Source organism: Triticum urartu, chromosome 2, assembly GCF_003073215.2.
Source record: "Triticum urartu cultivar G1812 chromosome 2, Tu2.1, whole genome shotgun sequence".
NCBI classification, from domain to species: Eukaryota; Viridiplantae; Streptophyta; class Magnoliopsida; order Poales; family Poaceae; genus Triticum; species Triticum urartu.
Genome location: NC_053023.1, coordinates 287,079,397 through 287,151,485, shown reverse-complemented (window position 1 = coordinate 287,151,485; position 72,089 = coordinate 287,079,397).

Sequence of the window (72,089 nt, the reverse complement as noted above, 5' to 3'; positions counted from 1 at the left end):
GTTTGCAAACAGGTTCCGTGCCAGGCTCAAGATCGATGACGAATTCAACTGGCTGGTGCGAAGGTATTCCTGGAAGCTCTTCTGGAAAGACATCTTGATATTCGCAAACGACTGGAATTTGGGAGATGGCATCTAGTTCACCCTTCTCATTGAGAGAAAACAGACGGATGGTATCATCACGAGCGGCAAACACAATTACATCCTCAACCGAATGAGTCAATTGAATCTGCCTGGTAGCACAATCAAGCTGAGCCTTGTGCTTAGAAAGCCAATCCATTCCAAGAATAAGATCAATATCCGAGTTACAGAGGAACATTGGAGAAGCCAGAAACTTGAAATCACCCATCATGATAGAAACATTCGGAATCTCGTAGTTTGCGAGCAAACATTTACCCGGTGAGACAACTGCTAACGCTTTATGCAAAACTTGATAAGACAACTCATGCTTAGATGCAAAAGGTCTCAAGATGAAACAATGCGATGCACCAGTGTCAAAAAGTACTTTTGCAGGAACATCGTTAACAGGAAGGTTACCCATGATGACATCTGACGAGTCCTCTGCCTGAGCTGCATTCATCAAGTTGACCTTGGCGTGCTTGCGGTTATGCTTGACCACAACTGTACTTGCTGATCTCACACGAGGAGGAGGAGGGAGACGTCTCTGATTGAAGAATTTATTGGCATAGTGACCCTTCTGTTGGCACTTGTTGCATGTGACCTCTGAAAACGGGCGGTGATACGGGGCACTCGATCTTGGAGCTTGAGACGAAGTCTTGTTCTGAAAGCCAGGGTTAGGTGGGTGGGAAGATCCACTGCCACCTTTGCTCTTCTGCTGATAAGGCTGACGGAACGAAGGAGGAGGAAGCCAATACTTCTGCTGCTTAGCCACTTGAGTTGAGGAATAAGGAGTTGCATCTCTGACTCGCTTCTTGGAAGCACCGCACTTCAGTTGAGCAGTCTCTTGCTTCATTGCCATGTTGTAAAACTCATCGTACCTCTTGGGCTCAAAGACAACGAGAGCTAGCTGGATTTCTTCTCTGAGACCACCCCTAAACTTATATAGCATGCTCTTCTCATCAGGGACGTCTTGCTTAGCAAAACGGGCGAGCTTCTGAAACATCTTGTTGTACTCGTAAACAGACATAGAGCCTTGCTTCAGGTTGCGGAATTCCTCACGCTTGCTTTCAGTCACACTCTGAGGAATATGATGAGCTCTGAAGTCTTGACGGAATTCATCCCAGGTAATCACACGACCTCCTCTGGAATCTTTGTACTGCTGAAACAATTCTGCAGCTTGGTCTTTGAGTTGGAGGAAGCGAACTTGACAAAGTCCTCAGGCCTGACGTTACTGCACTCGAAATGCTTGCATATGTCCAGGAGCCAATCATCAGTGTCTGTTGCCTCAATACAATTGTTGAAGGTCTTTGGCTGGTTAGCAAGGAACTGGTTGAGTGTAGCAAACTGATTCTAATTGTTTCCATGACCCTGGTTCCCTTGGTTGCGCTCTTGAAGAAGTTGCATGATCAGCTGCGTGTTTGCATTGGTAGAGGCCATCACAGCTTGCCATGCCTCCGGAGGTGGAGGTGCTGGTGGCAGATCAGGATTCGGAGTCGTGCGCGTTGGAGGAGCCATCCTGAAGAGGTTGACATCCATTAGCACATAGATAGACAAATATTGAAGCTGAATCAAATGGGTTGAAATTGCAACATATAGTCTTCACATCCGAACAAAATGAACGAATGCATTCCAATTGAAATGGTCACATATCCATAAATTGAGAAGCCACTTAGAATTGAGGTAGAAGAAAACAACAAGGTACGGATCAAGAACGAATACTTGGTGAGGATCACCCAATCTCAAACCAAATATCCGCGGAAGAAGAACTAGAGCTACAAGAATTCCCACCTATGAAACTCCCAAACCTTTCCGGTTATGCAATCAGGTGTTGGGGATACAGGGGAAGCATAATATCTCACCCAAATCTAGCAAATCCTACATCCAGCTGTATCCATCCTTCAACACATAACCGAGAAAACTTCGGAAATCATCTACCTCAACCTCCGAAAAGAATCCGTTATACGAGTTATGGCAATACTCCCGAACTCCCGCCCCAGTACTGGGTGGCGTTGAGGTTATCTCACCAACAACTACATAAAAGAGATGTTTGATGTCGGTGAAACTCAGGTATTCTAGAATCTCAACGATAAAATTGTGATGACAACACCTCGGAGCTCAACTCCCCGGGACACTGCCACAGCCCCTAAATGACAGGAGGCACCAAGAACAATGTTCTCGTCACAAATCGATCGGAACGATTCCAAGATACCCGCGTGATCCTAAATTTTTTTTAGTGAAATTTGAGAAGAGAAGAGTCATAACTCTACGTCAGGATGTCTCACCAGAGCGATGAAGGGACTGGGGAGTAAAAAGAATTCCTAACTCTCCGATATATAAATCCTAAATGACCCAAAACATTTTTCTAGACTCAACAACGCCAACGGTTCGATCAATCAAGGGGGCTCCTAAGGCCGGCGAAGGCTCTGATTACCAACTTGTAACGCTCTCGATGCGGCTATATCTCCTACGTGTTGAAAGCAATGTCGCAAGTAAGGTAATCTTCACAACAACCCATGTAAATAGAATAACCGCATTGTAGAGGCATAACCGCATTGAAAGCAATGTCGCAAGTAAGGTAATCTTCACAACAACCCATGTAAATAGAATAAAGGGGAAAAGGATACATAGTTGGCTTACACTCGCCACGTCACACAAATACATGAATAACATTACAATCATCCAATACACTCATGGTCCGACTACGGTACCAAAATAAAGATCAACCCCCACATGCGACACGGTAACGGCGAGAGTCTTCATCAAACTCCCACTTGAGCTCAAGCGCATCGTCTGGAACGGTATCAAAGGTCCCTGCATCTGGTTTTGGAAGTAAACTGTGAGTCACGGGGACTTAGCAATCTCGCACCCTCGCGATCAAGACTATTTAAGCTTATAGGCAAAGACTAGCATATATGGTGGCTAACCTATTCGCAAAAGAGAGCGAGAAAAGAAGGCAAAGCACGGACTAAGAACTATGATCAAGAAGTGATCCTAGAACAACCTACGTCAAACATTACTCCAACACCGTGTTCACTTCCCGGACTCCACCGAGAAGAGACCATCACAGTAACACACGCGGTTGATTCATTTTAATTAAGTTAAGTTTCATGTTATCTACAACCGGACATTAACAAATTCTCATCTGCCCATAACCATGGGCACGGCTTTCTAAAGTTCAAATCCCTGCAGGGGAGTCCCAACATAGCCCATCACAAGCTCTCACGGTCAATGAAGGATATTCCTTCTCCCGAGACATTCCGATCAGACTCAGCATCCCGGTTTTACAAGACATCCTCGACAATGGTAAAACAAGTCCAGCAACACCGCCCGAATGTGCCGACAAATCCCGATAGGAGCTGCACATATCTCATTCTCAGGGAAAACTCGGATTGTCCAAACTTCCGGTAGGCCAGCCCAGAGTTGCCCCTGGTGGCCACCGGCGGCTGACGAGGTGGACCAACACTCAGAGGAGCACTGGCCCGGGGGGTTTAAATAAAGATGACCGTCGGGCTCCGGAAACCCAAGGGAAAAATAGGCTAGGTGGCAAATGGTAAAACCAAGGTTGGGCATTGCTGGAGAAGTTTTATTCAAGGCGAACTGTCAAGGGGTTCCCATTATAACCCAACCGCGTAAGGAACGCAAAATCCGGGAACATAACACCGATATGACGGAAACTAGGGCGGCAAGAGTGGAACAAAACACTAGGCAAAAGGCCGAGCCTTCCACCCTTTACCAAGTATATAGGTGCATTAAGATAACAAGATAATATGGTGATATCCCAACAATAAACAATGTTCCAACAAGGAACAATCTCCAATCTTCACCTGCAACTAGCAACGCTATAAGAGGGGCTGAGCAAAGCGGTAACATAGCCAATCAATGGTTTTCTAGGACAAGATGGGTTATAGGTTTGACATGGCAATTTGGGAGGCATGATAAGCAAGTGGTAGGTATCGTAGCATAGGCATAGCAAAAGAGCGAGCATCTAGCAAGCAAATATAGAAGTGATTTCGAGGGTATGATCATATTGCCTGCAAAGTTGTCAGAGTTGACTTGATCCTCGTAAGCAAACTCAACGGGCTCCTCGTTCGCGAACTCGTCTCCCGGCTCTACCCAAACAATACAAACAAACAAAAGGAACACAATCAACCACGTGCAATGCTCAAACAACATGATTCAAACATGGTATGCTATGCGGCATGCGATATGTGATGCATATGCAAGATTTGACAAGGAAAGATTGAACCTGGCCTCAACATGGAAATAGAAGAGTGCCACTGGAAAGGTGAGGTGATTTCGGTTGAAATCGATATAAAGATCATCGGAATCGGATGCACGGTTTGGAAATGGCAAGCAAAACAAATATGGCACCGGTCTGCGATAAACAGCAAGTGACCAACTAAATGCATCAAGATAAATATGCTACAGAACTCAAACATGACAACAAAATACATGGCATGGATCCACTCATGATGCTTGACAAAAGATGAACACTGAGCTACAGATAATTCATCCATTAACAGGTTCAAAGAAGCATGGCAAAAGTGCAAATAATAACAGGTTTCAGACTTCGTGAAATTAACACAAGTCTGGAATTTAATATCAGGAAGCACACTTTAGAGCATGAAAACTACGAGCTACAGGAACTTACCATGGCAAATCAAGGCATGGACTAAAGCTACTCAAAGCACTTAACAAAAGTCCCTTAGTGACCTTGAGCCAAAAGGGATCATAAAATACAATTGGAAGCATGTGAACATGGCAAAAACAAAAACAGATCTCAGACTTAGTGAAATACCAGAGCATGCAAATCAGTTAACGAGTAGGCATGTTCGCGAGCTCGATGCACTCACTACAGAGCATGGAATGACAAACTAAGCATACACCCATCAAGAATACATGGCATAGAAGTTAGACATGGCAAGATCAACAACATAGCATGCACGGATCAACAGGAACATCCTCGGCAAAGTCGCTAACAAGTCAACAAACTGCCAGGATTCATGATATAGCAAAAGTAGAGCTCGATTTACTCAAGCTAAGTTGCTCCATAAATGCAAAAAAAGACATGCATGGATAGAGAACCACAATGTTAACAAAACATCCTTACTGATCATCCTCAAACAAGGCACGGATCACTAGGAAAAAACATGAACATATGGCATACTGACAAAAACAGAACAAGGACTGTGAAATTCTAAGTCCCTGAAATCAGCATTACCGATTACACTACTTTGCAAGCTTGTGCTAGTCACCACACATATCAAAAAAAATACATGGTAAGCACCTCTGTAAAGATGGCAGGGCATATAACAAAACTCATGTAGAGCTCAGGAGCATATCATGCACACATTAATCATGGCAAAAATGACAAATAGCTATTTGATGCAATAGATCTGGCAAATTTATCACATAGCCCTCTTCCAACAGCATTCCGGGCATCAATATTTGATCAAATGAAAACGATACAATAAGATGAAATTATGTACTCTTTGAGAAGAACATTTTGATATGCTACACGCGCAAATCGGAGCTACGGATACAGAGTTATGACATGATGAAAATTGCAAAATAACTAGGGTTCCGGGGATAAAAGTCAACCGCGGATCTCAGTTCCAGATCTGCATGCTTCCCAAGGAGATCGCCGGAACAGTAACTCGTCGCCGGACTTGAGGGAGGCCGCTGGACTTGACGAGGTCGCCGGAGCTGGGGTCGCCGGCGTAGAGGAGGAAGGCGGGGCACGCGGCGGCCGGAGAGACGAAGGGCGGCGCGCGACGTTCGAGGAGCGGCGAGGCAGCGGACTGGGGCGGCGCCGGGGCGCGCGGCTGGACGGCGGTGATGGCGGCGGGGCGGCGAAGGGCGTCGGCGGTGAGCGGAAGGCCGGTGCGGATGGCGCGGTCCCACGGGTGGAGGCAGACGGGCGCGGGCGGCGCGATGGGCTCGGGAGGGCCCGAATCGGGCTCCTCTGGGCCGGCGGCGGGAGGAGGCAGCGGTGACACTTGGCGGCGTGTGGTTGGGCGGCGGTGGCGGCGGGCTTCGTCCGGTGCGGGCCGGACACGTCCGGTGCGCAGAGGAGGGAAAATTAGGGTTTAGGGTAGGGGAAGATCCGAAATTTTGGAAGGGGATCTATTTATAGGCATAGAGGGAGATAGGAAGCTCCAAATGGAGTGCGGTTTTCAGCCACGCGATCGTGATCGAACGCTCTAGGTGATGGAAGGGTGTTTGGTGGGTTTTGGGCCAAATTGGAAAGGTGTTGGGGTGCAACACAAACGAGGCCTTCTCGGTCCCTCGGTTGTCCGTTGGAGTATCAAACGAAGTCCAAATGGTACGAAACTTGACAGGCGGTCTACCGGTAGTAAACCAAGTCCGCTTGGCAAGTCTCAGTCCAATCCAGAAATGTTTAACTCCCACACACAAAAAGAGGTAGAATGGTCCACCGAAGGAGATAGGAGCGCCGGAATGCAAAACGGACAACGGGAAAAATGCTCGAATGCATGAGACGAGCACGTATGCAAATGCAATGCGCATGGTGACATGATATGAGATGCATGACAAAGGCAACAACACACGGAGACAAAAACCCGAACCCGAGGTAAATAAAATAACTTAGGCCGGAAACGGCAAGAGTTGGAGTACATATAAGGTAAATTACATCCGGGGTGTTACACCAAGACTGCTTATGAAACCCCACTTTTATCAATACTTCATCCATACTCGCAATATTCAGAATGCTTAATCATATTCTTGCTTGTTCTTCGATTGCTTGGAGGAATAGACCTTCGTGGTCAGGTTGATCGTGCTCCAGCGTGGTCAATAACCTCTCGGAGTTGGTTTAGCGATTGCTAAGGCGCAACGTCGTGCACGTCTGTAGTCGGATCGTCAAAGTCGTCTCCACCAAATCAATAGTTATCATCTCATTGAAAGATCGGGACCCTCGCCTCCAGCCAAACCGGGCATCCTATGTAGCTCTACCAGCTGCATCATCTGATTATTCAGCAGCACTGGTCGCTCCGGTGCCACGTATTGCGACCAGAAGAGCTTCTCCGTCGCGTTCCCTTCTTGGGCCCGAAAATACTCGGCGGTGTCGGCAGCACTCCTCAGGAGATCCGCAAAAGCGTCTTGAGCACTCCATAGTCGATTTAGCAAAGCATATCTTCGACCGCCGAATATACTCTGTAAAAGAAAAGGGTTACTAGCCGCTATCTGTTCGGCTTGCTTGATCTCCTCGCAAGCCGCGCGGGACTCGGACCAAGTGATGAGGATATCAATACCATTGTTACACCCACAGCCCCTGCTGTTATACATACTGGACCAATTACTAGAGCTCGCGCACGCCAATTGAATTATCAGGTACTTTCGTTTCTTGGTAACGATTCGAATGTTCATAAGAATATGATGCTGCCTAAATTGGATACATTTGTTTTGCTTACAAATGAAGGGCCTAGCTTGGACAAGAAAGATGAACCTTGGAGCAAGTTCAAGCATGGAGATGATGGCATGCGCAAGGGGAACAAGAACGGAGTTACATGTGATGATTCCAGGACTTTGAAGCCACCATAATGAGTGCATGAAGCCTTGGACAAAATATACACGATGCCACTTCATAAATTTCGTCCAGAGGCTATTCTATGTGCTGCGTCACCTTATTATTGGGCCAGGCCCATGTATTTTCGAAGTACTTAAGTATAGGCTGTTTTTAGAGTCCGTATGTGTGGGGAAACAAGAGTTAGGGTTGGTTTCGGACCCCTCCATCAAGGGCCATGAAATTCCCCCTCTCTCCTCCATATATATAGCCCTTAGGGCATCGTTTAGACTTCGGGTTTTGTTTACATTAAATTTTGCCATAGCTGCAACTTCGCGTACTTCGTTTGTGTTCAACGACCAGACAAAGGCGTCACAGAACCCCACCTTGATCAATAAAGCTTTCATCTTATATTCGCAATATCCAGATTGCAATCTCAGTTTCTTGCTTGTTCATCGTTTGCCTGCAGGAAACAGACCTTCGTGGTTAGGTTGATCATGCTCCGGCGTGGTCAATAACCTCTCGGAGTTGGTTTGGCGATTGCTAAGGCGCGACGTCCTCGCACGTTCGTAGTCGGATCGTCAAATTCGACTTCCTCCAAAATGATAGCCACCATCTCATCGAAAGACGGGACACCTTTGCCTCTATCATGAGCTCATTCGTGAGTGTCTCACGAGGATAAAGGAAGCCGAAGCTCTGGAGCAACGGGGCTTCGGTGAGGTGTGTTCACGGTACGGGTGAGCCCAAGCATACAACACACACCTTCCTAGCCCCCATGCGCAGGACGCGCGAGGAGGAGCGACGGGCAACTACCGCTCTTCCTGGAACAAGACTAGAGAGGAGAGCGAAGCAAGAGGAGAAAAATTCCAACTCTGGCAAATGAAAATGCGAAAACTCCTAATTCCATTAAGAAGTTACAAACCAGCTACAGAAAGCAAGCAAAAGAACAATCGCGTCCGGCACCTAGACTAGTCTTCTCACCAGCGCAGAGCTAAGTGCTACCACTAGGACGTGGGAGGGAGCCCCCGTGAGGCCCGTGGGCGACGCTCAGGAGACTCCAGGGCATGTACAACCCCAACTTCTGAAAGTGCTGGATGTTCCAGGCATTCTGGATGGGGATCCCGTCCTACATCTCCAGGTGCGTGGCGCCAGGCCTGGAGACACGGGCGATCCTGAACGGGACCTCCCACATGGGTGAGAGCTTATACAACCCCTCCCTGGAGAGCACCCACCTCAGGATGAGATCACCCACCTTGAGCGTCCTGGAGCGGACGCTGCTTCAGTGGTACCGCCGTAGCGCCTGCTGGTACCTCCCTGCTCAGAGCGAGGCTTGGCGGCGGGGTTCCTCCCCCAACACGAGGTCCATCCCCCACGAGGCATGATACGTCTCTGTCGTATCTATAATTTTTGATTATTTCATGCCAATATTATTCAACTTTCACCTATTTTTGGCAACTTGTTATATGATTTATTGGACTAACCTATTGATGCAATGCCCAGTGCTAGTTCCCTTTTTTGCATATATTTTTATCACAGAAAATCCATATCAAACGAAGTCCAAATACAATAAAATTTCACAGAGAATTATTTTGTAATACATGTGAGTTGTGGGAGTTGGGATCACCGCAAGCGGAGGCCCAAGGTGGGCACAACCCACCAGGGCACGGTCCCGGAGCCAGGCGTGGCGTGGTGGATTGTGCTCACCTCGTACGTCAGTTGGGGCTCTACTTCGGGTGCAAGGAAGCTTATACCCGGAAACAAATCGTGTTAGAATCTCAGCACAATCGGAGTTACGGATCTCCGGGAATATAAGAAACGGTTTTCGGCCAGATCTGGGGAACGCGAAACAGAAGAGAACAGAAAGGGAGATCCAATCTCGGAGGTGCTCCCGCCCCTCCGCCGCCATGGAGACCATGGACCAGAGGGGGAACTCTCCTCCCATCTAGGGGGGAGGCCAAGGAAGAAGAAGAAGGAGGGTTTCTCTTGAGGGAGTCCTGGATTAGGGGGTCCCCGGGCGTCCGGGCTATGTGATATGGGCCGGACTAATGGGCCAATAAGATACAAGATAGAAGGCCTCCCCCCATGTTCGGATGGGACTCTCCTTTGCATGGATGGAAAGCTTGGCGTTCGGATGTGAAGATTATTTCTTTGTAAACCGACTCTATACAACCCTAGGCCCCTCCTGTGTCTATATAAACCGGAGGGTTTAGTCCGTAGAGGCAATCATAATCATACATGCTAGACATCTAGGGTTTACCATTATAATCTCAAGGTATATCAACTCTAGTAACCCGTATACTCATCAAAGTCAATCAAGTAGGAAGTAGGGTATTACCTCCATCAAGAGGGCCCAAACCTGGGTAAACATCGTGTCCCTTGCCTCCTGTTACCTTCGATCCTCAGAAGCACAGTTCGGGAACCCCTACCCGACATCGGCCGGTTTTGACACCGACATTGGTGCTTTCATTGAGAGTTCCTCTGTGTTGTCGACAAAAGGTTTGATGGCTAGTTCAATCATCCACAATGATGCCGTCTCGGGGGAGACTTTCCTCCCCGGCCAAATTTTCGTATTCGGTGGCTTCGAGGAGACTTGATCTTCGAAGGGTTCGCGGCCTCGACCGCCGCTTTGGCCTTAGATCCAGAGCAGACTACAAGGTTCGAGGATGGGATTTTAGAGCCCGCCGGACTCCCTACAATTATGGAACTTGCTACCGGAGACCTGGATGGGATTTAGTCATCGGCTAACCCGAAGACGGACCGGGCTCCCCTTGTCACTAAAGAACCGAACTCCCCCTCAGACTCTAGATCCGAATTCTCGAGGTCTGGATCAATCGAGCGTGGCCAGGAGGCTCTCACCCCGGCCACCCCCATGGACTCTCGCTTCCCTGTCCAAACCTCGCTCCTAAACGAGGCTCTGGACTTAATGCGATCCTTCGCCATTACAGAGGAATATCTTCCGAATTACGCCCAGCCCGGACTAGGCGCTGAGAGCGGGGATTTTACGTCGCAGCCACCATCCACTTAATAGACACCGTCGAAGACTTAACCGACATGCTGGAATACGCCTCCGAAGACATCAACGGCATGAGCGACGATGCGGGAGATGAAAAAGGCCAACACCACCTTGACATGCTGCAACTTCGCGTACTTCGTTTGTGTTAAACGAACAGACAAAGGCGTCACACAACCCCACCTTGATCAATAAAGCTTTCATCTTATATTCGCAATATCCAGATTGCAATCTTAGTTTCTTGCTTGTTCTTCGTTTGCCTGTAGGAAACATACCTTCGTGGTCAGGTTGATTGTGCTCCGGCGTGGTCAATAACCTCTCGGAGTTGGTTTAGCGATTGCTAAGGCGTGACGTCCTCGCACGTTCGTAGTCAGATCGTCAAAGTTGACTTCCTCCGAAACGATAGCCACCATCTCATCGAAAGACGGGACACCATTACCTCTATCAAGTGGTATCAGATTTCTAGGTTGCTCGGTGAGATTTTACAGTTTTTTGTAGTTTATATCGAGTCTGTTCTTCATACCTATAATCCAAGAAAAAGCCAAAAAATAGGGTTAGTTCATCCTATCCGAACCAATCTGAGCCTTTGCATAATCTTTTCTGTATTTGCTGTGTTGAATTTGCGGTTGCATCGTCGTGTCTGGTTGCTGGTCTTAGTGTCTAGTCCTTTAGAGTTTCAAGTTTTGTTCAAAAGTAGTCACGCCGCCGCCGCATCATCATCATCACCGCTGCCATATACCACCATCGTCATGACCGCTGCCATAAACCGCCATCGTCATCACCGCTGCCATATTCCGCATATCCACCGCCATCACGATAATCCGAGTCCACATCCATCACCGATTCGCCACCAGTCTGAGTTCCACCGTCCTACATATATCCGCCACCAGTCCGAGTTTCCACCAGATTCATCTCCGCCACCAGTCCGAGTCCAGTATTTGTTGCTTTGTTTTCGAGTTCCAGATCACGCGATACTCCGAGTCATGACAGAGTAGGACTCCCCAACTTTCGAGCCATCCGCAGAAGAAAAATAGTTCCAATCTAAAAAAAACTAAGTTTGGAAAATTCTGGCTAGGCAGTTTTTAGACCATTTGTAGACTTTTTCGAAAAAAATTCTTGCGGAGCAAAAAAAGAGGAAAAAAGTGCAAAAAAAAGTGAAAAAAAAGAAAAAAAATTCAGAGCGTGCTCTTCCCTTGTTTACGTGCAGCGCCGTGATTTTGTTAGTGTTCTAGGCTCGCGTCTCTTGCACGGTCTAGCCTAGGACCAGCACAATACCGTCGTTGAGCGTTTATTCAACTTTGCATCTCTGAATTGATTATTGCTGACCCTTTTTTCTACCATATTATATGCCTTCCTAGCTCCACATACATCTACGTCGCGTGTTTGACTCTCCCTGGTAATCGCTCTATCCAAGCTTTAAGAGTTTTGACTACGACGGTGGCCGATCACCGCCTGCTTCTGGGTAAGAACTGGTAAGAATTTGAGATTTTCTTGACGGATTTGTGACATCCACCACCACCTCTTGTTAGTAGTCTGTAGGATCATAGTCTTCTGTGTTTCTATTGCTGCTAACCATGGCAGGATCACAAGCCGACGAGACTGACTGGGAGAACATGATGAATAAGGAGTTGCATGATAAATTTCAGCAAATGATGAGTGGACAGGTGCAAGATGTGCTAAACAGATTTGAAGAGGCCATGGAGAAGATAGATGGCATGGAGAAGACGTTCAAAACAAAGCTCGATAACAAGTTTAATGAATTGCTCGCGCGTCTTCCACCACCACCACCGGCTGCCCCTAACGCACCTCTACAACAACGTCGCTTTCCAAATCAATTGGGACGAGCACAGCGCGTTCCCATTGACCCTGGGCAAAATTCTGGTGCTGTTGTTGATGCCTCTGCCGCTCCTGGTGCTGCTGCTGCAGAGGTGGAGGACCATTACGAGGATGAGGTTGACCAAAATCGGAACTACGTGCAACCACTAGCACCACCACCAGGTCGTCCTCATGCATATCATCGCAACGGTAGGGCTGCACCACCACCTAAGGTACATGACCATCTTCCTAAACTAAAATTGAATATTTCACCATTTGAGGGAAGATATGTTCCTGATATATATCTTACTTGGGAGTTAGAAACCGAACAGCGATTTACATGTTTACAATACCCTGAGGAGAGACGTGTCCTGCTGCTGTTTGTGCTTTCACTAGCTTTGCATGTGTTTTGGTGGTCTGAACATTGTAGAGTATATCCTATTCCAACTACTTGGTCTGCTTTGAAAACTACTATGCGTACTCGTTGGGTTCCACCATATTATCAACGTGAATTACTTCAAAAATTGTAGCGTTTAAGACAAGGAAAAAATTCTATAGAAGAATATTATCAAGAATTACAAACTGGCATGATTAGATGTGGTATTGTTGAGGAGAATGAGGCTATGCTTGAACGTTTTATGGGTGGATTAAATAGAGAGATTCAGACCATTCTAGAGTATAAGGAGTATACTAATATCACTCGTTTATTCCATCTTGCTTGTAAAGTTGAACGTGAAGTGCAGGATCAACAGGAATTGGCGCGAACTAACTTTTCTGCAGGATGAACTTCATCATGGACACCACGTCCATCCTCTACTTCCACTCCACCAGCACCTCCATCAGGTGCCACCTCCAGCCGTGATACAAGAAAGCCGGCACAACCACCACTATCTGCCAAGAGCACACCTGTCGGGCCTGCGCAGAGCTCTTCTTCTTCCATGGCATCAACAGGGCACACAAGTGATATTACTTGTCGTTGTTGTAAGGGAAGAGAACATTTTGCGAGAGAATGCCAATCTCAGCGTGTGATGATTGCTACTGAGGATGGTGGGTATGAGTCCGCTAGTGACTATGATGAGGAGACTTTGCCTCTTATTACACATGAAGAACACGGTGGAGAGGATTCTGATCATGAGACGCAATACGTGGCTGCTGAAGATGCTGACATGTATGAATATTTAGTTGCTCAACGTGTTTTGAGTGTGCAGGTTACACAAGCTAAGCAAAATCAGAGGCATAATTTATTCCATACAAAGGGAGTTGTGAAGGAACGTTCTATTCGCGTCATCATAGATGGAGGGAACTGCAATAACTTGGCTAGCATGGAGATGGTGGAGAAGCTATCTCTCACCACAAGACCACATCCACATCCTTACTACATCCTATGGTTCAACAACAACGGCAAGGTTAAGGTAACACGTACTGTTCGTGTGCATTTTAGTATCTCCATGTATGCTGATTATGTTGATTGTGATGTGGTACCTATGCAAGCATGTTCCTTATTACTTGGTAGACCATGGCAATTTGATAAAAATTATGTATACCATGGTAGAAACAATCAGTATACTCTTGTTCATAAGGATAAAAATATTACTTTGCTTCCTATGACTCCTGAATCCATTTTGAAAGATGATATTAATAGAGCTAATAAAGCAAAACAGGAGAAAAATAAGAGTGAAAATCAGATTGTGGCAAAAGAATTTGAGCAACAAATGAAACCTAACAATAAACCATCTAGTGTTGCTTCTGAAATTAAATTGAAAAGTGCATGTTTACTTGCCACAAAATCTGATATTGATGAGCTAGATTTCAGCAAATCTGTTTGCTATGCTTTTGTGTGCAAAGAGGCATTATTTTCATTCGAGGACGTACCTTCCTCTTTGCCTCCTGCTGTCACTAACATTTGGCAAGAGTTCGCTGACGTCTTTCCACAAGACGTGCCACCGGGATTACCACCTATTCGAGGGATTGAGCATCAAATTGACTTAATTCCTGGTGCATATTTACCCAACCGCGCACCATACCATACCAATCCACAGGAGACGAAGGAGATTATGCGTCAAGTACAAGAACTACTCGACAAAGGTTATATACGCGAATCCCTTAGTCCTTGTGTTGTTCCTATCATTTTAGTGCCGAAAAATGATGGTACGTCGCGTATGTGCATTGATTGTAGAGGCATTAATAATATTACTATTCGTTATCTTCATCCTATTCCTAGGCTAGATGATATGCTTGATGAATTGAGTGGCTCTACAATATTCTCCAAAGTTGATTTGCGTAGTGGATACCATCAAATTCATATGAAATTGGGAGATGAATGGATAACAACATTTAAAACTAAGTTTGGATTATATGAGTGGTTAGTCATGCCTTATGGGTTAACTAATGCACCTAGTACTTTCACGAGATTAATGAACGAAGTTTTACGTACTTTCATTGGACGATTTGTGGTAGTTTACTTTGATGACATATTGCTTTATAGCAAATCTTTGGAGGAACATTTGGAACATTTACGTGTTGTTTTTATTGCTCTACGTGATGCACGTTTGTTTCATAACCTTGGAAAGTGCACCTTTTGCACCGACCGAGTATCTTTTCTTGGCTATGTTGTTACTCCGCAGGGAATTGAAGTTGATAAAGCCAAGATTGAAGCTATTGAGAGTTGGCCGCAGCCAAAAACGGTCACACAAGTGAGGAGTTTCCTTGGCCTCGCTGGATTCTATTGGCGTTTTGTGAGAGATTTCAGCACCATTGCTGCACCTCTCAACGAGCTTACAAAGAAGGATGTGCCTTTTGTTTGGTGTACCGCACAGGAAGAAGCCTTCACGGTATTGAAATATAAGTTGACACATGCTCCTTTACTCCAACTTCCTTATTTTAATAAGACTTTTGAGCTTGAATGTGATGCTAGTGGAATTGGATTAGGAGGTGTGTTATTACAAGATGGCAAACCTGTTGCATACTTTTCTGAAAAATTGAGTGGGCCTAGTCTAAACGATTCTACCTATGATAAAGAATTATATGCTCTTGTTCGGGCCTTAGAAACATGGCAACATTATTTATGGCCCAAGGAATTTTTTATACATTCTGATCATGAATCTTTGAAACACATTAAAAGTCAAGCAAAACTGAACCATAGACATGCTAAATGGGTTGAATTCGATTGAGACTTTCCCTTATGTCATTAAACACAAGAAGGGTAAAGAAAATGTTATTGCTGATGCTGTCTCGTCGTTATACTATGCTTTCACAACTTGACTTTAAAATATTTGGTTTGGAGACCATCAAAGATCAATAGTGCATGATGCTGAATTTAAAGATGTATTGCAGAATTGTAAGGAAGGGAGAACTTCGAACAAGTTCGTTCTTAACGATGGATTTGTGTTTCGTGCTAACAAGCTATGCATTCCAGCTAGCTCCGTTCGTCTTTTGTTGTTGCAGGAGGCGCATGGAGGAGGATTAATGGGACACTTTGGCGTCAAGAAGACGGAGGATATACTTGCTACACATTTCTTTTGGCCAAAGATGAGACGGGATGTTGAGCGTTTTGTTGCTCGCTGCACTACATGTCAAAAAGCTAAGTCACGACTCAATCCTCATGGTTTATATATGCCTTTGCCTGTACCTAGTGTTCCTTGGGAGGATATATCTATGGACTTTGTTTTAGGTTTACCTCGAACAAAGAAGGGGAGGGATAGCATATTTGTTGTCGTGGATAGGTTTCGAAAATGGCACACTTTATACCATGTCATAAAAGTGATGTCTGTTATGTTGTTGATTTGTTCCATCGAGAATATTTCGCTCATGGTGTGCCAAATACTAGTGCGGCGTAGGTAATACAGCCTCCCGTTACCAAACTAGCGCGCAAAAGGCACCAACACGGATCTTCTGTAGGCTCACAATTTGTGAGTTGTTTATGGGATAAGTGGACTTAGAGCCGACATGCTTTTTAGTATCACGGCCACCCGGGAGCAATCATACGTAGACATGGAGAAAAGTCAGAGAGAACGAAGTAGTCAATAGAACATTGTCTACTAGGCTATATGTATAGCCTCTGAGAAAAGAGCAAAAGGTGGAAGAATGCTTGCCCTCATAGGTGAATTTGCGTAATAAAATTCGTCCTTGCATTCTCTTATCTTGGACGCCATAGACGTGTGCCCTTTTGGAAACTCGCGTGGTAGTCTAGTTCCTAATTACTCTCACACGTAGAATTGATGGACCTCTCCATTTCGGAGAAGGTGAGTTCTTTCGAGAGCTAAAAGAGAAAGAGGCGAGTACCAGATGACTTGTGATTCTTTATATTATATAGACTGCATGATAAACCAGAAGAAAGACTCGAGGCTGAGGAATTCTTATAGACTGATGAGAGAGCTGCTGTAGATCCAGGAGGCGTAGAAAGAGAGGCTGAAGCCTTGGCGAGACAATGACATACGTGCTACAGAGGTAGGAGTCTTGAGAGAAGGATAGAATCCTAAATTGCGGCGAGATAGAAATACGCCTCATCCACGGTGGATGGGAGCGCGCGCTAAGGTGTTAGAGAAAATAAATGAATAATGCTATAACCTGATAGCGCAGCTAGCGGAGCAGAATGGAGTTATGTCTACTTAACATGCCAGATTTGAAAGAGCTTAATTGGGGTGACCGGGTACTAGATTAGACTTCGCGATCGAGACAAGAATTCTTTCTTCTATCAAGCAAGATGTGGATGGCATCATGAGGACATCAATCTTCACTCTATCAGCAGAGCACACCGACACTGCTCAAATCGCAGAGATCTAGATACCAACTCATAGCGGAGGGTACATCAAGCCGCACGCCATTTCGATTCTTGGTAAGTTCTAACTGTGTCATGAGAATATATGCCCTAAATTGGATACATTTGTTTTGCTTACAAATGAAGGGCCTAGCTTGGACAAGAAAGATGAACCTTGGAGCAAGATCAAGCATGGAGATGATGGCATGCGCAAGGGAATCAAGAACGGAGTTACAAGTGATGATTTCATACAGGACTTTGAAGCCACCATAAGGAGTGCATGAAGCCTTGGACGAAATATACAAGATGCCACTTCATATAACTTCGTCCAGAGGCTATTTTAGGTGCTGTGTCACCTTATTATTGGGCTAGGGCCATGTATTTTCGAAATACTTAAGTATATGCTGTTTTTAGAGTCTGTATGTTTGGGGAAACAGGAGTTAGGGTTGGTTTGAGACCCCTCCTCCAAGGGCCACGAAATTCCACCCTCTTCCTCCATATATACAGCCCTTAGGGCATCGTTTAGACTTTGGGTTTTGTTTAGAATAAAAGTTCGGCATAGCTGCAACTTCGCGTACTTCGTTTGTGTTCAACGGCCAGACCAAGGCATCACAGAACCCCACCTTGATCAATAAAGTTTTCATCTTATATTCGCAATATCCAGATTGCAATCTCAGTTTCTTGCTTGTTCTACGTTTGCTCGCAGGAAACAGACCCTCCTGGTCAGGTTGATCGTGCTCCAGCATGGTCAATAACCCATCGGAAGTTGGTTTAGCGATTGCTAAGGCGCGACATCTCGCATGTTCGTAGTCGGATCGTCAAGGTCGACTCCATCAGAAAACGATAGCCACCATCTCATCGAAACATCGGGACACCTTCGCCTCTATCAGACCACATCCACATCCTTACTACATCCAATGGTTCAACAACAGCGGCAAGGTGAAGGTAACACGTACTGTTCGTGTGCATTTTAGTATCTCTACATATGTTGATTCTGTTGATTGTGATGTGGTACCTATGCAAGCATGTTCCTTATTACTTGGTAGACCATGGCAATTTGATAAAAATTCTGTACACCATGGTAGAAACAATCAGTATACTCTTGTTCATAAGGATAAAAATATTTACTTTGCTTCCTATGACTCCCGATTCCATTTTGAAAGATGATATTAATAGAGCTAATAAAGCAAAACAGGAGAAAAATAAGGGTGAAAATCAGATTGTGACAAAAGAATTTGAGCAACAAATGAAGCCTAATAATAAACCATCTAGTGTTGCTTCTGAAATTAAATTGAAAAGTGCATGTTTACTTGCCACCAAATCTGATATTGAAGATCTAGATTTTCGCAAATCTGTTTGCTATGCTTTTGTGTGCAAACAGGCATTATTTTCATTTGAGGACGTGCCTTCCTCTTTGCTTCCCGCTGTCACTAATATTTTGCAGGAGTTCGCTGACGTCTTTCCACAAGACGTGCCACCGGGATTACCACCTATTCGAGGGATTGAGCATCAAACTGACTTACTTCCCGATGCATCATTACCCAACCGTGTGCCATACCGTACCAATCCAGAGGAGACAAAGGAGATTATGCGTCAAGTACATGAGCTGCTCAACAAAGGTTATTTACATGAATCCCTTAGTCCTTGTGCTGTTCCTATCATTTTAGTGCCAAAAAAGGATGGTACATTGCGTATGTGTGTTGATTGTAGAGGCATTATGATGCGGAGCATCCTACGATCATCCCCATGTACACTTCGACTACTCCCCAAGCCCCAAGAGGACATACGATGAGACCTCGACCATATGCCATTGGACACAAGGTGAACTCACTCCTCTTCGAATCATCACTTTCCACATATGAGACATGGCTACTACCTCATGCATGGACCTTGCATATACTCAGGTACAACCGAGACGACCATGGAGGATCCAAGGACCAAGGCCAAGCATGGAAGAGGAGAAGGAAGAAGAAGCAAGGACAAGCTTTTGGAAAGCCCGGAACTTCCGGCCTCTACCCAGAACTTCCGGCCCCCGGACCTTCCCAGAACCTCCGACCCCGGAGTCTAGACCTACCCCGAGCGCGCCAACTCTCTGGATAGCCTGGAACCGGCCGGAACCTGCCCGAAACTTCCGGAGCCCGGAACTTCCGGCCCACCCGGTACTGCCGGCCTGCCTGCGTGCAAAGACTCAGTCCAAGGGACCATGTGTCCCCCCTCTCACTTACCCCTTTGTGGGCTAGCACTATATATATTCACCCACCTCCTCCTAGTTAGGGTTAGCATTGTGATAGCTCATTTGAGAGATAGAGCTACGCTCATCCATATCGGATATCCTCCTTGCGAGAGACTGCAGCCTCTTCGGAGAAGATCTGATGCGGAGCATCTATGGACATCACCATGTCAAGAGTCCATTTGGCAAGTGACACATGCCACATCTACTTCATACATACAAAGGTGAATCATCTCCTTTACACATGTCCACTTGTACTTTTCGAGGATGGTATACTACTTGACCCCTCTCTCGTGTGCATACATAGGTGTGAGCAGAGCTATACATTCATCGAGGAGGAGTCGAAGAAGAAGAGAACATCTACACCATCCAAGAGGGAAGCCTGGAAGCGGAGAAGGAAGCGCCAAGAAGAAGGCAGCAGCTCCCAGGCGACCCCATGCCCACGGACCTCCCAGGATGGCGGTCCTGAAGACCCCATGGGCACGGGCGTGTACCATGCCCATGGGACCCCCGTGCCCATGGGCCTCACGGACCCCGTGCGCACGGGCCCTTGCGTTAGGTCTCTGGATACCCCGTGCGCATGGGCTCCACTTACCCCGTGCAGACGGGGCCCCTGTGTGTTGTTGCGGGCTTTGCCCATGTAATCCCCATTTTGCCCCTGCTTACCCCTTCATCCCTTGGACCTATATATACTCCTTCATCTCCTCCATTTAGACTTAGCTAAGAATAGATCTAAACACTAGAGCTTAGCTCATGTATCTCCCCTTGTGGGATTCCTCTTGAGAGAGAGACACTCCATTGGAGTTCCAGGCCTCCATTGGAGAAGATCCCTAGTGGATGAAGACCCCTCTTGAGGGAAGGATCTATCTAGATCATCAAGCCCTCATCTCCTTCATAGGATTTGGGATGAACTCTACCATGTATCTTATTTCCCTTTGATTGTTCATGTACCTTGTGGATCTTGTGTGTTTGATTGTATAGTGGATGTGTGATTGGACTTGTTCTTGAGTGTTCCTCTTGTTTTCCCTCTTGTGTTCATCTTGTTCTTGGGGATTCCCGCTCCAATTCATGAAAGATCTCCACTTAGGGTTCGACCCTACACCATTTTGGTATCATGAGCCATGGTTTCTCACGAAATTGGAGCCCCCCTCTTTGTTTTCTAGCCTAGTTTTGTTGATTTCATCCTAAATTCGAAAATTCCCCACCAAAAATAGCCCCAATTTTTTTTATTTGTTGGTTTGGATGATGTTTTGTTGGATTTGATCCATGGATTTGCTAAGTTTCAAGTGGATCTAGCTTTCCTCCACCTTCCCCTACCTTCGATCCTTCGACTTTGACCCCAATTTCGAATTTACCCACGGATCCAGAGCAGTTCGTCCGCTCATAGAGCACCCCGTGCACACGGGCCATCGGGACCCTGTGCACACGGGCCAGACAGACCCCGTGCGCACGACCCTTCCAGTGGGCTTCGGCCGCTGTCCCTTCGACCTCCCACCCTCCCATACCACCCCCATACCCCTAGCTCAACCATAGCAACGAGATCCATCCATTTGGAGCCTAGATCGGGAAGAAATCCGCCAAAACCCGCGTGTCCTAGGTGACCCCGTGCCCTCGGTGTGTGTACCGTGCGCTCGGCACCCCGTGCCCACGGGCCCTAGACCCCGTGCACACGCCCCCCCCCTACAGCAGCCGCGTGCACTTCACCGTTTCGGCCATAACTTCCACATCCGGAGTCCGATTTTCGCGTTCTTTACCTCCTTGAGTAGCTATTGACATCCCCCATCCAGCTAGATAGGTTCCATCACCAATTGACTCCATAGAAATTTTGACATTTTGGCATCTTTGCCTAGGCCTTCCACCATATCATCCGCAAAACCACCATAGCCTTCTGCAACCTAACCCATTTTGATCCATTTAGAATTTGTGGTTGTTTGATTGGTGACTTGAGTCTCCTAAGGTGTTTCGACTATTAGGGACGGTTACTTCTTCATCAACCACCACCACCACTTCCGCATTGCCATCCCCGCTACCGCCATTTGACTTTTGCCCTTGAGATTTTGAGTTCGCGGTTTTTACCGTTTCCTAAGGTGTTTCGGCTACTTAGGGACAAGTCTCCATCATCTTGGTATATACATCAAGAACACCGCCACTCACCATCTTCAAGGACGGTAACCTCGACGACACCATTGTACATTCCCCTTGCAATTGCATTGATAACCCCGAGCCCCTTTTGCGTCACTTTCCTATCGAGACTAGCCATTTGAGTATTGCCGGCAACGTTACTTGTGCACACTAGTGATCTACACCTTCATTGCATACATACCATGTCATATTGTTATCATCATATCATCTCTTGTGCACAAGATTGTTCCCGCATATACACAATTGCTATCGGTTTGTGAATTTCGCATAGTGGCCATATCAAAAAAAAGAATAAGATTTTAAGCAAAAGAAAAGAGAGCAAAGAGCTTGTAAGCAAGTGCCATAGCATCATACCACATTGCACATAAGATTGTCATATCCGATCATCTTGGATCACCTTGAGAAGAACAATGGGAACATCATACACATAGCATACTTGGGATAGAAAGCTCATACATTTTGCATCTTATAGGTTGTGCACAAGTGTTATATCCGCCTATTGAGCAATCGTGCTAGCGTCTCTCTTGTGTTGTGCAACATGAGCGTTTTCCGTGGATTCCACCTTTTGTGCTCATTCCTTGGTTGGACGACCCCATTTATCTATCTGTGTGTGTGTGTTTCCATGTGCCACATATTGCTATTGGTCTACTTGTTTCCCTTGGCGAATTTGTGAATCTTTTCCAACATTATTGACTCTTGCTAACACTTTGCATCAAATTTTTGTGCCACTATCCTCACCGAGCTCCTCCTTAAGCTTTACTTGATAGGCGTGAGTGAACAAGTCCGGTACCAATTCCACTATTCTTTCATCTCACATTGAGTGATACGAGATACATCCTCAAGTTAGCTTGGTATTGTTTATCTCATTTACTACTCACCTTTGCTCGAGTTTTGTGAAGGATAGGCAAGGCATTTCACCTCCGGTCTACAACCACGACAACGAGTTTGATGCTATGAAGAACGTCATCGACGCCAAGATGGACAAGAAAATGGAGGAGCTCAAGGCCCTCATCAAGAACTGCAAGCGGTCTTCCTCATCTTCGAGAAGACGCTCAAGTGCAAAGACTTCCGTGCTACCATCTCCGGCAAGTACACACAAGCATCGACATCGACAAGACCATGAAGAGCGACCTATTGGACGAGAGTTGGCTTCTCTTCCACCCCCACGCACACGGGCCCTCGACCCCCGTGCACATGGGACCCCGTGCACACGGCCTCCAGCACCCCCGTGCGCACGGGCCATAAAGTACAGCAACATCGACTACAGGGCTACGGCTTCTTCAACACATTTTCGCCTACTCCGTGAGCTCAAGTCCACTACTCCCTCGAGCTACTACGACCTCGACACCAACCACGAGATTCCTTTCTATGGGACTCTAGAACCCGAGGAGTATCTCGAGTGGGAGCATTTGATGGACGACTACCTCAAGCTACATGAAGTCCGAATATCAAGTGAAGTGCGCCTCAAGAAACTTCCATGACTACGCGTGCACATGGTGACTTCACACACCTTCGGAGAACTACGACATGAGTTGGCCCAAGACGAAGAAAGTATTGCGGCGAGAGTTCGTGCCTCCAACCTACACGGAACAACTTCTACGCCAATTGGAGAACACCATCCAAGGATCCAAGTCCATCGACGAGTACTTCAAGGAGATGAAGCATTCCTTGCGACGTGCCGGCATGGACAACCCCATGTCAATGAAGTTCCGCTTCATGATGGGATTGAACAACGACATCTCCAAGCCTATCTTCCTCGAGAACTACAAGTCCCTCGACGACAACTACATTGGTGTTCTCAAGGCGGAACAAGAACTCATGAAGGCCAAGGCTTCTCCACCCCAAGCACACTTCTCGAAGACCAAGCTCCAACACGACGAGCATGAGGCTAGTACCACCACGATGTCCAAGCTCGATGAGCTCCAAGAGGATGCTCCCAAGTTCGACTTCACTTCCGTCCCTCTTTGTGGCATTGATGATGGCGAGTCTCCTATGACTCTTTTTCAAGACGGTGCGGCGACGAGTTCAACTATGGAGACCTTCAACGACCAAGCTTTGGAGGCGAGCAACACGGTGGCGAGCAAGGATGATGCCTCCATCTTAGGAGGAGAGAGTGATGATGTGCCATCTTCGGACTTCATCCATGGCGACGGCGATGAGATGGTTGAGTATGTCACCTCGACCACGGCGACGCATGATGACTTGAGTGACTTTTGCCACCATATTGAGAGTGAGAGTGACTTCACCACTAGCCCCATATATGATGTGTTTCGACAATTCCCATGTGAGGAGAGCCACAACCCCCACCTCTTTAGTGAGAAGAGTGACTCCACCATATGTGAGTTTGAGTGCACCTATTGTGAGGGAGTGAGTGAACCACCACATAGAGAGAGTGAGATAGTTGATAGTTCATGTGAGGCCACTTTCAACACTAACAACTTGACCTCTACCTCTATTGTGTCTTCTCATTTGGTGCTAGGTCCCATATATGATGATGCGCCGATTCACGACGACTACGTCCTACCTTTGGACAAGACGATGACCATAGTGGAATATGATGCACCCCCCACATGGTTCCATCAAGTTGATTATGATGACCACCATTTGGTCTTTACCACCTCACCTACACCACTTGAGTGGAATGACAAAGGTAACATAGGTGAAGGTGATGCTCTTGTCCCACTAGTGGACTATCATGACATTGATTACTTGCATGATGTTGATCAACCTATTTCCATGCTTCATGCTAGTGTGACTTCCCCATGTGATGATTTACCCATTTATGATGAGTATGATGATTGCCATGTGGAGTCTATTAGTTGTGATGACATGTTACATAGGATTTCTTGTGCTAATTCTCTCGGTCACATCATGTTTGCCAACCCGTTTGACTTGTCATATGCTACGCATGAGATCGTCCACATGTCATATTTGCAATCTCTTCATAGTGACTATGCATATGCCATTCAGATTAACCCAATTTGCACTTATGGCATAGATGACAAGCCCATGGTTATTGGCATTTGTTTTTCTTGTGATGATATTGATATGCTACCTTTGCATTATTTATCTCATATGCCATGCCATAACCATCTAGCTACAGATATGCATTGTTTTGGATGTTGTCCATTTTCTCCATATGACGTTTCCAACATTGCTCTTGAGGAGACCCCCATAGTTTCCTCTTACATTTTAGGAGATTTTGATTCATCCCATCCATTGCATGATCCTTATACTTGTATGCTCAATTTGCATCCCCATCGTGTTATACACAATAACTATTCTTTCATGATGGATGACATGTTCTTATACCGTGCATCAAATTTCTTTGAGGGATGCTTATCTTGTGCTAACTCTCACGTGCACATACACATCATGATGGATGATGTGTACATTTACCACACACACAATTTCTTTCGTTTGTGTCTCCTTTGTGTAGGTACCCATGAATTCTTGTCAACCTCGCAATCCCACGACTTGACAAGCTCTAGAGAGCAACGATGACTTGGGATCCCATGGATTGTCTTTCCCACCGGTCTCTTCGCGCAAAGACTTCGCGCATTTCTTCTACATGGCCCTCCCTCGGCTATGGGTTATTATCCATTACCTATTCTATGCCCATCTTGCCATGTTCACTTTGCATGATATGTTCATTACTATGCATTTGCCATGCATTCGTGACCCATGCTGATGCGGAGCATCCTATGGACATCACCATGTCAAGAGTCCATTTGGCAAGTGACACGTGCCACATCTACTTCATACATACAAAGGTGAATCATCTACTTTACACGTGTCCACTTGTACCTTTCGAGGATGGTATACTACTTGAACCCTCTCTCGTGTGCATACATAGGTGTGAGCGGAGCTACACATTCATCGAGGAGGAGTCGAAGAAGAAGAGAACTAATACACCATCCAAGAGGGAAGCCTGGAAGCGGAGAAGGAAGCGCCAAGAAGAAGGCATCAGCTCCCAGGCGACCCCGTGTGCACGGGCCCCTCCGACCCCGTGCCCACGGGCCTCCCAGGCTGGCGGTCCTGAAGACCCCGCGCGCACGGGCGTGTACCGTGCCCACGGGCCTCATGGACCCCGTGCGCATGGGCGCTTGCGTCAGGTCTCTGGATACCCCGTGCGCACAGGCTCCACTTACCACTTGCACACGGGGCCCCTGTGTGATGATGTGGGCTTTGCCCTTGTTTTACCATTTCGCCCCCACTTATCCCTCTCTTTGCCTAGGACTATATATACTACTTCATCTCCTCAATTTAGACTTAGCTAAGAATATATCTAAACACTAGAGCTTAGCTCATGTATCTCCCCTTGTGGGATTCCTCTTGAGAGAGAGACACTCCATTGGAGTTCAAGGCCTCCATTGGAGAAGACCCCTAGTGGATTCAAGACCCCCTTGAGGGAAGGATCTATCTAGAACATCAAGCCCTCATCTCCTTCATAGGATTTGGGATGAACCCTACCATGTATCTTATTTCCCTTTCATTGTTCATGTACCTTGTGGATCTTGTGTGTTTGATTATCTAGTGGATGTGTGATTGGACTTGTTCTTGAGTGTTCATCTTGTTTTCCCTCTTGTGTTCATCTTGTTCTTGGGGATTCCCCCTCCAATTTGTGAAATATCTCCACTTAGGGTTCCACCCTACACCATTTTGGTATCATGAGCCATGGTTTCTCATGAAATTGGACCCCCCCTCTTTTCTTTCTAGCCTAGTTTTGTTGATTTCGTCCTAAATTCGAAAATTTCCCCACCAAAAATAGCCCCAATTTTTTTTGTGATTTGCTGGTTTTGATGATGTTTTGTTGGATTTGATCCATGGATTCGCTTGGTTTCAAGTGGATCTAGCTTTTCTCCACCTTCCCCTACCTTCCATTATTCGATTTAGACCCCAATTTCGAATTTACCCACGGATCCGGAGCAGTCCGTCCGCTCACAGAGCACCCCGTGCACACGGGCCATCGGGACCCCGTGCACATGGGCCAGACAGACCCCGTGCACACGACCCTTCCTGTGCATTTTGGCCGCTGTCCCTTCGACCTCCCACCCTCCCATACCACCCCCATACCCCCCAGCTACACCAAAGCAAAGAGATCCATCCATTTGGAGCCCAGATCAGGAAGAAAATCCGCCAAACCCGCGTGTCCCAAGTGATCCCATGCGCACGGTGTGTGTACCGTGCGGACGGCACCCCATGCCCATGGGCCCTAGACCCCGTGCGCACGGCGCCCCTACAGCAGCCACGAGTACTTCACCGTTTCGGCCATAACTTCCACATTTGGAGTCCGATTGACGTGTTCTTTACCTCGTTGAGTAGCTATTGACATCCCCCATCCACCTACATAGGTTCCATCACCATTTGACTCCATCAAAATTTTGACATTTTGGCATCTTTGCCTAGGCCTTCCACCATACCATCCGCAAAATCCACCATAGCCTTCCGCAACCTAACCCATTTTGCTCCATTTAGCATTTGTGGTTGTTTGAGTGGTGACTTGAGTCTCCTAAGGTGTTTCGGCTACTTAGGGACGGTTACTTCTTCATCATCCATCATCACCACTTCCACATTTCCATCTCCGCTACCAGCATTTGACTTTTGCCTTTGAGATTTTGAGTTCGCGGTTTTTACCATTTCCTAAGGTGTTTCGGCTACTTAGGGACGAGTCCCCATCATCTTGGTATCTACATCAAGAACACCGCCACTCACCATCTTCAAGGACGGTAACCTCGACGACACCATTGTACATTCCCCCTTGCAATTGCATTGATAACCCCTAGCCCCTTTTGCATCACTTGCCTATCGAGACTAGCCATTTGAGTATTGCCGGCAACGTTACTTGTGCACATTAGTGATCTACACCTTCCATTGCATACATACCATATCATATTGGTATAATCATATCATCTCTTGTGTCATAAGATTGTTCCCGCATATACACAATTGCTATCTTGGTTTTTGCATTTCGCATAGTGGCCATATCAAAAAACAGAGAATAAGCTTTTAAGCAAAAGAAAAGAGAGCAAAGATCTTGTAAGCAAGTGCCATAGCATCATACCACATTGCGCATAAGATTGTCATATCCGATCATCTTGGATCACCTTGAGAAGAACAACGGGAACATCATACACATAGCATACTTGGGATAGAAAGCTTATACATTTTGCATCTTATAGGTTGTGCACAAGTGTCGTATCTGCCTATTGAGCAATCGTGCTAGCATCTCTCTTGAGTTTTGCAACACGAGCGTTTTCCATGGATTCCACATTTTGTGCTCATTCCTTGGTTGCATGACCCCATTTATCTATCTATGTGTGTGTTTCTGTGTGCCACATATTGCTATTGGTCTACTTGTTTCACTTTGCAAATTTGTGAATCTTTTCCAACATTATTGATTCTTGCTAACACTTTGCATCATAGTTTTGTGCCACTATCCTCACCAAGCTCCACCATAAGCTTTACTTGATAGGTGTGAGTGAACAAGTCCGGTACCAATTCCACTATTCTTTCATCTCACACTGAGTGATACGAGATACATCCTCAACTTTGGGAAAAGGTAGCTTGGTATTGTTTATCTCATTTCCTACTCACCTTTGCTCGAGTTTTGTGATGGATTGGCAAGGCATTTCACCTCCGGTGTACAACCACGACGACGAGTTTGATGCTATGAAGAACGTCATCGACGCCAAGATGGACAAGCACATGGAGGAGCTCAAGGTCCTCATCAAGAATGGCAAGCGGTCTTCCTCATCTTCGAGAAGATGCTCAAGTGCAAAGACTTCTGTGCTACCATCTTTGGCAAGTACACACAAGCATCGACATCGACAAGACCATGAAGAGCGACCTACTGGATGAGAGTTGGCTTCTCTGCCACCCCCATGCACACGGGCCCTCGACCCCCGTGCACACGGGACCCCGTGCACACGGCCTCCAGCACCCCCGTGTGCATGGGCCATACAGTACATCAACATCGACTACAAGGCTACGGCTTCTTCAACACCTTTGGCATCTTCGCCAAGTGACTTCAAGGCATCTTCGCCTTCGGACGTACGGCATCTTCACCTACTCCACGAGCTCAAGTCCACTACTCCCTCGAGCTACTACGACCTCGTCACCAACCACGAGATTCCTTTCTATGGGACTCTAGAACCCGAGGAGTATCTCGAGTGGGAGCGTTTGATGGACGACTACCTCAAGCTACATCAAGTCCCTCCCAAAGATCAAGTGAAGTGCGCCTCAAGAAACTTCCACGACTACACGTCCACATGGTGGCTTCACACACCTTCGGAGAACTACGACATGAGTTGGCCCAAGTAAGGATGGCAATGGGTCAGGTTTGGATCGGGTTGAACAATATCAAATCCATATCCATATCCATGAAGGCAGTCCCAGCCCATCCATGAAATATCCATGGGCGAAAAATTGTGACCATGTCCAAATCCGATGGATATCCATACCCATTGGATATCCATCGGGTCCTGTCAAGACCTATACATAAGACATAACTCATTGCACAATGTGCACTCTGCATTGGCATGCTCACTCCCTGCCATGCAGTCATAGCCCTTGCATTGTCCCACTGTTGCGGCCATGCATCAATGCGTGTGTGGAAAAGCGAAGACGGAGGGGTCAAGGAGATATGGAGCTGGGTTGTCGCAGGCCAGTAGTGGTTGCTGCAGCGATCCACCTTACGTGGGGGTAGCGGCTGGCAGCGGCGGCCACCTCTAGGGCTATGAGAGGAGTAACTCAAGGAGATGGCACCGATTCTCAACAACAAGTCATTTAATTAGTGTAGATAATAGGATGAGAAGGTGTGTTGGAGTATGTTACGGTGGGGATTGTGTAATTTCTTTTGGATGTCTTAGATAAAGGATAAAATTATAGTGGGACATGTGAATATGGGGTAGGGGTTGCAGAATATTGCTCGTTAAGTCAGATGATCAGGTCGGGTTTGGATATATCCATGGGTACAAGATTATGTTCATGTCCTATCCACGAGTAATCGGGTCGGGTTTGGGCGCTGCCCATGGGCGCAAAAGCATATCCAAACCCTATCCATTCGGGTTGGATATCCATGGGTATCCATGTCCATGGTTAAAAATTCCATCCTTAGGCCCAAGACGAAGAAAGTTTTGCAACGAGAGTTCATGCCTCCAACCTGCACGGAACAACTTCTACGCCAATTGGAGAACAGCATCCAAGGATCCAAGTCCATCGACGAGTACTTCAAGGAGATGAAGCATTCCTTGCGACGTGCCGGCGTGGACGACCCCATGTCAATGAAGTTCCACTTCATGATGGGATTGAACAACGACATCTCCAAGCCTATCTTCCTCAAGAACTACAAGTCCCTCGACGACAACTACATTGGTGCTCTCAAGGCGGAACAAGAACTCATGAATGCCAAGGCTTCTCCACCCCAAGCACACTTCTCGAAGACCAAGCTCCAACACTGCGAGCATGAGGCTACTACCACCACGATGTCCAAGCTCGACGAGCTCCAAGACGATGCTCCCAAGTTCAACTTCACTGCCATCCCTCTTTGTGGCATTGATGATGCCGAGTCTCCTATGACTCTTTTTCAAGACGGTGCGGCGACGAGTTCAACTACGGAGACCTTCAACGACCAAGCTTTGGAGGCGAGCGACATGGTGGCGAGCAAGGATGATGCTTCCATATTAGGAGGCGAGAGTGATGATGTGCCATCTTCGGACTTCATCCATGGCGACGGCGATGAGATGGTTGAGTATGTCACCTCGACCACGGCGACGCATGATGACTTGAGTGACTTTTGCCACCATATTGAGAGTGAGAGTGACTTCACCACTAGCCCCATATATGATGTGTTTCGACAATTCCCATGTGAGGAGAGCCACAACCCCCACTTCTTGAGTGAGAAGAGTGACTCCACCATATGTGAGTTTGAGTGCACCTATTGTGGGGGAGTGAGTGAACCACCACATAGAGAGAGTGAGATAGTTGATAGGTCATGTGAGGCCACTTTCAACACTAACAACTTGACCTCTACCTCTATTGTGTCTTCTCATTTGGTGCTAGGTCCCATATATGATGATGCGCCGATTCATGGCGACTACGTCCTACCTTTGGACAAGACGATGGCCATAGTGGAATATGATGCACCCCCCACATGGTTCCATCAAGTTGATTATGATGACCACCATTTGGTCTTTACCACCTCACCTACACCACTTGAGTGGAATGACAAAGGTAACATAGGTGAAGGTGATGCTCTTGTCCCACTAGTCGACTATCATGACATTGATTGCTTGCATGATCTTGATCAACCTATTTCCATGCTTCATGCTAGTGTGACTTCCCCATGCGATGATTTACCCATTTATGATGAGTATGATGATTGTGCTAATTCTCATAGGATTTTTGTGCTAATTCTCTCGATCACATCATGTTTGCCAACCCGTTTGACTTGTCATATGCTATGCATGAGATCGTCCACATGTCATATTTGCAATCTCTTCATAGTGACTATGCATATGCCATTCAGATTAACCCAATTTGCACTTATGGCATAGATGACAAGCGCATGGTTATTGGCATTTGTTTTTCTTGTGATGATATTGAGATGCTACCTTTGCATTATTTATCTTATATGCCATGCAATAACCATCTAGCTACGGATATGCATTGTTTTGGATGTTGTCCATTTTCTCCATATGACATTTCCAACATTGCTCATGAGGAGACCCCCATAGTTTCCTTATACATTTTAGGAGATTTTGATTCATCCCATCCATTGCATGATCCTTATACTTGTATGCTCAATTTGCATCCCCATCGTGTTATACACAATAACTATTCTTTCATGATGGATGATATGTTCTTATACCATGCATCAAATTTCTTTGAGCGATGCTTATCTTGTGCTAACTCTCACGTGCACATACACATCATGATGGATGATGTGTACATTTACCATGCGCACAATTTCTTTGGTTTGTGTCTCTTTTGTGTAGGTACCCATGAATACTTGTCAACCTCGCAATCCCACGAGTTGACAAAACGAGCTCTAGAGAGCAATGATGACTTGGGATCCCATGGATTGTCTTTCCCACTGCTCTATTCGCGCAAACACTTCGCACATTTCTTCTACATGACCCTCACTTGGCTATGGCTTATTGTTCATTACATATTTTATGCCCATCTTGCCATCTTCACTTTGCATGATATACTCATTCCTATGATTTTGCCATGCATTTGTGACCCATGCTTTGCATTACACATGATAATTGATTCTAATACTTGTATGTTTATTTGCAAGCTTGGTGGAGATATCACTTGTTATTGCCATATTTGCTTTGTGCCCCATGCCTATGATTATACTATGATCTTGCTTTGTGTTCGTGCTTGCGATATGTCATGTGCATTGCCTATGCCTATTATTTGCTCACATGACATGATTGCCATGATGTCCTCTAGTATGTTGCATCTTCGCACTACTAGCTTGCACTACTTGTTTACTATGATTGCTTGCCTTGTTGCATCACCAATGACTCATACTTGCTCACTTCATGCGGTTGATGACAACCATCTACATGCTTATCACATGATTATTATTGCTTCTTGTCATATATCTCCACATGTTGCCTCTCTCATGCTAGATGATTTGCAATGTATTGAGTGCAACTATTCCTTTAGTCTTGCTAATGAGATTGCCCCCATAGCATTCTCGCCTATATTTGGAGATTCAGACATATTTTTTATGAAGCATGCTTGTCTTACCCCTTTGCTACATATACCTAGTGCCATGAATATTGCCATTGTTGCATCATATTATTCATGCACTTGTGCTTCTAATGGTTATGTTCAAGAGAAGAGAACCATCACGATGGATGATGTGTTTATCTACCATGTCCATACGTTCTTCGCTTTGTTTTGTGCATGTGCAGGATACTTGGACCTTGTGTCGACTTCCGCTTCACATGAGTTGACCATTCGAGCTCTTGAGAGCGAGCCTCATACATTCGACCATGACTCGCTTCTCCAACAGCTTTGCTACCTCTTCGGCATTGTGAAGAATGGACAAGGACACGCCTTCAAGGTGACATCTTTCTTGAGGATGGCTATTGCAGATCATACTACTTGTGTTGCTTGCACCATGAGACTTATTGTTCATCATGATATACATGCCTTGTGTGTTGCATCCAATTCTTGGATTACTTGCTCCTATCACATGTTTGGTTGCAACAATGTCATCACTTCACATATGCCATGTCCCACTGACTGCTACATGCTTGACTTGATTGCCTCACACATATTGAACAATTTCTCCTTCCTTTTGTGTTGAGTGCCACGATATATTCACTACACCGTATGCACATTATGCTTGGATTGTCTTGCACTTTCCCCATCTATTTAGACATCTCATTATACTTGGTGTTGTGAATGATTCCTATGCCTACCATAGACCTTTTGTTGAGCACATTGCACCTTCTTGCTATGATCTTGAGGTTGATGCTTGTTCACTTGTCACACATATTAGCATCTTTACCTCCCATTTGCATACTTGTTTCCATGATGTCCTTGATTGTGCTCACCTTATATGCTTAAATGCCATGCCACACGTCTTTGTCAAACCATATGCTATGCTTGATGACAACACTTGTTGGGCGAATCACCTCTTGAATGCTTGGTTTTGCTTTACGCCAACCACATTTGTTTTTCCAAGTGCTTGTTATCTTTGCTCCTTTTGAAGGAATTACAAGATGGTATGACATCGGAGAGTGCCCATTTGGAACTACAAGATGATGAATGCTTGGTGATCGTCCACTACTACACGACAACATCATCTCTTTCCCATGTTGATTTGGATTTTGATCCGAGGTCGGATCTTTCCCAAGGGGGAGGGGATGATGCGGAGCATTCTATGGACATCACCATGTCAAGAGTCCATTTGGCAAGTGACACGTGCCCCATGTACTTCATACATACAAAGGTGAATCATCTCCTTTACACGTGTCCACTTGTACCTTTCAAGGATGGTATACTACATGACCCCTCTCTCGTGTGCATACATAGGTGTGAGCAGAGCTACACATTCATCGAGGAGGAGTCGAAGAAGAAGAGAACATCTACACCATACAAGAGGGAAGCCTGGAAGCGGAGAAGGAAGTGCCAAGAAGAAGGGAGCAGCTCCTAGGCGTCCCCGTGCGCATGGGCCCCTCCGACCCCGTGCCCACGGGCCTCCCAGGCTGGCGGTCCTGAAGACCCCGTGCGCACGGGCGTGTACCGTGCCCACGGGACCCCCATTCCCATGGGCCTCACGGACCCCGTGCGCATGGGCCCTTGCGTCAGGTCTCTGGATACCCCGTGCGCACGGGCTCCACTTACCCCGTGCACACGGGGCCCCTGTGTGATGCTGCGGGCTTTGCCCTTGCTTTAACATTTCGCCCCCACTTATCCCTCTCTTTGCCTAGGACTATATATACTCCTTCATCTCCTCCATTTAGACTTAGCTAAGAATAGATCTAAACACTAGAGCTTAGCTCATGTATCTCCCCTTGTGGGATTCCTCTTGAGAGAGAGACACTCCATTGGAGTTCAAGGCCTCCATTGGAGAAGATCCCTAGTGGATGAAGACCCCTCTTGAGGGAAGGATCTATCTAGATCATCAAGCCCTCATCTCCTTCATAGGATTTGGGATGAACTCTACCATGTATCTTATTTCCCTTTGATTGTTCATGTACCTTGTGGATCTTGTATGTTTTATTGTCTAGTGGATGTGTGATTGGACTTGTTCTTGAGTGTTCCTCTTGTTTTCCCTCTTGTGTTCATCTTGTTCTTGGGGATTCCCCCTCCAATTCGTGAAAGATCTCCACTTAGGGTTCCACCCTACACCAAGATCCCTTTGGATTCAAGCCCCCTTTCTAAGGGAAGATCCCCCCGTGGATTCAAGACCTCCTCACGGAGAAGACCGGCTACCCTTGTATCGTCCTTAGTTGTCCATGGATCGTGTACCTTCTCTTATGTATTCGAGGATCTAGCACATGTGTGACTTATTCTTGTTGGTCTAGTGTTTCTCTTGTGTTCCCCTTGTGATTTCCCTCTCTTTCCACCTCGTGTTCTTCGTGTTCTTCGTGGGATCCCACTCCTATCGTGAAAGATCGGGCCACTAGGGTTCTACCCTACATCATCTTGGTATCTAGAGCCACGTTGATCATGATTTCAGAGCCTCCCCTCTTCGTTTTCTAGCCTAATTTTGTTGCGTTCTTACCCGATTTTGAAAATCCCCACCAAAAATAGCCCCAATTATTTTTGTGATTTGTTGGTTTGACGATGTTTTGTTGATTTTGATCCATGGATTCATTGTGTCTCAAGTGGATCTAGCATTCCCCATCTTTTCCCCCATAGCTATCCACAAAATCTTCCCAATTTTGACCCGGGAAATCGATTTTTTCCGCCCCTGTTCTCAGATCTGGAATTTAGGGTTCGTCCCGGAAGAAATTCCACGACCCTCGGAACTTCCGGACTCCCCCGGAACTTCCGTCCCCCGGAACTTCCGTCCTCACCCCGGAACATCCGGGCTAAACAGAGAGTTTACCCAAAATCCCCCGGCTTCCCCGAGACTTTTTCCACAACCCCCGGAACTTCCGGAGCCCGGAACTTCCGGCCTAACCCGAAACATTGCACAGAATTTCAGCATCAGCCTTCTTCACCGTTTTCATCACAACTTTTCACTTCGAAATCTTATTTGAGTGTTCTTTGGCTCGTTTTGAAGCTATCGACGTGCCCAAGGACCTCACCTTGGTTTCACCACCTTTTGAACCCATCAATTTTTTTTGGAACTTTGGCATCTTTGCCTAGGGCTTCCACCAGATCATCCGCTACACAACCACTGACTTCCGCAACCTAACCAATTTTGTTCCCCATTGCATTAGTGGTTGCTTGAGGAGTGATTTGAGTTTCCTAAGGTGTCTAAGCTACTTAGGGATGGTTGCTTCTTCATCAACCACCACCACCACCATAACTCCTGCATAGTTTTGCCCACCTCACACTTCCGCCACCCCAACTTAACCCAATTTTGTTTGTGTTGTGAGTTGTGTCTCCTAAGGTGTTTCGGCTACTTAGGGACTGTGCTTCCAACTCTGACACCCTGTATAGTACACCACCTTAACCTCCATTTTCGTATTGCGTACTCCACAACCCATCATTGACATTCCGCAATTCCATTGAGCTTCCACAAAACCACCACCATATCCCGCTACCACCATTTGACATTTGACATTTGAGATTTTGAGTTCGCGATTTTTCCGTTTCCTAAGGTGTTTCGGCTATAGGGACGAGTATCCATCATCTTGGTATCTCCATCAAGATCATCACCACTCATCATCACCGCGGACGGTAACCTCCATATCAAATTGGTATCATGGTATCCCTCCATTGTATATTCCCTTGCCATTCCATTGATAACCCCTAGCCCATTTTGCGTCACTTGCCTATCGAGACTAGCCATTTGAATATTGCTGGCAATGTTATTTGTGCACATTAGTGATCATCGAGCTACACCTCCCATTGCATACATACCATACAATAGGTATCATCTTGTTATCATATCATCTCGTGTGCCTCAAGTTTGTTCCCGCATATACACAATAGCTATCTTGGTTTGTGCATTGTGCAAAAGTGGCCATACAAAAAAAAGAGAATAAATCTTTTAAGCAAAGAAAAAGAGTGAACAAAGAGCTTTTAAGCAAGTGCCATAGCATCATACCACATTGTCATATAAGATCATCTTGGATCATAACACCGGGAACCATATATACATAGCATACTTGGGATAGAAGTCGTTGTATTTTTGTCTCCTATAGGTTGTGCACAAGTGTCGTATCCGCCTATTGAGAAATCGTGCTAGCGTCTCTCTAGAGTTGTGCAACAAGAGCATTTTCCGTGGATTCCATATTTTGAGCTCATTCCTTGGTTGCACGAACCCATTTATTTATCTGTGTGTGTGTGTTTCCGTGTGCCACATATTGCTATTGGTCTACTTGTTTCACTTGCGAATTTGTGAATCTCTTTCAACATTATTGACTCTTGCTAACATTTTGCTTAAAAAAATTTGTGCCACTATCCTCACCGAGCTCCACCATAAGCCTTATTTGTGTAGGTGTGAGAAACCGACAAGAATTGGTACCAATTGTGCTATTTCCTTGTCCACATTGGAGTGATCATTGATCCACTTTCAACTTCGGTCAAGGTACATTTGGTATTCGTTCTTCTCTTTCTACCAGTCACATTTTTCTCTTGGAGTGATGGATAGGCAAGGCATTTCATCTCCGTTCTTCCACAACAACGACGGCATGAACAACTACATCACCAAAGCGTCAATCTTCGATCTACAATGACAAATGCAAGGCGCACAATCAAGATTACGATAGCGCATCGAGAACCTCTCCATCGACATTCGTCACTCCGAAGCAAGGAAAAGGGACTACATCGACAACAAGCTTTCCGCACAAAAGAAGGAGCAAGATGCAAGGATGGAGGAGATTCGGACCTTATTGATCAACCGTTCTTCCCCTTCATCATCCTCCAGGCGGCGACGTTCAAGTCAATCATCTTTGGAGCGCAAAAATGATGCAAGCACAAGTCGTCCAGGTCCACATCTCCATGGCGACCACCATCACGTTCGTGATCCACATCATCATGAAGGGCAAGTTACCTCCAAGCAACATGTGCACGACGACGACGAACGACATCTACTACGAGCTCAAGTGCGATGACGCCAACATCATCATGATGATGCTCACCAAGCGCAAATGCACAAGTCCCAACAAGCCCTACTTCACGCCAAGTCCAAACTTCATGAGCACAAGAGAAGACTGTGAGACGAGCACCACCAAAACGGAGCTACGGCTACAACAACCACTTCGGCAGCTTCGCCAAGTGCTATCAAGGCATATTTGCCTTCGTACATACGACATCTTTGCCTACTTCCCGTGAGTTCGCCTACATCGACATCATGAAGTACACGGCGACCACCTACGAGCGAGGGCGACACTTCCATCTTCGGAAGCCCCTCAAGGAAGATGGCCGAGCATAGGAAATTCCCTTCGGTCATGGAGACGAGCTACGAGGTGCCACATCATATGGGCCTCCTACAACAAGATGGCGACAAGAAGGTCGAGCAAGGGCCATCCCCTTCGACCACGATGACGCGCACGAACCGCTACAACAACATGAAGACGGCGCCCATATTGGACTCATACTCCAAGTCAAGCTACGAGACCTCTCATGATACCTTATCTTTGGTCTTCGAGGAGAGTGATGATGTGCCATCTTCGGTCTTCATCCACGGCTACGACCACGACATGATTGAGCATGGAGACATTTGCACCAACATCTCTCCGACAATGACATGTGACGAGATGCCCCAATTGCCATGTGAGGAGAGCCACCACCACATGAGTGACATGAGTGACTCCACCACACCTGACATTGAGAGCATTTCCTATGAGAGGATGAGTGTGACCACCACTAGCCCCACACTTGAGAGCATGCCACAGATCCTATGTGAGGTTGAGAGCCATTTGAGTGACTCCAACAACCATATGAGTGAGAGCATCCGGGAGGGAGTGAGTGAGCCACAACACTTAGTGATTGAGGTAGTTGACACGACATGTGAGGCCACTTTGATTTCTAACGACTTAACCTCTACTCCTAGTGTGGTTTATTCTTTGGTGCTAGGTCTCCTACATGACGACACGCCTATCCTCGACGAGTCCATACCTCCAATGGAGATGATGATGGCCATGGTGGACGATGCTACACCCCCCACATGGTTCCATCACGATGAAGATGACCACGACTTGGTCTTCGACACCTCACCTAGAACACATGAGCGATGCTCCAAAGGAAACATAGGTGATGGTGCTTCTCTTGTCCCACTAGTGGACTATTTTTCGAATGATTGCTTGCATGATGTTGACACACCTATACCCATGCTTCATGCTAGTGCGACTTCTTCATGTCATGACTTACCTATTTATGATAAATATGATGAAGAGCATGTTGATTTGCCTAGTTGTGATGCTATGCTCCATAGGATATCATGTGAAAATTATTTTGGTAACATCATGTTTGACAATCCATTAACCTTGTCATATGCTATGAGTGAGATATCCCATATTGCATCATTTCAATCTCAACATAGTAACTATGCATGCCCCATTAAAATCAATCCCATTTGCACTTATGGCATAGATGACGAGATGATGGTCATTGGCTTTTGTTTTTCATGTGATGATATTGCCATGCTTCCTTTACATGATTTATGCAATTCATCTACTATACCATGCCATGAGCACATTGTTCCAAATATGCATTGTTTTGGATGTTATCAATATTCTCCGTGTGATGTTTCCATTAATGATCATGAGGAGACTCCCCTAGTTTCCTCATACATATTAAGAGATTTTGATGCATTCCATACATTGCATGATTCTCATAATTGCTTGCACCATATGCATTCCATGAATAACAATGCTCTACATATTTCTTGTGATGCATTACACAATTTGAGTCTCAATTATGCTATACATAACAACAAACCTATCATGATGGATGGCATGTTTCTATATCACGCATCTCATGTATTTGAGCATTGGCTATTTTGTGCTAACCAACACAAGCGCGTGCGCATCATGATGGATGATGTGTACCTCTACCACGCACACACAATTTTCCCTTTGTCTTTGTTTTGTGTAGGTACTCACGTATACTCGTCAACCTCTCAATCCCAAGAGTTGACGAAAAGAGCTCTTGAGATCATAGATGACTTGGGATCCCGTGAACTACCCTTCCCACTGCTCTCTTCGCGCAACGACTATGCGCATATCTCTCACTTGGATCTCACACGGCTATGGGCTATATACCACTTCTCACTTGTTTCTCATTTTACCGTGTTCACTTTGCATGCTATGCTTGTTTCTATGCCTTTGCCATGCAATTGTGACCCTTGCTTGCATCTACCCATGATTCACCATTATGCTACTCCTATGTGTATTTGCATGCTTGGCGGAGATCCTTGTTGCTATTACCATGTTTATCATGTGCCTCATGCTATTGATGCTATTTTGCTCATATCCTCCTTTCATGCTTGTGCTATGTCATGTGAATTATTCATGCACACTATTTTCACCCATGGCATGCTTTCCATGATTCCTTCTAGTATCTTCGCACTACTAGCTTGCTTGACTTGATCACCATGATTGCTTGCTTTGTCGCATCACCCATGTTCAACTCTTACTCGCTTTCTTGGGTTGATGACATATATGCTCGTGCCTATCACATGATATATTTTGTTCATTGTCGCTTGCCTCCAATTGTTGCATCTATGATTATTGATCTTGGAGACTTGGACACTTTACTTGTGATGCATGCTTGCTTGATTACGCCTATTCTATTTGGTTGTTCTCGCATCATATGCCTCCATACTATGAAATGCTCCCTTGTCCTTTCTTATGATGAGCATGATGCATCCACTTGTCGCGTATTTTACCACACGAATGATAGGTTTTGCATCTATGATAACCTTATTTGTTTTTCCAAGTGTTTGTCATGTTCTTTCATGTTGAAGGATTCACAAGGCGATACCGTCATGACACAATTTGGTCATGTGAAGGCGTACACGATGTGCAACACCAACATTAGCGAGAATCTCGTAAAGGTGAACTCCTTCCCTTTGAGCCATCCTCAAATATGCATATTGGATGGGTCACTCTTTCATTGTTATTTCCTTCTTGTTGTCTACATGTTACATCTCGCGAATGGAGGAGCGACATTGAAGATTGACTCTATGGACCTTCACAATGAGGAGCGCTCGGACTTATTGGAGGACCCTTCGAACCTCCACTCATGCAACGACATCGAGCATTGGTACGCCAACACCTCCATACTTGTTGATTGTGCTCACCCATGTCATGCTCGATGGACATATCATACACATGACAAATTTGCATCTTATGCATGGGTTGACTCACATTATGATTGCCTTATTGCATCTTGTATTCCCATGTCATCCATGATATATGAGCTTGTGCATTCCCTTAGCAAATTTGTTGTGATCTTTCTTGATGGCATATTCATACATCATGATCATATTACCCATCATCAATTGCATGATCACATACTCATCTTGAGCAACCATTGCCATATTCATGCTAGTGATAAACCGTCTCTCTATGACATCATTTTGCACCGTGGTTGCATTGATCATATTCACAACACATTTGTGTGCACATTGATTGCATTTTCTCCCATGAATGCTTTGCATATCATTCTAGATCATCTTGATAAGCTTCATGCGCTTTGTCACGAACAATCTTGTCGCACGGACTCATTCTTACATGATGGACACTTTGTGTGCACTAACCATTGTATTTCCGAGTGTCCCCTATGTTTGCTCTTTTTGCATGTACACCACTCCAGAGACACCTTGGAGTACTTGGATAGCACAATGTCTTCCACTTCATCCTACTACAAGTCCGTCCACAACAACCGTTTCCATGGTGATGAGGTTTTCGATCTGATGTCGGATCTTTCCCAAGGGAGTGGAGATGATGTGGAGCATCCTACTGGACATGGACATCACCATGTCAAGAGCCACTTCGTCAAGTGACACGTGTGACATCTACTTCATGCTTACAAAGGTGAATCGTCTCTTTTACACGTGTCCACTTGTACCCTTCGAGGATGGTATACTACTTGACCCCTCTCTCGTGTGCATGCATAGGTGTGAGCAGAGCTACACGTTCTTCGAGGAGGAACCCAATCGAAGAGTACAACTACACCATCCACGAGGAGAACGCACGAAAGAAGGAAGCTCGCCGAGTCCAAGGAGAAGGACGGGAAGACCGCAAGGAAGACGGAGGCAAGAAGCACGGTTCAGTGGACCCCGTGTGCACGGCCCTTTTGGACCCCGTGCGCACGGCCTATCCAGAGAGTTTCTGGATGCCCCGTGCGCACATGCCCCAAAAGACCATGTGCACACGGGACCCCCGTGCCCACGGGGCTGACTTAGCCCGTGCGCACGGGCCTACCTGCGAGTTGGCCGGGAGATGCCCCTTTTGCCCCTCCACTCGTCCCTCACCTCCAACCACCTATATATTTCGTCCCTAGGTCATTTGTTAGGGCTAGCAAAGGGTATGACATGATCTATGTGAGCTTTGCTCCTTGTACCACTCCTCCCCTTGAGAGAGAGAGACCTCTCCATTGGAGATCAAGACCTCCTATGGAGAAGATCCCTAGTGGATAGATCAAGACCTCCTATGGAGAAGATCCCTAGTGGATAGATCCCCATCATAGGATCACCAAGACCTCATTCCTCATAGGATTGGGATGAACTAGTACCTTGTATCTTTCCTTTTGTTGTCTTTGAATCATTGTATCTCTCTTTGTGTGATTGGATCTAGCATGCATGTGATTGGATCTAGTCAATTGAGTGTTTTCCCTCTTGTGTTATTATTGTTCTGGGGATTCCCCCTCCAATTCGTGAAAGATCTCCACGTAGGGTTCCACCCTACACCACAAGTTCTCGTCATCTTGAAGCTTGAAATGGGCACTCTCCAATGTCGCACCGTCTCATGATTCCTTCAAAAGGAGCAAGGAGAACAAACAACTTGGAAAAACAAATGCGGTTAGCGTTAGTGCAAAACCAAGCATTCAAGAGGTGATTCACAAAACAAGTGTTGTCATAAAGCATAGCATATGGTGTGACAAAGGATTGTGGCATGGCATGTAAGCACATAAATTGAGCACAAAGAAGGACATCATGGAAACAAGCATGTAAATGTGAGGTAGTGATGCAAATATGTGTAACAAGAGAAGAAGCATCTACCTCAAGTTCATAGCAAGCATTCACAAATTTCTCAATGAAAGGTCTATGGTAGGCATATGAATCATTCACAACACCGAGTAAAATAAAGTGTCGAAACACATGGGAAAAGTGCAAGACAATCCAAGCATAATGTGCATAGGGTGTAGTGAAGATAGTATGGCACTCAACACAATAGAAAGAGCGAGTATTCATCATGTGTGAGGCAATCAAGGCAAGCATGTAGCAATCAGTGGGACATGACATATGTGAAGAAACGAGATTCTTGCATCCAAACATATGATAGGAGAAAGTAATCCAAGAATTGGATGCAACACACAAGGCTTATATATCATGATGCATGGAATGGTGAAAATGACAAGTCGAAGCAAGATCTCAGCATCATCGCTTTTATGACATGGTATAAAGTGTGCCATTTTCGAGAACCTATCCACGACAACAAATATGCTATCCCTCCCCTTCTTTGTTCGAGGTAAACCTAAAACAAAGTCCATAGATATATCCTCCCAAGGAACACTAGGTACAGGAAAAGGCATATATAAACCATGAGGATTGAGTCGTGACTTAGCTTTTTGGCATGTAGTGCAACGAGCAACAAAACGCTCAACATCCCGTCTCATCTTTGGCCAGAAGAAATGTGTAGCAAGTATATCATCCGTCTTCTTGACAACAAAGTGTCCCATTAATCCTCCTCCATGCGCCTCCTTCAACAACAAAAGACGAACAGAGCTAGCTGGAATGCATAGCTTGTTAGCACGAAACACAAATCCATCATTAAGAACGAACTCGTTCCAAGTTCTTCCTTCCTTACAATTCTGCAATACATCTTTAAATTTAGCATCATGCACATATTGATCTTTGATGGTCTCCAAACCAAATATTTTAAAGTCAAGTTGTGAAAGCATAGTATAACAACGAGACAATGCATCAGCAATAACATTTTCTTTACCCTTCTTGTGTTTAATGACATAAGGGAAAGTCTCAATGAATTCAACCCATTTAGCATGTCCAGGGTTCAGTTTTTCTTGACTTTTAATGTGTTTCAAAGATTCATGATCAGAATGTATAACAAATTCCTTGGGTCATAAATAATGTTGCCATGTTTCTAAGGTCCGAACAAGAGCATATAATTCCTTATCATAAGTAGAATACTTTAGAATAGGCCCACTCAATTTTTCAGAAAAGTATGCATCAGGTTTGCCATCTTGTAATAACACACCTCCTAATCCAATTCCACTAGCATCACATTCAAGCTCAAATGTCTTATTAAAATCAGGAAGTTGGAGTAAAGGAGCATGTGTCAACTTATATTTCAATACCGTGAAGGCTTCTTCCTGTGTGGTACCCCAAACAAAAGGAACATCCTTCTTTGTAAGCTCGTTGAGAGGTGCAGCAATGGTGCTGAAATCTCTCACAAAACGCCAATAGAATCCAGCGAGGCCAAGGAAACTCCTCACTTGTGTGACCGTTTTTGGCTGCGGCCAACTCTCAATAGCTTCAATCTTGGCTTTATCAACTTCAATTCCCTGCGGAGTAACAACATAGCCAAGAAAACATACTCGGTCGGTGCAAAAGGTGCACTTTTCAAGGTTACCAAACAAATGTGCATCACGTATAGCAATAAAAACAACACGTAAATGTTCCAAATGTTCCTCCAAAGATTTGCTATAAATTAATATGTCATCAAAGTAAACTACCACAAATCGTCCAATGAAAGCACGTAAAACTTTGTTCATTAATCTCATGAAAGTACTAGGTGCATTTGTTAACCCAAAAGGCATGACTAACCACTCATATAATCCAAACTTAGTTTTAAATGATGTTATCCATTCATCTCCCAATTTCATATGAATTTGATGGTATCCACTACGCAAATCAGCAACATTAACAACATCATCGCTTTTATGACATGGTATAAAGTGTGCCATTTTCGAGAACCTATCCACGACATCAAATATGCTATCCCTCCCCTTATTTGTTCGAGGTAAGCCTAAAACAAAGTCCATAGATATATCCTCCCAAGGAACAGTAGGTACAGGCAAAGGCATATATAAACCATGAGGATTGAGTCGTGACTTAGCTTTTTGACATGTAGTGCAGCGAGCAACAAAATGGTCAACATCCCGTCTCATCTTTGGCGAAAAGAAATGTGTAGCAAGTATATCCTCCGTCTTCTTGACTCCAAAGTGTCCCATATTGTGAAAGCATAGTATAACGACGAGACAAGGCATCAGCAATAACATTTTCTTTACCCTTCTTGTGTTTAATGACATAAGGGAAAGTCTCAATGAATTCAACCCATTTAGCATGTCTACGGTTCAGTTTTGCTTGACTTTTAATGTGTTTCAAAGATTCATGATCAGAATGTATAACAAATTCCTTGGGCCATAAATAATGTTGCCATGTTTCTAAGGCCCGAACAAGAGCATATAATTCTTTATCATAGGTAGAATCGTTTAGACTAGGCCCACTCAATTTTTCAGAAAAGTATGCAACAGGTTTGCCATCTTGTAATAACACACCTCCTAATCCAATTCCACTAGCATCACATTCAAGCTCAAAAGTCTTATTAAAATAAGGAAGTTGGAGTAAAGGAGCATGTGTCAGTAAAGGAGCATGTGTCAACTTATCTTTCAATACCGTGAAGGCTTCTTCCTGTGCGGTACCCCAAACAAAAGGTACATCCTTCTTTGTAAGCTCGTTGAGAGGTGCAGCAATGGTGCTGAAATCTCTCACAAAACGCCTATAGAAACCAGCGAGGCCAAGGAAACTCCTCACTTGTGTGACTGTTTTGGGCTGCGGTCAGCTCTCAATAGCTTCAATCTTGGCTTTATCAACTTCAATTCCCTGTGGAGTAACAACATAGCCAAGAAAAGATACTCGGTCGGTGCAAAAGGTGCACTTTCCAAGGTTATGAAACAAACGTGCATCACGTAGAGCAATAAAAACAACACGTAAATGTTCCAAATGTTCCTCCAAAGATTTGCTATAAAGCAATATGTCATCAAAGTAAACTACCACAAATCGTCCAATGAAAGTACGTAAAACTTCGTTCATTAATCTCGTGAAAGTACTAGGTGCATTAGTTAACCCATAAGGCATGACTAACCACTCATATAATCCAAACTTAGTTTTAAATGTTGTTATCCATTCATCTCCCAATTTCATATGAATTTGATGGTATCCACTACGCAAATCAACTTTGGAGAATATTGTAGAGCCACTCAATTCATCAAGCATATCATCTAGCCTAGGAATAGGATGAAGATAACGAATAGTAATATTATTAATGCCTCTACAATCAATGCACATACGCGACGTACCATCATTTTTCGGCACTAAAATGATAGGAACAACACAAGGACTAAGGGATTCGCGTATATAACCTTTGTCGAGTAGTTCTTGTACTTGACGCATAATCTCCTTCGTCTCCTGTGGATTGGTATGGTATGGTGCGCGGTTGGGTAAATATGCACCAGGAATTAAAGTCAATTTGATGCTCAATCCCTCGAATAGGTGGTAATCCCGGTGGCACGTCTTGTGGAAAGACGTCAGCGAACTCCTGCAAAATGTTAGTGACAGCAGGGGGCAAAGAGGAAGGCACGTCCTGGAATGAAAATAATGCCTCTTTGCACACAAAAGCATAGCAAACGGATTTGCTAAAATCTAAATCATCAATATCAGATTTGGTGGCAATTAAACATGCACTTTTCAATTTAATTTCATAAGCAACACTAGATGGTTTATTATTAGGATGCATTTGTTGCTCAAATTCTTTTGCCAGAATCTGATTTTCATTTTTATTTTTCTCCTGTTTTGCTTTATTAGCTCTATTAATATCATCTTTCAAAATGGAATCAGGAGTCATAGGAAGCAAAGTAATATTTTTATCCTTATGAACAAGAGTATACTGATTGTTTCTACCATGGTGTACAGAATTTTTATCAAATTGCCATGGTCTACCAAGTAATAAGGAACATGCTTGCATAGGTACCACATCACAATCAACATAATCAGCATATGTATAGATACTAAAATGCACACGAACAGTACGTGTTACCTTAACCTTGCCACTGTTGTTGAACCATTGGATGTAGTAAGGATGTGGATGTGGTCTTGTGGTGAGAGATAGCTTCTCCACCATCTCCAGGCTAGCCAAGTTATTGCAGATCCCTCCATCTATGATGACGCAAACAGAATGTTCCTTCACAAATCCCTTTGTATGGAACAAATTATGCCTCTGATTTTGCTCAGCTTGTGTAACCTGCACACTCAAAACACGTTGAGCAACTAAACATTCATACCTGTCAGCATCTTCAACAGCCATGTATTGCGTCTCATGATCAGAATCCTCTCCTCCGTGTTCTTCATGTGTAATAAGAGCCAAAGTCTCCTCATCATAGTCACTAGCGGACTCATACCCACCATCCTCAGTAACAATCATCACACGCTGAGATTGGCATTCTCTCACAAAATGTCCTCTTCCCTTACAACGACGACAAATAATATCACTTATGTGCCCTGTTGATGCCATGGAAGAAGAACAGCTCTGCGCAGGTCCGACAGGTGTGCTCTTGGCAGATAGTGGTGGTTGTGCCTGCTTTCTTGTATCACGGCTGGAGGTGGCACCTGATGGAGGTGCTGGTGGAGTGGAAGTCGAGGATGCACGTGGTGTCCATGATGAAGATCGACCTGTAGAAAAGTTAGTTCGTGCCAATGACTGTCGATCCTGCACTTCAAGTTCAGCTTTACAAGCAAGATGCAATAAACGAGTGATATTAGTATACTCCTTATACTCTAGAATGATCTAAATCTCTCTATTTAATCCACCCATAAAACGTGCAAGCATAGCTTCATTCTCCTCAACAATACCACATCTAATCATGTGATACGTCTCTGTCGTATCTACTTTTCCAAACACTTTTGCCCTTGTTTTGGACTCTAACTTGTATGATTTGAATGGAACTAACCCAGACTGACGCTGTTTTCAGCAGAATTGCCATGGTGTTGTTTTATGTGCAGAAAACAAACATTCTCGAATAACCTGAAACTCCATGGAACATCTTAGAAAAAACAATAAAAAATCCTCGCCAAAGATGAAGACCAGGGGGCCCACACCTTTCTCACGAGGGTGGGGGTGCCCCCCTAGGGCGCGCCCCCTACCTCGTGGGCCCCCTGGATGCCCTCCGACGCCAACTCCAACTCTATATATTTGCTTTTGGAGATAAAAAACAGAGAGAAGAAATCATCGCGTTTTACGATACGGAGCCGCCGCCAAGCCCTAAAACCTCTCGTGAGGGCTGATCTGGAGTCTGTTCGGGGCTCCGGAGAGGGGGATTCGTCGCAATCGTCATCATCAACCATCCTCCATCACGAATTTCATGATGCTCACCGCCGTGCGTGAGTAATTCCATCGTAGGCTTGCTGGATGGTGATGGGTTGGATGAGATTTATCATGTAATCGAGTTAGTTTTGTTAGGGTTTGATCCCTAGTATCCACTATGTTCTGAGATTGATGTTGCCATGACTTTGCTATGCTTAATGCTTGTCACTAGGGCCCGAGTGCCATGATTTCAGATCTGAACCTATTATGTTTCCATGAATATATGTGAGTTCTTGATCCTATCTTGCAAGTCTATATTCACCTACTATGTGTTATGATCCGGCAACCCCGGAGTGATAATAATCGGGACCACTCCCGGTGATGACCATAGTTTGAGGAGTTCATGTATTCACAATGTGCTAATGCTTTGTTCCGGTTCTCTATTAAAAGGAGGCCTTAATATCCCTTAGTTTCCAATAGGACCCCGCTGCCACGGGAGGGTAGGACAAAAGATGTCATGCAAGTTCTTTTCCGTAAGCACGTATGACTATATATGGAATACATGCCTACATTATATTGATGAATTGGAGCTAGTTCTGTGTCACCCTATGTTATGACTGTTACATGATGAACCGCATCCGGCATAATTATCCATCACTGATCCGGTGCCTACGAGTTTTCCTTATACTGGTTCTCGCTTATTTACTTTCCGGTGCTACTGTTACAATCACTAAAAAATACCAAAAACATTACTTTTGATGTCTTTACTTTTGTTGACACTACCACCACTATGATACTTATGATGAAACTGCTTCTATGCCTGATACTACTGTGCCCCTTGGTGAATTTCTTGATGAACAAATTGCTAGGGCTAGAGAAAAAGAAATTATTGAATCTGAATACGATGATGATAGTGATGATGAAAATATTCCAATTAGTCCTGAGGGCTATCTTTTTGATATGGAATCTTCTGCCGCTATTTTAGCTTGCAGGGATAGGTATGAGCTTAAGAGGTTATTAGTTAAATGGAACAAAGAATCACTTAGAGATAAAATGAAATCCGACCCTGCTTTTGCTACTTCACCTATTTGTGTTCCTGATAAGGATTATGAGTTCTCTGTTGATCCTGATATAATTACTTTGGTTGAATCTGATCTGTTTTATGGCTATGAATCTCAAACTGTTGTGGCACATCTTACTAAGTTAAATGATATAGCTGCCCTGTTCACTAATGATGAGAGATCACGTTACTTTTATATACTCAAAATATTTCCGTTCTCATTAAAGGGTGATGCTAAGATATGGTTTAATTCTCTTGATCCTGGTTGTGTGCGTAGTCCCCAGGATATGATTTATTACTTCTCTGCTAAATTTTTCCCTGCTCATAAGAAACAAGCTACTTTGAGGGAAATATACAACTTCGTGCAAATTAAAGAAGAGAGTCTCCCACAAGCTTGGGGGAGGCTTCTCAAGTTACTTAATGCTTTGCCTGATCATCCTCTTAAGAAACCTGAAATACTTGATATCTTTTATAATGGACTAACCGATGCTTCCAGAGATTACCTGGATAGTTGTGCTGGTTCTCTTTTCAGGGAAAGAACACCGGATGATGCTGAAATTCTATTGAATAATATGTTGACAAATGAAAATAATTGGGCACCTCCTGAGCCAGCTCCTGCTCGAATTACTGAGTCTATTCCTAAACCAACTCCGAAGAAGAGAGGTGTTCTATTTCTCAGTCCCGAAGATATGCAAGAGGCAAAGAAATCAATGAAAGAAAAAGGTATTAAAGCTGAAGATGTTAAGAATTTACCACCTATTGAAGAAATACATGGTCTTAATTCACCGCCTGTTGAAGAAACATATGATCTTAATTCTTTATTTATTGAAGAACCTCCTGAACCCGATATCCCGACACATGTAGTAAAGGTAAATTCTCTCTATAGATATGATAAAGCTGAAGTTCCTCCTATTAAAATTGCTAGTCAGTGCTTGGATGAGTTTGATAACTTTATATTTAAGCAAGACGACTTTAATGCTTATTTTGGTAGACAATTAAAAGAAAATGCTTATATGATTAGACGCTTGGGTGATTATATGGCTAATATTAAAGGTGAACTTAAACTTGTTAGCAAACATGCTTCTATGGTTACCACTCAAGTAGAACAAGTACTTAAGTCCCAAAAAGAAGTGCTTGATGAAATGAATAGTAAGAAAAATGATTATGTTGTTTGAGTAGCTACTAGAACTGGTAGAATGACTCAGGAACCTTTGTATCTTGAAGGCCACCCTAAGAGAATCGAGCAAGATTCTCAAAGAAATAATATTGATGTTCCTAGTTCTTCTAAAAAGAAGAAGAAGAAAAATGATAGAACTGTACAAACTTCTAGTGAACCTATTGCTGAACCACCTGATAATCCAAATGGTATTTCTATGTCTGATGCTGAAACACAATCTGGTAATGAACATGAACCTAATGAAAATATTAATGATGATGCTCAACCTAGTAATGACAATGATGTAGAAGTTAAACCTGCTGTTGATCTTGATAACCCACAATCAAAGAATCAACGCTATGATAAAAGAGACTTTGTTGCTAGGAAACATGGTAAAGAAAGGGAACCTTGGGTTCATAAACCCATGCCTTTTCCTCTGAAACCATCCAAGAAAAAGGATGACAAGGATTTTGAGCGCTTTGCTGAAATGATTAGGCCTATCTTTTTGCGTATGAGATTAACTGATGTGCTCAAAACAAATCCTTATGCTAAATATATGAAAGATATCATAACTAATAAAAGAAAGATACCGGAAGCTGAAATTTCCACCATGCTTGCTAATTATACTTTTAAGGGTGGAATACCAAAGAAACTTGGAGACCCTGGAGTACCTACTATACCTTTCTCCATTAAAAGAAATTATATTAAAACCACATTATGTGATCTTGGAGCCGGTGTTAGTGTTATGCCTCTCTCTTTGTATCATAGACTTGACTTGAATAAGTTGACACCTACTGAAATATCGTTGCAAATGGCTGATAAATCAACTGCTATACCTGTCGGTATTTGTGAGGATGTGCCTGTTGTGGTTGCAAACGTTACTATTTTAACGAACTTTGTTATTCTTGATATTCCCGAGGATGATACTATGTCTATTATTCTTGGAAGACCTTTTCTTAATACTGCAAGGGCTGTTATTGGTTGCAACAAAGGCAATGTCACTTTTCATGTTAATGGTAATGAGCATACGGTACACTTTCCGAGGAAACAACCTCAAGTTCATAGTATCAACTCTATTGGAAAAATTCCATCGATTATATTTGGAGGTTTTGAATTTCCTCTTCCTACTGTTAAGAAGAAATATGATATTCTTATTATTGGGGATGTGCATATCCCCGTTGAGGCAACTTAGTGTTATTCGAAGTTTCTCCGGTTTCATGATTATCAGAATGAGTTTGTTAACAAGACTTGATCAACCTTGTTAGTGGATTCTTTTTGATGAGCATGAGATGGATGAAACTAGAAGCACAACCCTCTGTACCCCACTTTTACTTTCTGTTATTTATATTAAACAAAGTAAAAATAGTATTTTCTGTCTTTTTCCTAACTTATCCGTGCAATATAAAAATATCCCGAAAATAAAAGTCCTCAGAATGACATGCCAATTTAATATGATTTTTTCGGGAATATTTTAGGATTTACTGTGCAAAAATTACCGCAGGAGGAGCTACCACCTGACTAGGAGGGTGGTGGGTGCGCCCCCCCTCTAGGGCATGCCCCCTGCCTCGTGGGCCCACGGTGGCCCTCCTCCACTTATCCCAGCACCCATCTTCTTCCTCTGTCTCACACAAACCTGAAAAACCAACTCAAGCACGAGTTCCAGCCACTTTTGCTGTGATTTTCGATCTCCTTGCTCAAAGCACCTCTCGCAAAACTTCTTGGGGGGACTGTTCCTTGGTATGTGACTCCTCCTTTGGTCCAATTAGTTTTTGTTCTAGTGCTTTATTCTTTGCAAATTTGTGCTGCATAGGTGACCATGTTCTTGAGCTTGCATGTCAAATTTATATGGTCCCAAGTAGTTCTAATGCTTGATTTAGGCTCTAGGCACTTGTAGGAGTAGTTGCTATCAGTTTTATTGAAGTTGGTTAACTTTTGTTTCAAGTTAGTAAAAATTTCAGAATCTTTCAAAGAAAAACAATATGCTTAGGAAGATGTTCCAAGGTGGTTCCTCTAAGAAGCAAGGACCCAGGATTGCTATGCGCGATGCTGACGAGGATCCACCAAGAGACACTCCAGTACGGCCTTGCGAATGGCCGTCGGAAAATTTTATGGACTGTGCGGGAATTAAAGAAGAATTCAAAGCATATTTGCGCAATGCCGGTCTTGAGGATTTTGAGGCTAACAAATGCCCCCAGTATCATGATCTCACAAGTTCCTTTGTGAGGAGGTTTGAGTATTCATCTTCGCGTAATTCTCCTTCAGTCATGTTTGATCTCTATGACAAATCTTATACCATGCACTTAGAGGATTTCACTTCTGCTTGCAAACTTGCATCATGGGGCAGTATTAGGGATCCCCCTAAATCTGAATTTAGAAACTTTCTTGCTAGTATACTGTGGGGGAATCTAGAGATATAACGCAGGCTACCATAGGGAGCATTCACTTTCCTGCTATACATTATTTTGCTCTCTTCATCGGTAAATGCATAAATGCTAAGGATGAAGCATGTCATATATGTGTCCCTGATCTTGGCATTCTTTGGAGTGCTGTGTTAGGAGACCAATCTTATCATATGGGAGCCATTGTAGCTCGTAGGTTGCATCCTAATAGACATAATGGAGATTTCGTTGGAGGAATTTATGCAACCCGCTTAGCTCATTTTCTTGAGATAGACATTCGTGAGGGTGATACGGAGTTGCCTCCTACATATTTAGATTATGACTCTATGGCTTCGCACCAGTTTGTCGAGAGGCCTGAATCACCTCTCTTATATCGTTTAATTTTTGACAAACGATGTGTTTTCCGTATTACTCTCCTTGCTCCTGCCTTCTTTGATTCACAGACAAAAAGAAGATATGTTATTACCAGAGAGGAGGCAGAAGAGTACGAGAGGAGAGCGGAGGCAGATCGACTCCATGCTGCAGCTCAGCAGGCGATAACCGCTGCACATCAGTATGATCCCAACTATTCCTCATCACAGTACGACCCCAACAACTATTATTATGGATATCCGCCAGGCCAGCCGTGTCCATAGACCAACTTAGGCCAAAAGCCTAATCTTGGGGGAGTACATATTTCTCACCGACATTACATTTATGTTCACACACACTCATTGCTAAATGTCGGTGCTCATACTCTTTCACTGTAATATCCATGCTAGTTTATTTTCTTTTTCCTGCTTTATTCTTGTGTGTTTGTTAAACCTTAAGAAAAACCAAAAAAAATTAGTAGTAGTTTATTTTTCTGCTGTAGTAGTAATAATTAAAAAGAAAACCCCAAAATATTTCCCGTTCTTCTTTTGCTTGTTGGGAGCTTTCCTGTGTAAATAGTTTTATTTCTTTTCTTTTATTTGGGGGTCAGTAGGAGAAGACCAAAATTAAATTGTTGAAGTGGCTCTTATATGTATTATTGTTGATTTAACCAAGAGCCCATATTGCCTTGTCTTCTCCTGTTTATTGAATGCTCGCAGATTCCAGCTTAGTCCAATGCACGTACACTCTTATTATTATTCACATCGTTCGGTCGTGCAAGTGAAAGGAAATTATGATGATATATGATGGGCTGACTGAGATGAGAAAAGCTGGTATGAACTTGTCCTCTTTTGTTTTTGTAAATATGATGAGTCCCTCGTTCTTGATTCAGCTTATTATGAATAAACATGTTTGCAATGACAATTAGAGATCATAGTTGCTTGTGCCATGATTGATTAGCTATGAGTTATAATGATTTACCTTGTGTGCCAATATGCTATTGAGATGGTTATGATGTGGTATGATGGGGTGGTATCCTCCTTTGAATGATTTAAGTGACTTGACTTGGAACATGTTCACGCATGTAGTTGAAACAAAATCAACATAGCCTTCACGATATTTATGTTCATGGTGGATTATATCCTACTCATGCTTGCATCCAATGTTTATTAATTTTAATGCATGTACATGGCTATTCTCGCTCTCTAGTTGGTCGCTTCCCAGTCTTTTGCTAGCCTTCACTTGTACTAAGCGGGAATACTACTTGTGCATCCAATCCCTTAAACCCCAAAGTTATTCCAGATGAGTCCACCATACCTTCCTATATGCGGTATCTACCTGCCGTTCCAAGTAAATTTGTATGTGCCAAACTCTAAACCTTCAAATAATCATTTTCTTTTGTATGCTCGAATAGCTCATGTATCAACCAAAGCTGTCCTTATATTCCGTGTTAGGCGGGTTATTCTCAAGAGGAGTGGACTTCGCTCCTCACTCACGAGATAAATGGCTGGTCACCGGGATGCCCAGTCCCATGATTTATGCAAACTAAATTCAAATTAATTGCAAACAAATCTCCCCCTGGTACCTGATGTATGTTGGAGGCACTCGTTGTTTCGAGCAAGCCATGGATTGATGCTTGTTGGTGGAGGGGGAGTATAAACTTTACCATTCTGTTTGGGAACCGCCTATAATGTGTTTAGCATGGAAGATATCGCCATCTCTTAGTTGTTACATTGACAATGAAAGTATATCGCTCAAAATACAATTTATCTCTATTTCAAAACTGAGCTCTGGCACCTCTACAAATCCCTGCTTTTCTCTGCGAAGGTCCTATCCATTTACTTTTATGTTGAGTCATCACCCTCTTATTAAAAAGCACTAGCTGGAGAGCACATCTGTCATTTGCATTCATCACTATTAATTTATATTGGGTATGACTATGATTGGATCTTTTTTACCATGAATTACAATGTCTAGTCAGTCCTTGATCTTTAAAGGTGCTCTGCATTTATGTTTTGCGGTCTCAGAAAGGGCTAGCGAGATACCATCTTGTTATATCATATTATGATTGTTTTGAGAAAGTGTTGTCATCCGAGATTTATTATTATGGCTTGCTAGTTGATTATGCTATTGATATGACTAATTATGAGACCTGAGAATTATTGCAAATATGGTTAGTTATGATCTATGCTGAAAACTTGAATGCTGGCTTGACATAGTTACACCAACAAGAGCAAACCGAGTTTGTAAAAGTGTTTCTTTCTTTCTTTCAGTTTGTCAACTAAATTGCTTGAGGACAAGCAAGGGTTTAAGCTTGGGGGAGTTGATACGTCTCCGTCGTATCTACTTTTCCAAACACTTTTGCCCTTGTTTTGGACTCTAACTTGTATGATTTGAATGGAACTAACCTGGACTGACGTTGTTTTCAGCAAAATTGCCATGGTGTTGTTTTATGTGCAGAAAACAAATATTATCGGAATGACCTGAAACTCCATGGAACATCTTAGAAAAAATAATAAAAATCCTTGCTGAAGATGAAGACCAGGGGGCCACACCCTTCTCACGAGGGTGGGGGGCGCCCCCCCTAGGGCGCGCCCCCCTACCTCGTGGGCCCCCTGGATGCCCTCCGACGCCAACTCCAACTCTATATATTTGCTTTCGGAGAGAAAAAATCAGAGAGAATAAATCATCGCGTTTTACGATACGGAGCCGCCGCCAAGCCCTAAAACCTCTCGGGAGGGATGATCTGGAGTCCGTTCGGGGCTCCGGAGAGGGGGATTCATCGCCGTCGTCATCATCAACCATCCTCCATCACCAATTTCATGATGCTCACCGCCGTGCGTGAGTAATTCCATCGTAGGCTTGCTGGACGGTGATGGGTTGGATGAGATTTATCATGTAATCGAGTTAGTTTTGTTAGGGTTTGATCCCTAGTATCCACTATGTTCTGAGATTGATGTTGCTATGACTTTGCTATACTTAATGCTTGTCACTAGGGCCCAAGTGCCATGATTTCAGATCTGAACCTATTATGTTTCCATGAATATATGTGAGTTCTTGATCCTATCTTGCAAGTCTGTATTCACCTACTATGTGTTATGATCCGGCAACCCCGGAGTGATAATAATCGGGACCACTCCCGGTGATGACCATAGTTTGAGGAGTTCATGTATTCAGTATGTGCTAATGCTTTGTTCCATTTCTCTATTAAAAGGAGGCCTTAATATCCCTTAGTTTACAATAGGACCCCGCTGCCATGGGAGGGTAGGACAAAAGATGTCATGCAAGTTCTTTTCCATAAGCATGTATGACTATATACGGAATACATGCCTACATTATATTGATGAATTGGAGCTAGTTCTATGTCACCCTATGTTATGACTGTTACATGATGAACCGCATCCGGCATAATTATCCATCACTGATCCGGTGCCTATGAGTTTTCCATATACTGGTTCTCGCTTATTTACATTCCCGCTGCTACTCTTACAATCACTACAAAATACCAAAAACATTACTTTTGCTGTCTTTACTTTTGTTGCCGCTACCACCACTATCATATTACTGTGCTACTAAACACTTTGCTGCTGATACTAAGTTTCCAGGTGTGGTTGAATTGACAACTCAGCTGCTAATACTTGAGAATATTCTTTGGCTCCCCTTGTGTCGAATCTATAAATTTGGGTTGAATACTTTACCCTCGAAAGCTGTTACGATCCCCTATACTTGTGGTTTATCATCATGCCAGTTTGTAATTCCTGATAATATTCTGAGGAGAGACGTGTTCCTGCTGCTGTTTGTGCTTTCACTAGCTTTGCATGTGTTTGGTGGTCTGAACATTGTAGATTATATCTTATTCCAGCTACTTGGGCTGCTTTGAAAACTGCTATGCGTACTTGTTGGGTTCCACCATATTATGAACATGAATTACTTCAAAAATTGCAGCATTTAAGACAAGGAAAATATTCTGTAGAAGAATATTATCAGGAATTTCAAACTGGCATGATTAGATGTGGTATTGTTGAGGAGAATGAAGCTATGCTTGCACGTTTTATGGGTGGATTAAATAGAGAGATTCAGACCATTCTAGAGTATAAGAAGTATACAAATATCACTCGTTTATTCCATCTTGCTTATAAAGCTGAACATGAAGTGCAGGATCGACAGGCATTGGCGCGAACTAACTTTTCTGCAGGTCGATCTTCATCATGGACACCACGTGCATCCAGTATTTCCACTGCACCAGCACCTCCATCAGGTGCCACCTCCAGCCGTGATACAAGAAAGCAAGCACAACCACCACTATCTGCCAAGAGCACACCTGCTGGGCCTGCACAGAGTTCTTCTTCTTCCATGGCATCAACAGGGCACAAAAGTGATATTATTTGTCGTCGTTATAAGGGAAGAGGACATTTTGCGAGAGAATGCAACTCTCAGCGTGTGATGATTGTTACTGAGGATGGTGGGTATGAGTCCGCTAGTGACTATGATGAGGAGACTTTGGCTCTTATTACACATGAAGAACACGGTGGAGAGGATTCTGATCATGAGACGCAATACATGGCTGCTGAAGATGCTGACAGGTATGAATGTTTAGTTGCTCAACGTGTTTTGAGTGTGCAGGTTACACAAGCTGAGAAAAATCAGAGGCATAATTTGTTCCATACAAAGGGAGTTGTGAAGGAACGTTCTGTTTGCGTCATCATAGATGGAGGGAGCTGCAATAACTTGGCTAGCATGAAGATGGTGGAGAAGTTATCTCTCACCGCAAGACCACATCCACATCGTTACTACATTCAATGGTTCAACAACAGCGGCAAGGTTAAGGTAACACGTACTGTTCGTGTGCATTTTAGTATCTCTACATATGCTGATTATGTTGATTTTGATGTGGTACCGATGCAAACATGTTCCTTATTACTTGGTAGACCATGGAAATTTGATAAAAATTCTGTACACCATGGTAGAAACAATCAGTATACTCTTGTTCATAAGGATAAAAATATTACTTTTCTTCCTATGACTCCTGATTCCATTTTGAAAGATGATATTAATAGAGCTAATAAAGCAAAACAGGAGTGAAAATCAGATTGTGGCAAAAGAATTTGAGCAACAAATGCAGCCTAATAATAAACCATCTAGTGTTGCTTCAGAAATTAAATTGAAAAGTGCATGTTTACTTGCCACCAAATCTGATATTGATGATCTAGATTTTAGAAAATCTGATTGCTATGCTTTTGTGTGCAAGAGGCATTATTTTCATTCGAGGACGTGCCTTCCTCTTTGCCTCCTGCTGTGACTAACATTTTGCAGGAGTTCGCTGACGTCTTTCCACAAGACGTGCCACCGGGATTACCACCTATTCGAGGGATTGAGCATCAAATTGACTTAATTCCTGGTGCATCGCTGCCTAACCGTGCGCCATACCGTACCAATCTAGAGGAGACGAAGAAGACTGTGCGTCAAGTACAGGAGCTTCTCGACAAAGGTTATATACGCGAATATCTTAGTCCTTGTGCAGTTCCTATTATATTAGTGCCCAAAAAGGATGGTACGTCGCGTATGTGTGTTGATTGTAGAGGCATTAATAATATTACTATTCGTTATCGTCATCCTATTCCTAGGCTAGACGACATGCTTGATGAATTGAGTGGCTCTCACTTCTAGGGAAAACCCTAGCAGCAGCGCGGGTTTTAGGTATAGCAGTAGCGCAGGGTACCGCGCTACTGATACAGCGCTACAGCTAACCTATAGCAGCAGCGCGTGTGCACCCGCCCTACTGCTATACAAGCGTAGCAGCAGTGGGTAGCAAGCAAGCGCGCTACTGCTAATAGCTCTAGCGCACTTTATTAGGCCGCGCTACTGCTAGTGGCACGCTGCTGCTAACTTTTCTCCACTCGCTACTGCTAATTTTATTAGTTTTTGTTTTTTTTCTGCATATTTGTTTTGTATTTGAACAGGCTTTATACAAGAATCTTGAGCACATATAAATGTCATCATCATACACATACAAATGGCTGCGTGACCACAAATGTAATCATAGCATATACATACAAATAGTCTCATCATAATCATCTCGAAAATAGTGATACATGCAAGTCTCAAATATTTGCAACTACAACGTCATCCATCTAAACAATGGTATACACGAGAAGAGCTATCACTATGAGTGAGAGCAGAACTATGCAGTACATGACGCGGCTGTTACGAGTCCTGTCTCGCGCTAGCGTGAACCTCAAGTAACTAGCTTCGGCTTCTTGTCTGGTTTTGAAGCCTTTATGGCTGGCGCCCGAGACCCCATTCACTTGCGCTTGACACTCAGGCCACTCGTTGTACACACCCGAAACCTTCCCTTTGTACACAATATAGCACTACCATCTCGCAATCAAGAAACTAGGTACCTGTTAGAGATGCAACTTCATCAAGAGGATGTACAATCATATGCAACAAAATATACTAGAGCAACACGAAAAAGAAAGGGTTAGCAACTAGATGCAAAATACAGTACACAAACTAATTAATAACTAGAGGTCCGCAGGTCATCGTACCCAAACTAACAAAGTAGCATTACGCAAGTTCGGCAGGGACCATGGACATCACAAAGTTTCATCGCTACAGAAAGTATACAAGTTCAACCGACACATATCATCATCATCGGCATCGTAAACCACAAGAAGTTCCATCCTTCCATATCATCGAGGATAGACCCTAGCTTCTTGAATGGCGTGAGGTCCTGACGTTGCATGCCTATGCGAATTCGGACGTCGGCTCACGATTTAGGGCCGTGGTGGAACATCCCCTTCTCATTGATGACTTCTTATTGCAATGTCCCTTTGGATGCTAAAGAAGTCATCTCTAAGTTTATAATCTGCTTCTCCATGAGATTCTACCCACTTGCGGATATGATCATCGTTTTTGGTTGTCATACGAAGCTTTTGGTGATTTGTGTTGAACTCAATCATGAGATCAAGGATGTAGAATCCATATTTCTTGCTTGGTTTTGGGACATGGATGCAGTAGAAGTTAGTTTTATGCGCGAAACCCATCTTCTTGTTCCTTTATTTCTTGATCTGCACATGGCCACCTCTAATGTTGAAGCCTTCGAGAGCATCACCTAGAATATTCATTATGTGGGTGTAGTCCTTCTTCTCGTAGTCTCTGGAAGGGTCGAAATACACGGCATGGGAGACCCGCGGGTAAAGAACGATAAGGACGGCGCGCCCGTTGCTGCGGAGAAAAGACACCTCAAATTATTCTCCATATGAGCGAGAAGGAATGATTGAAATGTACGAAATGGTTGTCCGGAACTGACTTACTTTGGATGATAAGGCATGAGGACAGTGATGAGGACATCAATACCATTGTTACACCCACAACCCCTGCTGCTATACATACTGGACCAATTACTAGAGCTCGCGCACGCCAATTGAATTATCAGGTACTTTCGTTTCTTGGTAACGATTCTAATGCTCATGAGAATATGATGTTGCCTAAATTGGATACATTTGTTTTCCTTACAAATGAAGGGCCTAGCTTGCACAAGAAAGATGAACCTTGGAGCAAGTTCAAGCATGGAGATGATGGCATGCGCAAGGGGATAAAGAACGGAGTTACAAGTGATGATTTCAGGACTTTGAAGCCACCATAAGGAGTGCATGAAGCCTTGGACGAAATATACAAGATGTCACTTCATTAATTTCGTCCAGAGGCTATTCTAGGTGCTGCGTCACCTTATTATTGGGCCAGGCCCATGTATTTTTGAAATTCTTAAGTATAGGCAGTTTTTAGAGTCCGTATGTGTGGGGAAACAAGAGTTAGGGTTGGTTTCGGACCCCTCCTCCAAGGGCCACGAAATTCCCCCTCTCTCCTCCATATATACAGCCCTTAGGGCATCGTTTAGACTTTGGGTTTTGTTTAGACTAAAAGTTCGGCATAGCTGCAACTTCGCGTACTTCGTTTGTGTAACGCCCCAAGACCGGAGCTTCAGATGCCTTCCAGGGTTTCCGGGTTTCATCGTGTGATTTCTTTGGTTCGTTGCATCATGTCATCATGCCATCATCTCATAAATCTTTTGCAACTCAACTAAATAAATTGCATGGATCTTTGGTCCATTTAAATCGAGGGAATTCACATGGTAATTCTCTTTATAACATATCCTCCCAATATTAGGGAGCTAAATAAAAATATTCCATTCGTTTGGATTCACCGCAAACACACTTGCAAAATATCCCAATGCCTTTGTTATCTTAATTCTTGGTCTCCAACATTGCCATATATTATTTCATCATATTCCAGAGCTCCACCAAAAAACCTGAACATTTTTGGCCACACCGAACCTAGTCCCAATTCAAAACCATTTGAATTATATTCAAATGAATTTGAATTTAATTCCTGCAATCTGGCCACTTCTATTTTTCTGTGGTCATGTTTATTTTTTATGAGTCTAGGAAAATGTCCTCCTGCTCAAACTCTTTTCCCTAACCCCCCTTATTTTTCCTCTCTCTCTATTTCTTTTCGATTAAAGAAGAAAGAGAGGAGAGGGAGAGCCCAATCCAGCAAGCCCAGCTGACCCCTCCTCTCTACTGGGCCGGCCCCAAGCCCACCTAACGTTGCTAACCCTAGGCCCGAGCGAAACCCTCTCCTGGTCGATCCCCTCCTCGTTCGGTCATTCCCACCAGCGCCGCCAACCTCTTCTTTTCCTCCTCTCGCTCTCTTCCTCCTGCATGCTCTTCTTGTCCAACCTCTCCTCGTCCAGGAGCTCGTCCATCCTCGCGCCAGAGGCTTCCCTGCCGACCTCGTCGACCGCGCGGCTGCCTGCAAGCTCCAACGAGGCCCCACGCCCGTTCCCCATCTCTCTCCCCTCTCCTCGCTCGCGCACCGGAGAGGAGCCCCCCGCGCCAGTTCCTCCCCGGGAGCTGCGTGTGCTCCTCCATCCAGTCGCCGCCCAGTGCGTGGTCTCCATGGTTGCGCCCGTTGCCATCGGCCGACCCCGTTGCTACCCGTCGCACGCATACACGCAGAAGAGGATCTCCTTGCCTGCGACCCCTCCGGTTGCCGCGCTACCATCAGGCGTGTCCTCCTTGCGCCCGAAGCTCTTGCTTCTCTTTGTCGCGCCCAACCGCTTGTTTGCCGATGTAGCTCCTGCCTTTGGTCGGGCATGATCCTTCTGGACCGCACCATCTTGCCTCCTCGCGCGCCCGTGGTCCTCCAAAGGCCTGCGCTGCCTCGCCCGCCTATCAGGAACGCCATGGCTGCCGCCCCATGGAGTTCCACTGGCCCCGATCCTATTGGGAATCAGACGAGCCCCGTGTCTGCTTCCTGCCACTATCCACCACCATCGCCTCCTTGCTGCTACCCAACCGAGGCCTTGTGATGCTTCGTTTCGTATCAAAAGACCATCAAGACCGGCAAGACTCCGACTCCGAACGCCAAGTACTGCTACAAACCCGAAGAATTCGGATGCATCAAGTCCCTGAGGAGACCTGTTTTTCGTCAAGTACCCCTTCGAGCTATCAATACCGCAAGCGCCATGTTCCACGACGTCCCAAGTACCCTGAGAACGTTTGTACCTCTACCATCGCCGTGGATCCGACAAGTACCCCTACATCAAGTGTACCTCTACCGTCGTCATCGGAATCTCTAAGAACATCAAGCACCCCTTCGAGATGACGAGACCGAAAAGTTCAAATGACCCAAAGTACCTCTCCGAAAACGAGACGTATACCGCTACCGTTGCAAGAATCGAGACCGACAAGTCCGAAGAAGCAAGTACCACTCTGAACCATGTATGCCAACCGTCGCCGAAGACTCGTGTAACGCAAACGTCAAGTTCAACTACCATCGCGTGAACCGCTACTTCCCACGAAGACCCTGTGAACAACTACTTCCCCTTCGACATGTGTACCCCTACCGCCGAACTCGATCTGTTCCGATAATGCACGCTTCGAAGGTGTAACCCCGTGACGACGTCCGTGAACGAATGCTTGCGATGTTTGAGATGCTCGTGTTTGCACCATGTCCAAATTGTCACTCGTTTCCTTGTCACCAACTCGTGGGACACCCGGAATCCGGGAGCGCCCCAGCATCTTTTGCATGCATCCGCACACTTCTCCTTTGCATCGGTATCTCAATCGAGTTACCGGAACCAAAACGCTGCCGTGGCACCCTTTTCGTGATCGTTGCCGTGGCACCCCTTTCGTTTCCGCCATGATGACAAATGCTTCATAATGCTCTTGTCAACTTTTAATAAAAATTGCATAAACTTGTTCATGTCATTCGCATCATGATAACAACAATTAAAAATGCTTAAAATTGTTTTTGCATTAAAATGGTAATGCATATGGGGATTTACCGGATTTGTTGTTTGTTATATCCGGCCCCATTTAAATTGTTTAAATGTTATAGTTTTTTTATGATTCACCTCTTGCCATGTTAACCAACATTTAATATAGTTGAGTACCTAACCGGGAGAGAACTAAATAATTGATGTGGTATTTCGTCAATATGCAACCCGTTGCATATTGAGCTCCACTTAATTTGTATTTTTGGTTGTTGCACTTTGCCATGTCATGCATATTTAAACCGGACATGCATCATACTTGGTTGTGCATCATGCCATGTTTATGTGGTGGTTGTTTACTATGTTGTTTGCTTTCTTTCCGGTGCACTTCGTCTCGGTAATCCGGTAACATCGTGTTGTGAGGATTCGTTCGACAACGTCCGTTTATCTTCTTCGTGGACTCGTTCTTCTTCCTTGCGGGATCTCAGGCAAGATGACCATAGCCTCGAAATCACTTCTATCTTTGCTTGCTTAGTTGCTCGCTCTTTTGCTATGCCTATGCTGCAATACCTACCACTTGCTTATCATCCCTCCCATATTGTTGAACCAAGCCTCTAACCCACCTTGTCCTAGCAAACCGTTGTTTGGCTATGTTACCGCTTTGCTCAGCCCCTCTTATAGCATTGTTAGTTGCAGGTGAAGATTCAAGTTTGTTCCTTGTTGGAACATGGACATGTTGTTCCTTGTTGGAACATGTTTACTTGTTGGGATATCACAATATCTCTTATCTAATTAATGGATCTATATACTTGGTAAAGGGTGGAAGGCTCGGCCTTATGCCTGGTGGCTTGTTCCACTCTTGCGACCCTAGTTTCCGTCATATTGGTGTTATGTTCCCGGATTTTGCGTTCCTTACGCGGTTGGGTTATAATGGGAACCCCTTGACAGTTTGCATTGAATAAAACTCCTCCAACAAGGCCCAACATTGGTTTTACCATTTGCCACCTAGCCTATTTTTCCCTTGGGTTAGGCCAGCCCAAGGGTCATCTTTATTTTAAACCCCCGGGCCAATGCTTGTCTAAGTGTTGGTCCAAACTAGAGCCCCTCGCAGCCCCACCTCGGGGAAACTCGAGGGCTGGTTTTAGTTGTACAGATTGCTTATCACGTGTTGCCCTGAGAACGAGAAATGTGCAGCTCCCATCAGGATGTCGGCGCATCGGGCGGTCTTGCTGGACTTGTTTTACCATTGTCGAGGATGTCTTGTAACCGGGATTCCGAGTCTGATCGGGTCTTCCCGCTAGAAGGAATATCCTTCGTTGACCGTGAGAGCTTGTGATGGGCTATGTTGGGACACCCCTGCAGGGTTATGAACTTTTGAAAGCCGTGCCCGCTGTTATGGGTAGATGGGAATTTGTTAATGTCCGGTTGTAGAAAACCTGAAGTTGACCTTAACTAAAATGCACCAACCGCGTGTGTAACCGTGATGGTCTCTTTCCGGCGGAGTCCGGGAAGTGAACACGGTGTTGGAGTTATGCTTGACGTAGGTTGTTCTAGGATCACTTCTTGGTCATAGTTTTATCGACCATGCCTTGCCTTCTCTTCTCGCTCTCATTTGCGTATGTTTAGCAACCATATATGCTAGTTTCTTGCTGGAGCTCCACCTCATACCTTTTACCCTTCCTATAAGCTTAAATAGTCTTGATCGCGAGGGTGTGAGATTGCTGAGTCCCCGTGACTCACAGATACTTCCAAAACCAGATTGCAGGTGCCGAGGATACCGTGCAGATGACGAAACCAAGCTCAAGGAGGAGCTCGATGAAGATCTTGTCCTTTGTGTTGTTTCAGTCTAGTTGATTAGTAGTGGAGCCCAGTTGGGGTCGATCTGGGATCTGTGTAGCATTTGGGGTATTCTTCTTTTATTTTGGCTCCGTAGTCGGGCCTTGATTGTATTTGGATGATGTAATGCTTTATTCATGTATTGTGTGAAGTGGCGATTGTAAGCCAACTATGTATCTCTTTGCCTTATGTATTACATGGGTTGTGTGAAGATTACCTCACTTGCGACATTGCTTTCAATGCGGTTATGCCTCTAAGTCGTGCTTCGACACGTGGGAGATATAGCCGCATCGAGAGCATTATAAGTTGGTAATCAGAGCCTTCCCCGACCTTAGGAGCCCCCTGCTTGATCGAATCGCTGGCGTTGTTGAGTCTAGAATTGTTTTGAGTCATTTAGGAATTATATATATTGGAGAGTTAGGTCTTCTTTTTACTCCTCGGTCCCTTCGTCGCTCTGGTGAGGCATCCTGATGTAGAGTTTTGACTCTTCTCTTCTCAGATTTCACTAAAAAAATTTAGGATCACGCGGGTATCTTGGAATCATTCCGATGGTTTTGTGAAGAGAACATTGTTCTTGGTGCCTCCTGACATTTAGGGGTTGTGGCAGTGTCCCGGGGAGTTGAGCTCCGAGGTGTTTTCGTCACAATTTTATCGTTGCAGTTCTGGAATAGCTGAGTTTAGTTTCGCCGACATCGAAAATCTCTTTTATGAAGTTGTTGGTGAGATAACCTCGACGCCACCCAGTACTAGGGTGGGAGTTCGGGAGTATTGCCATAACTCGTATGACGGATGCTTTTCGAAGGTTGAGGTAGATGATTTCCGAAGGTTTCTTGGTTATGTGTTGAAGGATGGATACAACTGGATGTAGGATTTGTTAGTTTTGGGTGAGATATTATGCTTCCCCTGTATCCCCAACACCTGATTGCATAACTGGGAAAATTTCGGGAGTTTATAAGTGGGAATTCAAGTAGCTCTTAGGATATCTTTCCGACAGATGTATGATTTGAAATTGGGGTTCCACGTCTAGTGGTCCGCCTATTCACGGTTGGTTTTACAGTTGTCTCGTTGTGTCTTAAAGAGTCCTTGGCTATGCCGACTCGGGGACGCTTCGTATGTCATGTGCACTTCCTTGTACATGATGGTGATGTACGATCGAGCCCGTGTAGGCCCCACCACGAAAACTTCGGACGAAATATCTATCATATGTTTGTTCTGGCTTATTCTGCAAGCCAATCCTTGTTTTGTTTTGAGTTGTGGTATTCGAGTTGCTTCGAAGTCAAATGTTCATTCCATAGTTTTTCCAAGCGGTGTTCTCATACCCCGATGTGAATACTAATCCTTCTTGATAATCGAGATTGTCATGTCAATCCTTTTCAACCGGCGAGTTTTCTCTTCAAGTGGATCCTATCATTTCAACATTCGCAAGATCAACTCAAGTCTTCTCAATGGTGTTTGTTTCATCTGTCTCCAAGTTGCCTTTGTTTTTCCCGCCCACCCACCCTTTTCCTTCAAGGACTCAAATTTCTGAATCAAGTATCCATTTTATTCATGTGAAGTCTCTCCATTCTTTTCCGTCAATATTCTTATCCGGTGATTCTCATGAAGATCCTAACGGAACCTCAAGTTCATCATTATTCATTCTCTTTCTTCTCTGGTGGGACCAATTCAAGCTTTGTGGATCATATCCTTTTCCTTGTTTCAAATACCCTCTCATGCCGGTGCACCTCATAATCATTCCACGCTCGCTATTCTATTGTTCCAGAGTGCTCAAGATATCTCGAAGATTCGTGTTTCCACTCTGCATTCGGTCAAGCTCTTTCGAGATTGGTATCTCATTCAAGCCATTTTAATTCAACCGGTGCATTCTCTCTTTTAAATCATTTCAATGGTGTTTCTCTTGAGTGGGCCCACAGGTCTTTTCCAGGATCTTACCTGACTCTTCTATTTTCCCGGAGCTATCCTAAATTCTTTTTGAAGTTAGATGTAAGAATGGGTTATCATCAGTCAAATGCCTTCTCCAAGATCGTTTTCAAATTCTATTCATTGTTGGCTCTACCTCTTCGCTTTTCATTCTCCCGGAGTATCTCAACAACTCTTGGTGGTGTTCCTCATCGTCATTCTCGGATTTTGAAGACCAAAGAAGAGTTTCTCTTTAATCTTGCTCAATTCTCCTCAAGATTCATGATTCTAGTTTGAGGCCATCCTCTCATAATTGTTTTTGATTGTGGGAAATATTTTCATCCTTCCGGAGCAATTCAAGAGTGTTCTCAGTTTGCTATCTGGAGTCAATAAATTCAGGTTTATTCATTCTCAGCTTTCAGTTATCATTCTCCAATCTTACCGGTGTTTCGTTCAAGTGATCTCTAATCGGATCGTGATCTCTTTGTTCTCATGTATCTAAATCCTCTCAAGCATCTTCGTTCATTTTATAATTCTTCCCGGTGTTTCTTTATCTTCTCTTCATTCATTTTCAATTCTTACGGTGGTTCGTTCAAGAGTTCCTCTTCCTTTGTTTATCATATCAATTCATTCGTCTTTTTCCAATCCTACCGGTGGTTCGTTGAAGACCTTCTCAAGTTTGCGCTACAAGAATAAGTAGTATGCCAAATCCATTGCTTGTCATCAATTTTAATTGATGAGGGATACGCATAATGTAATTCTTACTCCTGTTTCTTCCAAGTGATTAATTCTTTATTCTGGAGGCTCATCAAATTCTCGGTTTCATTTGTTTCATCTTTTCTTTCTCGGAGTTCCAAGGTCTAATTGTCACGGAGATCCATCTAAATCATTACAAGGTTTCACCTTGTGTTTTCAACTTCTCTTTCTTTTCGTTATCCTTTTGTTTACCGGAGTTCTTCATGGAGGCTCTACATGTTGGTTCATCAAGGATTTAATTCCTTCTCGAACTGTTCATTGAGATTCTTTTCAGAGAAGCTCAAGCATTCTTCATCTTGCAATCCAGAGTGCAATTTCTTTCCACCGTATCTTTGGAGGTGGTATTATGTCATTCTTGATAATTTGAGTTCATGTTCCATGATTCACATGTTGTTAAGAATGAGATATTTTAAATCCATCTACCTCATCGCTGGAGTATCTTGGGTTATATTTCACCTAAAGCCTTCCCTAAGGATTGTTGCTATCTATGGTGCTTATAAATGACCCAAGTTCTTCGTTTATCCTCCCGGTGAGATAAGTTTTCTCGTCTACTTGTTCTTATCAATCCAATCTATTGCTTCTAGTAGTGGCAGAATTTCACCTCATAATTTCGAGATGTTTTCCATAAGTCCACTACAACATTGTTCTTTTCGTTGTTGGTTTTCCAACAACTCCGTGCGACCCTTCTCTTTAAGATGCTTTTCAAGCTCAACGGAGGTAGAACATGTTGTTTTTCTTCTCCGTTCTTTTGTTCCGACGATCTACCTTTTATTCCTTGATCCGGAGGCATTGTGATGTTGCTCAATTCAACCCATCTTCTTGTTTTGTTAGGATCGTGTTCTTTTCATGCTTATCTATTTAACCGGAGTATTGTGTTATCTACTCAAGTTCCTTCATCTTATCAAGTCTTGCATCCCTTTTCAACCGGAGTGTTTTCAACTTCCTTCATCTCCGTTGTATTCTTTCTTTCAATTTGTTCAACTTTTCAAGGTTCTTTGATCTCACTCGTTTGTCAAAGAAGCATCTTAGTTTTACCTCTCCTCTTTCTCTTCCGTTCTCCCTCCGGTGCCATTCTAGATCTCGGGACGAGATCCTCTCGTAGTGATGGAGTGTTGTAACGCCCCAAGACCGGAGCTTCAGATGCCTTCCAGGGTTTTCGGGTTTCGTCGTGTGATTTGTTTGGTTCGTTGCATCATGTGCATTGCATCATGTCATCATGCCATCATCTCATAAATCTTTTGCAACTCAACTAAATAAATTGCATGGATCTTCGGTCCATTTAAATCGAGGGAATTCACATGGTAATTCTCTTTATAACATATCCTCCCAATATTAGGGAGCTAAATAAAAATATTCCATTCGTTTGGATTCACCGCAAACACACTTGCAAAATATCCCAATGCCTTTGGTATCTTAATTCTTGGTCTCCAACATTGCAATATATTATTTCATCATATTCCGGAGCTCCATCAAAAAACCCAAACATTTTTTGCCACACCGAACCTAGTCCCAATTCAAAACCATTTGAATTATATTCAAATGAATTTGAATTTAATTCCTGCAATCTGGCCACTTCTATTTTTCTGTGGTCATGTTTATTTTTTATGAGTCTAGGAAAATTGTCCTCCTGCTCAAACTCTTTTCCCTAACCCCCCTTCTTTTTCCTCTCTATCTATTACTTTTCGATTAAAGAAGAAAGAGAGGAGAGGGAGAGCCCAATCCAACAAGCCCAGCTGACCCCTCCTCTCTACTGGGCCGGCCCCAAGCCCACCTAACGCTGCTAACCCTAGGCCCGAGCGAAACCCTCTCCTGGCCGATCCCCTCCTCGTTCGGTCGTTCCCACCAGCGCCGCCAACCTCTTCTTTTCCTCCTCTCGCTCTCTTCCTCCTACGTGCTCTTCTTGTCCAACCATTCCTCGTCCAGGAGCTCGTCCATCCTCGCGCCAGAGGCTTCCCTGCCGACCTCGTCGACCGCGCGGCTGCCTGCAAGCTCCAGCGAGGCCCCGCGCCCGTTCCCCATCTCTCTCCCCTCTCCTTGCTCGCGCACCTGAGAGGAGCCCCCCACGCCAATTCCTCCCGCGAGCTGCATGTCCTCCTCCAGCCAGTCGCCGCCCAGTGCCTGGTCTCCATGGTTGCGCCCGTTGCCGTCGGCCGACCCCGTTGCTACCCGTCGCGCGCATGCACGCAGAAGAGGATCTCCTCGCCTGCGACCCCTCCGGTTGCCACGCTACCATCAGGCGTGTCCTCCTTGCGCCCGAAGCTCTTGCTTCTCTCTGTCACGCCCAACCGCATGTTTGCCGTTGTAGCTCCCGTCTTTGGTCGGGCATGATCCTTCTAGACCACACCATCTTGCCTCCTTGCGCGCCCGTGGTCCTCCAGAGGCCTGCGCTGCCTCGCCCGCCTATCAGGAACGCCATGGCTGCCGCCCCATGGAGTTCCACTAGCCCCGCTCCTGTCGGTAATCAGACGAGCCCCGTGTCTGCTTCCTGCCATTGTCCACCACCATCGCCCCCTTGCTGCTGCCCAACCGAGGCCTTGTGATGCTTCATTTCGTATCAAAAGACCATCAAGACCGGCAAGACCCCGACTCCGAACGCCAAGTACTACTACAAACCCAAAGAATTCGGATGCATCATGTCCCCGAGGAGACCTGTTTTTCGTCAAGTTCGACTACCCGTATTATCAAGTACCACTACGGCCGGAGACCTCAGACACGCCAAGTACCCCTTCGAGCTATCAATACCGCAAGCGCCAAGTTCCATGACGTCCCAAGTACCGTGAGATCGTTTGTACCTCTACCATCGTCGTGGATCCGACAAGTACGCCTACAACTAGTGTACCTCTACCGTCATCTTCAGAATCGCTAAGAACATCAAGCACCCCTTCGAGATGACGAGACCGACAAGTTCAAATGACCCCAAGTACCTCTCCGAAAACGAGACGTATACCGCTACCGTCGCAAGAATCGAGACCGACAAGTCCGAAGAAGCAAGTACCACTCCAAACCATGTACGACAACCGTCGCCGAAGACCCATGTAACGCAAACGTCAAGTTCAACTACTGTCGCGTGAACCGCTACTTCCCACGACGACCCCGTGAACAACTACTTCCCCTTCGACACGTGTACCCCTACCGCCGAACTCGATCCGTTTCGATAATGCATGCTTCGAAGGTATAACCCCGAGACGACGTCCATGAACGAGTGCTTGCAATGTTTGAGATGCTCGTGTTTGCACCGTGTCCAAATCGTCACTCGTTTCCTTGTCACCAACTCGTGGGCCACCCGGAATCCGGGAGCGCCCCAGCATCTTTTGCACGCATCCGCACACTTCTCCTTTGCATCGGTATCTCAATCGAGTTACCGGAACCGGAACGCTGCCGTGGCACCGTTTTCGTGATCGTTGCCGTGGCACCCCTTTCATTTCCGCCACGATGACAAATGCTTCATAATGCTCTTGTCAACTTTTAATAAAAATTGCATAAACTTGTTCATGTCATCCGCATCATGATAACAACAATTAAAAATGCTTAAAATTGTTGTTGCATTAAATTGGTAATGCATATGGGGATTTACCGGATTTGTTGTTTGTTATATCCGGCCCCATTTAAATTGTTTAAATGGTATAGTTTTGTTATGCTTCACCTCTTGCCATGTTAACCAACATTTAATATTGTTGAGTACCTAACCGGGAGAGAACTAAATAATTGATGTGGTGTTCCGTCAATATGCAACCCGTTGCATATTGAGCTCCACTTAATTTGTAGTTTTGGTTGTTGCACTTTCCCATGTCATGCATATTTAAACCGGACATGCTTCATACTTGCTAGTGCATCATGCCATGTTTATGTGGTGGTTGTTTGCTATGTTGTTTGCTTTCTTTCCGGTGCACTTCATCTCGGTAATCCGGTAACGTCAAGTTGTGAGGATTCGTTCGACAATGTCCGTTTGTCTTCTTCGTGGACTCATTCTTCTTCCTTGCGGGATCTCAGGCAAGATGACCATACCCTTGAAATCACTTATATCTTTGCTTGCTTAGTTGCTCGCTCTTTTGCTATGCCTATGCTGCGATACCTACCACTTGCTTATCATGCCTCCCATATTGTTGAACCAAGCCTCTAACCCACCTTGTCCTAGCAAACCATTGTTTGGCTATGTTACCGCTTTGCTCAGCCCCTCTTATAGCATTGTTAGTTGCAGGTGAGGATTGAAGTTTGTTCCTTGTTGGAACATGGAGATGTTGTTCCTTGTTGGAACATGTTTACTTGTTGGGATATCACAATATCTCTTATCTAATTAATGGATCTATATACTTGGTAAAGGGTGGAAGGCTCGGCCTTATGCCTGGTGTTTTGTTCCACTCTTGCGACCCTAGTTTCCGTCATATCGGTGTTATGTTCCCGGATTTTGCGTTCCTTACGCGGTTGGGTTATAATGGGAACCCCTTGACAGTTCGCATTGAATAAAACTCCTCTAGCAAGGCCCAACATTGGTTTTACCATTTGCCACCTAGCCTTTTTTCCCTTGGGTTAGGCCAGCCCTAGGGTCATCTTTATTTTAAACACCCG